Source organism: Cimex lectularius, unplaced genomic scaffold, assembly GCF_000648675.2.
Source record: "Cimex lectularius strain Harlan isolate CLEC.00 unplaced genomic scaffold, Clec_2.1 scaffold302, whole genome shotgun sequence".
Lineage (NCBI taxonomy): Eukaryota > Metazoa > Arthropoda > Insecta > Hemiptera > Cimicidae > Cimex > Cimex lectularius.
The window spans coordinates 419,625-487,718 of NW_019392926.1; the positions used below are offsets into that span (position 1 = coordinate 419,625).

The following is a 68,094-nucleotide window of genomic DNA, read 5'->3' on the forward strand; positions in this document are numbered from 1 at the left end:
TGTCTGTAACTATAGTATTTACTCCAAGTATATTTGTTTTGCATAAGTAGGATTAAGTAAAAAATTATTGATTCCATTGGTTTTATACAGAAACTAATGGATGAAATACGTATTTATTGTTATTAATTAATGTTTCATATTGTTATAGATTTTCTGGTCTAATAGCAACTATTTATCATTTAAAACTGTTTATCGAATATTTATTGTTTGGAATACGCTTTAAAATTTAAATCTTAGATTTTTTAAGCACTCTATTTTTTATACTTTTATTTCCAGAAAATGGTTTTTTTAAACGGCTTAAATTTAAATAAAAGAATTTTCCTTGAAATGGGATTTGTTGTGCCCGTTGATCTAGCAATCAATTATCGATTTTGTTGAAATGTATACTTTTATTGTAAATTTGGTTTTCACATTAAACGAATTGAAACAACCAACATGAACGCGAAATGTCACGTAGGAGTATTGCTGTGTAAAAAACATTTACACACACAAAAAAAGAAGAAAAAAAACATTTTAACAAAAAGTTGAAAAGTTGATATGACAGAATGGACCGAGGCCCGAAAATTTAACTGATGTACACACGAAACACATTCAAAACTCGGCGACTAAATAAACAATCCTCCTACAGACGCTCTTTTCCTCGATTAATCACGTATATTTTTACATTTTTGAGTTTATAAGCCATAGAATGGCAATTGAAAACGATACAATTTTCATTTATACAATATTGATGGAAATCTTAAATTCTTGAATGATTAATTTTGCTCTCTATACATGTCCCGCTTTTATTTAATTTTAGTTTTGGACAAGTACGTTTCTGTTTTCCTCGATTTTTTATAGCTTACTATCCTAAATAATGAATAAATCTATGTACAGTATACTCTATGTTGTTCTTCATCTCCATCTTTCCTTCTTTATTTCTATTTCTTGCTTCCTACAGCTATCATATCGCATCAAATATTAAGCTATAAAAAATTCATTGTTTCTGAAAAAATTGCAATTTTTGGGAGAATGTGCCTATAATTATTTTTGTTAGTGCATTTAAACCTTAAACAAGAAAAATAATTATTAGGCATCATTATTCAATCAGAACAGTTTTAGATTTCAGTTTTTCTGACTGTCAGTTTTTCATAAGAAACAGTTTGCCAAGAATAATATTTAAACGTAAAACAGATTCTAAATATATCATTGACCTGCTACATTGGCAATGAATGCATTTACGCAGAACTGCCACTAAAAAGATTGTTTTTTAAATAACATATAAATATTATTTTGATTTTTCTTGGCTTTATAAAATATTTATTTTTGACTATTACGTTGTACTTTGGTACTATGATTCAAGTTGTTTGCTAATATCAATTAATTTAGATCAACGGCTCGTTTATTTTGAATGGTTAAATTGTACTGTATTTTGTCGTCATTGTATCTTTTTTGTAACAGCTTAATAAAAAGCAAAAAAATCGAGGTACTTTCACTTTGCTTCCTTTGGTTTAACACTTAATTGCCTATATGGAATGCAGGACTGGGAACCAGAACTGCGCTCCGAAAACAATTTTTATTCCGTTTAGATTAAAATAACTTTTTCTCTTGAAGGAAGGCCGTTAAACGTTTTATTATACGGCATTAAATTCCCATTTCAACGATTTTTTTAAACTGAAAACTGTGAAATCCTTGATTTTTTGTGTACACAACCGGAAACTTTTTTTAAAGGACACATTTCCTATCTAAAAATTCCGTTTCTCACTCGCAAAAGCAAATATCTAAATTGTTTATAAGAACCTAATACAACTGTAAGAAGAGGAAAATTTGGAAATTCTTAAAATTTATTTGTCTTATACAATAAATCCTTACATTATGGTTTATAAAATGTTGTATACAATTAGATGTGCGAATAGTAACATAATATATTATTACACACCACCTGCACCACACAACCTCAACCTCATCTGCCTTCCCTTGACACCACCTCTACCACACACAACCTCAACCTCACAAAGCCTCTATCACACAGTTTCCACCATACACAGCCTCCACCACACACCACCTCCGCCTCATTCGCCATTCAGAAAGCACTGGAGTGGCTGCTAAGCAGGTCAATTAAGGCGACAGTAATAACTATCTGGACTGATAGTCAAATCGCACTAAACCGAGTGATGGATCGGCGAAACCATCTGATTACTGTAGAGAACATCAGTCATCTAATTGCAGACTTTGATACGAAAACTGCGTTAACATCTACCTCAAATGGTCCAAGGCTCAATTGGAACTCTGGATAATGAGGTAGACGATAGTCTAGCAAAACAAGCAGCAGGTAACTAAACTGGAACCAAAATTTAATCTTGTACCTTGCTTCTGCGTATGTAACCAAATAGACAAACGTGGACGCCAAAGATGGGAGGAAATATGAAACAATCCGGTGAAAGTGTCGCACACCAAACAGTGTTTCCCAATGTTCAAATCCCTGTTTTCCGGTGGAATTGGCAATAAATTATAAAGTTGCTCAGGCTATACGCGGAGATGTCAAAAATGCTGCGTAATTGGCAGGGTTTCACATCCAAGATAGCGATCGCTGTAAATGGTACGTACACATGATAAACAGGAGACGTTGGTACACATCATCCTGGACTGCACCACTTTCGGTGCATAAAGGAAATATTTGATAAGTGCAGTCGTTCTTCAGGGAGAAGCATGACCAGTATCATTCGTTAGTTAGTAAACATTTGAAGAACGTTTTGTAAGTTAATATGAAACATCACAATTTGTTTTCTTGTTTTGGGTAAGTTTTGTTTCTTGTTGTTTAGTTTAAGTTATTGTGTTTGTGTTTTCATTTCATTGTCTAAAATGATTATAGATTATTAGTTGCATACAATGATAATAATTTTGTTAAGTAATCGGTAATTAGTTGAGGGAATGGATTGAATAAATTCCCGTAGTAGCAGTTACTGTTTTCGAAAAAAACCTTCCCCTCACACAGCCCCCACTATACACTACCTCTACCACATTTGCTTTTCATATCAACCAAGACCAAAATAGTTTTTTTCCTAAATAAAAATGTCAAAATGTCAAAAAAGAAACGCTAAAATAAATCTTGGGTTTAAATTTTTTTAGATTAATTAAAACCGACTTATAAAACATATGGATCCCCTCAGCGACTGATTTTTTTAAACGAATAATCTATAAAACTCTTACTTTCTACTTCTTTCTTCTAAAATATGAGTTAAATGGCCCTCAGATTTCCACTAACTATGGCAAAATACTGCAAAACGTCTGAAGAACTAGAAAAAGTTGATTTCTCATCATAGCAACGCGCTTGAATACATTAAAAACCTCATAGCGTATCTGTTTTGCAGGCTTAGCATTGAAAAGCGCCGTATTGCGATTACTCCAGTTTTATTTTTTTAACATATGAACGAGCGCAGACATCATAAAGACATAATTTAAATTTCCTGGATCAAAATGAGTATTCTAGCGACAACAGGCGAGCCAAAGAACAGCAAAGCCGTCAAAAAGGTTTTTTTTCTAAATAAAAACGTCAAAAACCTCTAAAATAAATTATTGTTTAAATTTTCTTGGATGAATTAAAACCGAAATGTATGGGTAATTACTAGTTACAACTAATTTCAATGTAATTTGTTATTCCAGAAGGTGTTTATAGAAAAAAAATTCAAACTTAATATATGTAAGTATCTAAATACTATATGTAAGTACTTGCTAAATTGAATTTGACGAACAAGTTGAAACCATAAGTTGCTACTAAAATGTTCTGTGTATATGAAACAAACATAATTATGAGCAAACATATAAAACCAACTCGAAAGAATGAAAAATGCCACGATCAAAACAATTCAAAGCCAACGTAAGATTTGGGCAGTAAACAATAAAACTATTTTCGGAAAAAATTGAATTACTGGAAATTAAATTCTGGTTTATGATTATAAAAACTCTTCCCAGAAATATCCTATAAACTAATCTGTAATACCCATCGCCTTTGACCGAAAGAGAAATGAAAATGTATCTCAACATATACAATTTTAACTTTAAGTCCCTGTTTCTCAAAGCTGGCAAATGCAAAAGCATTTCTTGTCATTTTAATAACTAATAGACTATAGTTTGATCTTCTGATATTTTTTAATATATTGAGTCTAACAGAATATAAGGACATACAAGAGAGAGAGAGAGAGAGAGAGAGAGAGAGAGAGAGAGAGAGAGAGAGAGAAATATAAAGCAATGAGGAGATAACGAGAGTAAAAAAAGTCAGAGAGCGAAATTGAGTAAGTGAGAGATAAAGAAATATAGAGAAAGTTATTCATAAACGTTAGTAATTATCATATAACAAATTGCAAATTATGCATTCCATTTTGCGAATATTTAAAGAGCAAAAACGTTTATTTTACTTTTTATTAATTTCTTAGTTATTACTGATTTATTTTTTTAATTAAAAACATAGAATTTTGGTTTAATTATGGTTTGGAGTTGGCGGGCGGAATTGAAAAGAATTCACAGATAACATAAAGCTTGTTCATCTTTCACGGCTGACAAAATCTTCCTAATAGTGTGTATTATGACGGGTTGAAAGTAGATGCGAAAATGGGCAAAACACGCCAAATAAATAGGTGCGAGGGGCCGGCCGCTTCCGGTTTGCTGTGTGGGAATCGGCCCCCGGTACGACGGGGGCTCAAGGGACTCGGCCGGGTCGAGATGAATGGATTCGCCCAGGGGCGTGGGGGCGGTGGAGGCGGAGGCGGTGGCGGTGGCGTTGGCGGAGGCGGGACGGGTCCTCACTTGGCGCGGGGTATCGACCCGTCGGATCTACCGACCTTCCCTCGCTCCGTTGCCAATCCACCTCTTAAACTAGACCTTGGGAAAATTTATTTTACGTTGAAGACGTTTCAACACGCGATTAGGAGAACTGCCCTAGAAAAATGTCAAATTATTTACTTTGCATATACAGTAGAAATAGATTTATATATAAGCAATAGAAACATTTCAAAATCAGAGCATGAATGTTGGGATTTTTTTAAGCGTCTAAGCTTAAAGTAATTTTGAACAGGTAATGCTTTTTTAAATTATGAATATTTACGCATAAACAGACATAGAACTTCATAAACTTTTGAATTCTCCTTTTTATCCACCTTTTTAAGAAATTCGTTTCTTGTATATCTTTTCTGTATAACGAACTCCTCCAGGCGCAATAAAATCCGTGCTGAAAATACTTAGATATTATTGCTCTCTCATGTTTAACTTATTTGAAAAATAAAGTGTATTCTATTCAGCCCCATAAACTGTCATATGCTTATTTTTATATCTTTTGCATCTTTTGTTTTTATTGATGTCACGATATATATATTTTTCAGAATAAAATGAATTAATGTAAAGAAGATTTCTTTTTAAAATAAGCTTAATTTCTTTTTTAACCAGAAATAACGGTTCAATAAAAAGTTATCCAAAATTGCTTAATTTCTTTAAATTAATTAAACCTTTAATCTAAGGTCTTGGTTGAGATGAAAAAGCTAGCGTCACGAGCTGGATTCGAACCCACGACCTTCGGCTCATTACGCCCCTGCTCTAGCCTCACTGTCGCCGCAAGATGGCGGACAGCAGAAACACGTTTGAGTAACATCAAAAACCCGCGAGTGTAGATGGTACCATTAAGTAACCCACTGCAAGTTCTGGCTTGCCTAATTTTTTATGTTTTTATAATCATAGTTTTTGAGGGAAACGTTACTTAAAAGTTGACTGATTTAGCCATTGCAAAATTAATATATTTTATATTTTACGAAATAATAAAAGCAAAGCAATAATTTATTATGAAGTATTTACCTACTTAGTTTGTAATATATTTACATAAAATTATTATATGTGGACATTCATGCTTACATAAAATTATACTTCATTATATCCCAGAAAGCGGTTAAATTATAATTATCTATTGAGAGGCTACTATGGATTATCAACAAAAGGTGTCTTTGCAAAAACCTTTTCAAAATAAAAAATAATGAAGTAAAGTTCAGGAGATATTAAATATCAAAAATTTAATTACTTGGTTCTCCGTAAATGTTCAGCAATATCATGCAATGGTAAGTTTAATTACATTATTTTATATCCAACGAAAGCTATTCCGTATGTATTAGCACAGTATGTATACTTCCAGTTAAATAGTAAACCCCTTAATGACCGCGGTAGCCGAGTGGTTAGCATGAGAGACTCTCACGCCGCGGTCGTGGGTTCGATTTCCACCGTTGCCCCTGGCCCTTTTTTCCCAATAACCCCCCAAATTTGAACACACATATACGAATTTGTCACATGGCTAATATGCATAGTTCATAACGCCAAAAAAAAAAAAAAAAAAAAAAAAAAAAAAAAAAACCCTTAATGTTTTAAACATGTGTAAAAACTAAAATAGTTATTTTGGCAACAGCTTAAGAATAGAGTTACCAAATAACAAATATTATAATAATTTGAGGTCGATAATGTCAACATTCATTGTTAGGTGAATAAATTAGTCGTTTGCAGATTAGTATTCCAATGACGTTTTTGATGGTGAATTTTATAATCAATCATATAAAGGTAATGTTCAATAAATTCGTGCTGAGGAAATTTCCCAAGAGAATAAATCAAGACCATAAAGGTCCTTTCATGTCTTCAATGTGACTGACATATCAATATTCGACCCTTTTATTATTATTACTGTTTTTAATGTGGTAGTGAATAACTTCAATTTAGTTTCTGAAAACAGTCATATTGTTTTCTAAATACCTAATCAATGCAATTTTCTACAATTGAAAAACATTATCATTCAGAATGTTATTATGCACGATCAAACAATGTATACAACTGAAGAAATATAATTATAAAGTCCAATTTTGTAAATATACATTTTAAACAGACGACCTTCAGATTCATTGCAAGCTGACTTTAACAATGCAATTGACCAAATCAATAATGAAATTAAAAATCATGCAGTGTGGCTGATATTATCGATCTTATCCTTAGTCATACGAAAACATAATTTTGGGAAAATAACAAAAATAAATTCAATCACACGTCAGTTAATTCAATTAAAATTTATGGCTAAGTTACTGAACTACAGCTCATAGATTAAAAATTTAGGCGTTTTCCTTAATGATAAATTTGATTGGCCAACCCACGCCATAAAATTCCCAAAGAAATTTAACTCAATTTTCATCCACAAAAAATCTGTAAAAAAATCTCTATTCTATCTACTTCCGTAAAAAACTTGTTTCCTTTTTGGTTTTTCTTTATTTTGAGTGTGTGGTGTTTAGCGACCGTTAGCCATGATAGTAAAGTAAAAGTATTCTTTGACTCAACGTTTCGGACCGTTTTGCTCTTTTTCCCTAATGCCGGGACAAGATTTTGATGAAATATAAATTTTAGAAAAGGGCCAACTTCAGCATGAACAGTCTGAAAGATTATTTGTGCTTATTAATTCTTCATAATCTTTCTTAATGCTTATGCAGCAGGATGCTGGGATTCTGCACCATCGTCAATATTTATAAACACTACCATCTACTAGAGACATAATACATAATAAACCATCTTCTGTTGTTATAAATGGGAGCTTGAACATGAAAAATCATTAATTTCTTACTTAAACATTTTTTTCAATACAGATCAGTGCTTTAGTGTCTTATCGACTGGTCTGTTTTTCAACTGTACCCAAACTTTTTCGTTTTTATACGATAATTGTATTTTTTTCCTGACTAAAGTATTCTCAAGATAAGGGAATTCGTTTACGCCAGTTCGCGAGTTTAACTATGCATTATTAATTACAATTACATAACGATATTAGATTAATATTTATAAATTTAAAGATAATATTTACACCTTTTTTTACATTTGAAAGTTGTTTCATCTCAACTTTTTCAATGAACCTTGTCAATTGAGCCAAATAGGATGGAGTAACACATCCTCCTTTCGGTCCCCTTAAGATTATCCCCAGCTGTTCGAAACAGCTGTTTTTTCTCACCCTCGAACATTGGACAGTTATAGGTGATGTGGTGCCATGTCTCAGATTATAAACCACATGGGCATGTCGAATACCGTGATAAATATTATCTTCTTTGCAACACCGGTGAAAGCCAGGTGGTCTCAAATCTTTGATTCGCTTGTTTTTTTAAATTTCGCCTACCATTTTCCCCGTTTTAGGCTACGGTTACTATGCGTGCGAACTCCGACGAAATTTTGTTCTGACGAGTTCGTCCGAACAAGCAAATACTTGTTTTCCAATGAGAGTGTTTACTTTGGCTGCGAAGTGCATGTCAGAACACGCGCGATGTCGTCAGAACGATTCGAGCGTTCAAACCAGTTTGATTTTTTCATGCGTTCCGGCGTTCCATTTAGACAGTTTTGGTATTTCACCATGAATATAGACAATAATATAAACCAATAATATAAACTGATTAGTCTTGTTTTTGAGGTTTGGTGTTGGTGGGACATGAACGACAAAAATATCACAACGGAGATATTTCTCGGCCAAAGTGGGAGAAAGTTTTTCAAGAAATCAACACTAGCAATAATCCATCTATCTCTACTATATTCTACCACTTGAGCTATCGTGACTTCTATCCCTCGGGCACAAACTTCCCATCTCAACCCCACCTTTTGAATTTGAGAGATGGGAAGTTAGTGCCCGAGGGGATCGAAGTCACGATAGCTCAAGTGGTAGAGTAGCGGCGTATCAAGCCGAAGGTCGTGGGTTCGAATCCCGCTCGAGACATCGATTTTTTTATCTCAACTAAAAACCTTAATTAATTGAATGTTATTAATTAGTCAAGCGGACCACGAAAAATAGTGAATTTAATTGTAATGAATAGTTATTTTTATCTAAAATTTTTGGTTGAGACGAAAAATTAGTATAACGAGCGGGATTCGAACCCACGACGTTCGGCTCAATACGCCGCTGCTCAAGTTAGGAGCGACTCACCTCAGCTCACGGTAGATAGTGTGAATACCGTGAGGTTCGGTGTAGAAGCCACCAAATCCACAGACTAATCAAACAGACATGCTGATGTCTCCCGCTTGCCTCTTCCGAGGAGATGGGTCAATATCGTGCACCTAACCAAGGTATACCCTAGAAGGCTGAAATGCATCAGCCGGTCTCCCAACTCTCCCCCTAGATAGAGACGACAACGCTATCTTCCTGAGTGTGGCGGCTCCGCTAGCGTCGAAACTATCGGATCCGCTCCGGCCGCGGTTACGTTTAACATGGAATTTCTCGCCACCCCCTAGAGGAACCTGCCTTCGGCAAAGGAAGCCCATAAGGGCACCACCGAACAACAGGTTCTTCTCTAAGTACTCGCCAGGAGCCTCACCACTAAGCCACTACGAGTCCATTCTCACACAGTTGGAATGGACTTGGAACGATTTTTCTCTGCCCCGTAGTTCAGATGGTTTGCACCTTCCCCCGTCTATGCAGACAGGATCTGGTACTCTAACCCCCGTGTGCCTCTGATTCAGCACCCGCCGTCCTTTGCCAGCTCACAAGCTAACAACTACCTTTTACGTATTTCGAAAGACTAGGTAAGCGAAGTCTTAGCATCCTCGCATGCTATACGCTTCCTTCGTTCTATCTTTCAAATGCACGCGGAGTTTGCTTAAGGAGATCATGCGCGCCAGGAAACACGAATACAGCTTGTGCTTTAGGGAGTGTGTCAAGTTCTCAAGGCTACATCATTATTTTAAGCATGGAAATTCCCCTTGCAAGCAAGGGTTGGGAAGGGTGTGATGGAATCTCCTTGGAGCACCCACTGCACAGTTACGGGTATTGGATTGAGAGAAAAGGACATGCTGAGGCCCAAGCTTACCTTTGTAGGATACGCCCAAGCGACTAACACGACCTACCTCTCGTTGTTACCGTGGTCCGTAATCATTAAGGTACAACTTTCATGAGAAATACCTTCTTTATGAACGGGCTCACTTTGCTATCCATTTTAATCATAACCGATGGTTTTCAAAGGTTTCTTTTAATCGAATGCCTGTTAGGGTTTTGGCGGTCGCCAATATTTTTGTCTGGTCATTACTGCTTGACAAATCGAGCCTTCCTAGTAGTACAGAAGTGAAGGCGTAATCGACTTCTTTCCGTTTTTCGTTCGTTCTTGTATGTTAATAATTTAGGTTAATGACCTCTTTCATAGAATTTTCCTCAAGATCTGGATATTCCCAGTTTTTATCCATAACGGTTTTCAATATTGTATCGGATCGTATTTCATATTTTGAAATCGATGAATATTTTCCTGCCAATAGTACATCTGCCTAGAAGGAAATTTCATGGAAACATGATAAGATCCGTTGACTTAACAATTTGGTCGGCTTATTAAGGATTTAGTAAGTAAGTATTCCAGCCAAATGTATTTTATTATTTTTTTTTTATGAGGGTTCGCAACAGCAGAGTTCATATAAACCCTCAGGGTGCCGGTGTTTTTGAAAAAAAGCCCATTTGTAAGTATGTCGGCTTCGAATGCAGTGCCGCTGGATTTGAACCCGGGGACCTTACAGTGATGAGCGGTAAACGCCCAAACCGTTGCGTCCGCCGACGCCCTGCCAAATGTATAAAACAGAATATGTTTCGTTGTTAATTAAACAAAACTGGACCATGAATTATTTATACAGGTCATGAGCTGATTATGTGTAGTCGATCAAAAGGCAAAGTTTTTGAAAAAAAAAAAAAGCAATGTCAAAATAGCCTTTTAAGAAATAAAATTAAGAATCGTTAATTATATTTTTTATGTTAATGAAATTAAATTTCCTTCATAATGTGTGGTGATTAGTGACCGTTAATCGATATTTATTTAGAAATCGTGAGATGTGGTCTGGCGTGACGTAGGTTTCAGAAAAACATTTTCTTTATCGTGCCAACGTTTCGATCTTTACTGAGATCATCTTCAGGGCCTGGGATTTACTAACATTGTTTACATATAACAATAACATTTTGGATGTGAAAAAGTGAATTTATACAATGCAAAATATATTTTTTATATATTCAATCAAAGTATTTCTAAATTCTAAAACCGCATCTCACGATTTCTAAATTCCTTCATAATAACGAACTATTGTAAAATAAATATTCATCTAGAATTGTAAACGATTGGTAGTAAATGACTGTGTATTGTCGAAAACTTTTAACCTGCGCTGCAGATATCAATTATGTTTTTCATCCTTAGGTCAATTTAAAAAGACCGGATTGACTCTTTGGATGGTGGAGAAAGGCAATCCTGGACTCCCAGGGGAGACGACTGTCGCGATCTGTTCCCGGACGGAGCCCACCATTCACAGTGCCGACCTGGCCGTAGATATCATCGGAAATAGAATTCGTTCAACCCTCCTAGCCCCAACCCAAGTTTATCAGTTCGGCTCTATTTTCTATCGACATAACTGCACAAGGTTCGACTTTGATTAAGAGACTCCACGTTCTTCAGAGGAAAAAACTTTGCTTTTGACATTTGAAATTGCCCACGGGGGAAATCATATCCATTTTTTAACTGTTTTATATTCAAAGTCATGCGTAAATTCCCAGGAAAATTTAAGCTCTGAGAGATTTCAACTCCGGCCACTTAGCATACGGGGTATTGATTGAAATTGTTACATAACATTACTTTATTTTTAACCCTCTTTACTGTTATTGTTTAACGTAATTTGAATCCAATTATCACACAACAGAATTTAATTTCTGTTAATTTTTTGTCTTGAATGCCCAAATCCCTACGGTGATAAATGATTATTATTTCCATCATTTGATTCCGCTTATATTAACTTAAACGTCAAAAAAATCATTTGATTATGTAAAACTAAACTTTGTTTATTCGAGACTGTGAGCCGGTCAGTGTCTACTTTTTAAAGTAGTGAACAAATTGCAAGAGATTTTACCGTTAAAACTGATATTATTATATCTGGCCAAGAGAAAGTTCAATCTCAAAATAATTAAAATTTTCAGGACAGGTGAGAGACAATGCGTGGGCGGTGGTAAAAAAATACCCTCGGTTTTCTGAAACAAGGACGAGGCGTAAACGTGGTCCAAATATTTCATGTAGCTTAGGGGTGAAGTCGCCCTTCCGATGAGACTCTTTGAAGTTTAACCTTTCTATCTCTTTTACACGTCCATCAGGAAACGACACTCCATTCATAACGACCTTCCCTCGGCCAGTAACCTTAGGCTCTATTCACAAATTTCGACCATGTACTATTACCAAAAATTGCCCCCTTGAATGTCAAATCCAATGTGCGCTATTGAAAGATAAATGTTAAACTCGTTGTTAGCGCTCAGAAGGATTCAGGACTACTAATTACGAACAACTCCATATATTGGTGTAACTAATAAAAATATAAAATTCGCAAGTGTATATTTATTTCGTTAAAACATATATAGTGCAATTAAACTTTCATTCACCTTTCCCATATTAGAAGGTCGACTCTTAGCATGTTCGATATTTGAAAGAAATGATTTGCAAATTTGTATACCGTTTCCAATATCATTTAATTGTTATAAAGTACCTAAGTATTAAAGAAAGTTGCGACACGAACACAAACTTTAAAAAACAGCATTAACTATACATAAAATTATGCTCTAATTATAAAAAGTTTTAAACTTAAACTTTTTTAAAGAATTCTTTCACCCTTTCTTCTTCAAATTCTCTTTTTCTTTCACCCTCATTCGTTTTATTAAACTCTCTCTTTTTTCTCTCTCAAACTCTCTTACTTTCTGTCTCTCGGTCTCTCTCTTTCCCTTACTTTTGCGCTCTCCCCCCTCACTCTCTCGCTCTCTCTCACTCTCTCTCTCTCTCTCTCTCTCTCCTTCTCTCTTTTATAAACTTATGTCCTATAAATTTATACACTTATTTTAAAAATATAAAATAATTATATTTTCAAATTTTTAGTTACAAAAATTATAAATTTTTACTTCTTGATAAAGAATAATTAATTAAATAATAAATTAAATAGATAGAATTAAATAGAATAATATAATATATGAATGAATGATTTAAAATGTATAACTCTTGTTAAGTAGTCAAAGTCTAAAAGACTTTGCGTGAAAATCATAAAACTATCAATCTCCCTCTCCCTCCCTCTCTCTCACTCTCTTATCATTCTTCTTATTTATGGTTTTCATCTGGTGGTCATCATTATTCATGGTCATCATCTTTCAAGCTGGACAATCATCTTTTACCGTTGTTGCAGAGGAACATCTTCTAATAGTGCTGGTAAAACCTCCCTCAAAAAAGTGAAGGATGGAGCACTATTTAAATTAAATTTTTATAGAAATAAGGCCCCATAAATTTATTTTCGAGAAGTCCACACAAAACAAGATTACAAAATTCTCAGATTTTCCTCTGCCCACGTTCAAAAATTCCAACGGTTTAGTATGCTATGAGGTGAACTTGGATTCATCAGTCCGTAAGATGTATGGGAGATCGTTTTCTTCAGCCTCCCAAATCGACATTTATGCAAGAAACGTTAGACGCCTCTCATAATCAGAGACCCGAAGTTCCTGGACAAGATGAGAGGGATACGGCTTAAAATTGTAAGTCCGGTGTACATAACATCGAATCCCACTCGTGACACTGACTTTTTTATCTCAACCAAGACCTTACATAAAAAGTTATTGAATATAAAAAACACACAAAAAATATCGTTTAAAAAAAAACAGTCAAATCTAGTTCTTCTTTCCTCTTGATAGCAAAAATGAGAGGGAGTGTGAATCATTCCCATCCCACTCCCATCGATGATAATTAAATCGGTTCAGTTTCCCAAAATACTCACTGAGCTGTTAATTAAATTAAACACTAATAAATTGGCTGCTGTGGAGTGTGTTAAAGGGTGACCAAGGTGGAAAGTGCGGTAGGTGGAAGTACTCCATATTTATCAAGAGTCGTCCTCTCATTTTCTCCTGAAGGGAGGAAAGCCTTTTCTAGTGAAAAACTACCAGGAGTTAATGGCCGAAAAGGACAATGGCTAGAGCATTGGAATTTTCAAAGAGTTTTTCTCTTCCACACACGTACTTTTCTTTGAAGTTTTTATACTGAATATCCTTAATTCAATTATAATTGGATTCAGCGAATTAAAAGTTGATCTTATTTTTAATTTTTCCTTGATGGTTAATTAAATGATTTATTATTATGGAAAACCAGAACTTGATCGGTTCAACGCTGAAATTGGTTTAAAGTCACGTCGAAAAACCAATTTATTATATATGAAAAATCACTGTAAAGCTTTCTAAAGCGGCCCATAGACGATCAATATTATTGCACAATATTTTGTGTTTTGCAATTTAATTGGTCGTGTGTAGACGATATTGAAAGTTTGTGCAATACATTGCATGATTGACGAAAAGTTGAAAATATATTGTACAACCTGGAAAATACTGCACCGTCTGTTGGCATTATTGCGCAATATCAGTCAGTTTGTGAAGTATCAACAAGTGGAAATATTGCACAAACTTCAATATCGCCTTCAAACTATTCAAGTGCATTGCACAAATAAAATTTTGTGCAATACTATTGAACGTTAAGGGGCAACCGTCAAATTATTGTGCAATCTCTATTGTACAATAATATTGACCGTCTATGGGCCGCTTAAACCAAAACCCAAAAGAGAAAAATACAGAGATTTATTCGTTTGTCACGAAGAATTAAAGAAAACAAGTTTGGTTAAGTAAAGAAATGTAAATCTAAACCTAAAACAAATGTATAATTCATTTACTTACAATCTTGTAGGGCCTTCTTCTTACATCATAAGGCATTTAAGGTCCTTCATGGATTGTTACCAATTTCGTCTTCTTTTTTTTTAACCTAATACTAATTAACTTCGATAAGTCAGTTGCACAAATATACACATTCATACTTATAAATGCTTTCATGCAAAACACTCATTCTGATTAGTGGAGTACTGGATATTCCTCGATTGACCTACACACCGTATTAATAATCTAAACTAAATTAGGGTCAATGGGTATAAATATTCCGCTATCGACACTAAACCCACACTCTGCTTGGGTGAGGGAATGGTGGCGCTATATTTCACCATCATTCCTTACCCCTCACACTAATAAATACATGCACGTTTGGGAAGGGGTTGGTACCCCCTCTTTTGGGGATATGTAGCATCACCACCCTTTGTTTTACCACCGGTGTAAACGGGGTGTTTGGCGACTGCTCCCCATTCTAACCACCACAGTCCTACCCTCTCAAACTCATTTTTTTGAATACCTTTACCTTTTGGATTTCTCGCTTTTTCGAGAGGGCAGGATAGTTAACATATAGATCCGAATGATATCAGTTCATACTAATCGACGAGTACGCGCATCCCGATTCTTTCGGGTGCGCTTCCCTAACCGGCGAATTCCACCGAAGGGATATATGTCCAAATCTTTAACTTCTACAGCATTTCTGGGGACTCCGGATGTAAAGTCGAAGCAAGCTTATGGAAGACTTCTCTTACTTTGTTTGGGCACCTTGGGGTGTCACAGGTCAGGATTAGACTCACAGTAAAGAGAAGTTCTGGCAAATATTCATCCTCCTCACCATAATACACCTTGGCCGCAATGCCTTCTTTGGTATCATTGACCGTACTATTCATGAGGTCACGGCATTTTACTACTGTTTTGGATGTATTCAACCTCTTGTAAGAAATAACTCCGACCACATGTCCAGCAAGCGTCTTTAATGCTAATAACTTTTCTCGTTATCTTCTCCTATTACATCAGTGCATATCTTGCTCTTTAGGCCCTAGGCTTTTTTTAATGCAAGTCTAAAGAAGAAAGGCGAACATAGTTTTAAAAGCTCTCTCTTCCCTGCCAAGTTGAAGTAGCGCGTTCGGAATGTCTCAATGAGAGGAGTAATGCGCATGGTCCCGAAACCAATCAGTAGCTTGTTCTTTCTCTTTTCCTTTCTTTTATTTTTTCTTCGTTCTCTTCTTTTATCTCCTGAGCCGGCGAATCTGTGGACGCTGGTGCACGTTTTCTTCTGTGAATCACAGATACACTTTTCAGTGAGTTAAGCGGCCTTCCTTTTCCCAGGAAAGAGAACGTACCCTTCATCCATAATCCTATAGGAAGTACAGGGTTGTTGGGAGAGGTTTTTGGTGGGTGAAAGGGTGGAGCATTGAGGGCTTCGTGACTGAGGTGTAGTTGGAACTTCCGGATATTCACAATGTAAATCCGTTAAGGGGGATTGTGAATGTTATTAGGATAGGTGGGGTATTGTGACAGGAAGGGGAGTTGTCGGTATGGTCGAGCCGTGGTTAAGTAGGCAATTGTACTCCTTTTTCCTTTTTGTTTCCAATTCATCTTCATTATTTTTGTGTATTGCCTGTAAGTTTTATTTGTACCATGTGAGTAGTTCAATCCAAACATTTGAGGGAGATCGCCCGTCCCATTTGGGTGGTTCTCTGATCTGTCCACAACTTGCTTGGCTTCAGGAAGGCCCGCCACGATGCCCTGCATATTAACAATCCAGTCACCAGCTGGAAGTACTAGGCACCACAACATTATGTACGAAGTGATAGAACGGCCTCTCCGATGGCTACCCAGGGGTTCGGGTCCCGCCCTCGAGGCCCGAAAGCGCCATAACATAGTTTTCCTCTGGTACCCACAGGAGCAGGGTTCCCGGACACCCAAGGAGACAGAGATCTACCGCTATTGATGAAGATTTTATGTTGTATATGTACATCTGCGTATTGGTGGTGGCGTGCCGACGGGAGGCATGCTTAAGGGGGCATAAGGGCATGGACTTCTTCGCCATCTGTGGGGTATACCATGTCCTCCGCCTTACCACATCAGTGTGACGGAGTTGTGTCCTTACTGCGGCTCCATTTCCAGTACGTGAGACACGGATTTCACCTCAAGAACCTTCGTAGATGTGGTAGTATTAGTGAGATTATGTTAGTGTGGGTAGGTCTGTGTTTTGTATGAGAACGCAGTGTACCTTCGTGTCCAGGAGGAAATGCAACAGTAAGCCGCTGTCTTAGAAAGCCTTCAATATCCTGACGAGCTTAGTTTCCCGTATTACTTCCGATACCGAGAAAATATCAAATCAAAATCCAAACTATGGTCAACAAGCGTTTCACGTAAAAAATAAATTACATTTTCAATAACTTATGAAAAACAAACCAGTGGGTCTATCTTGGAGTATTCCAATGACAAGTAGAACCAACTGAGAAGTAGAAATGAACAATTTTTTTAAAGTTTTTGACACTTTCTGAGGCAGTTTTCATTTATGATCGAAGTATTGCATAGATACAAGAGGTTCCAGCTATTCAAAATATTCAAAAAGCAAAGAAATTTCAAACAGCATTTAGCTACTCACTTCTTGTAGGCCTGCTGACATCGTACAACATGTAAATGACTTTTTTTTTTTAAATTTTAGATGTGAAAAACAACAGCTTCTTACTGTTGAACTTAAAACTGAAATGACAAAAATATTCTGTTTTAGTACTACATTATAATGGCTGTTAATATTCAGGTATATAATGAACCTGGCTGTGAAGCGGGCCGGAAACCCGTCCTTATGTAAACCACCTACACTGGGGCTGATCAATCCCTCTCTTGGATCACAGATGGTTTGCATAAGTAGTTAATGGTTTGCCAAGACAATGGAATGCATTTGAAGGCCTTAATTCATGCAAATGCTCCGTTTCCCTTTACTCTTGGGACTGCGACGGCCATTAATCTTGTAATCTTGATGGATCCTTTGATAAATCGGGCAAAGGAATTGTCGGGTGTTATTTAATTAAAACTCAATTTATTGTAAACACGTTAATTATCCGTCTTTGCCTACTGGTGTTAAATTACCCAAACCGTCTTCATGCAACTTATCGTTGCTTGTAATAGTAAATTTGAAAATTTTCAATCTACGACGTAATAATTATGATCATTTTTTAATTATGTTTGGAATAAAACAAAATATACATTTTTAATTATTTTATCAGCTTCTACTTAATTAATTGAGTAAAACAAAATATAGTTAAGTTTATTATATTTGATTGTTTTTTACCAATATTTTTTAAAAATTTCTTTATCCAAGTTGATGATCGATGTTGGTCTGTTAGTCGTTGAATATATGTTGAACTAGGACTGAGTTTGTTTATTCCTCACTGAAGATGGCGCGAGTGAAAATGGACTCAATATTCAGTACCCTATATCGGTTCATCATGAGTTCTTTAGTCAAAATATATATGTTCTGTGGTGACCCAGAGGAACCACCACAGACGGCCCTATCCAGGGCCTCATCACCACCCATCTCTTGCCTATCCCCCCCAGGTCGGTTCTGCCCATGGAGAGCGTCCACATCCACCGGGAGTGGGAGAAAAAGGATATATGCCAAAAGGGAGGAGAGAGGGGGTATTCTGTTCCCTAACCTGAAGGTTGCCGGACGGCGGAAGACAAAAAAGGCTGATTGCGGAAAGGGAGAGAAAGGAAAGAGGAGAGAAAGGAAGAAAGGAGGACGGTTCCCGGACGGGACCAACCCAGGACACCGGACCACCTCAGGAAAGGTAGGCAGGCCTCTTTTTCTTCGCTCGCCCCCCCCCCTACCTACGAAGACATTTATTTGACATCAATAAGCGTGTAAAAATCATTTGTGTAAATAAAGTTCTTGTATTCTAACTGGAGGAAGATTTTGGGATCCCGATCTCAACCTTGCTCCCCAGTTCCTAACCAGTAAAAATCACTACAGTTCTATGTATGTATCCTTATATTTTCTTCGTTAATAATGAAATACAGCAAGTTTAACAACACGATGAAAGCCATAGAAAGATAATTTCTCATACAAAACGAGATTATTTGTTTAATTAGTAGCCTCTCAGAAGTTTTGTGCTTTTGCTAACCCCTTCAAAAATGATCTAGATGAAAAGGCGACCCTATTGTGTAAAATTCAATATTATTATAACTGGCCGAATTAAGTCCTATCGACGGCTCAGGTGGCACAAAAGACCCCGTCTAATTGGCATGCGGCTTTCGTAATTGGCAATGTTGACGTGCCACCGCAAAATCTACGAGCTAAAATCAAATAAGGATTCCTTCCTTCTACGAGCATCATGATTAGAATCGAGATAATATAAAAATTAAGTAGTTAGGAAAGCAGTGTACTATAAGAAATGATCACAAACAATAATTATTTTGCGTAACTTTACAATTATATATTGAGAAATATATCTTAATTCTATATTTCGGTTTTTGCCGTATCTAAATAACTTTATAGAATCTAACGATAATATAAGCTAGTTCTTATGCTGGGGCTAAACCCCAAAATGACCCTATGGCTATAGACCTGTGTCGTAAGACCTATGTTGACATATGGGTCGGTCGTATGGTGGACCAAAACTCTTCAGGCCAAAGAGGTAAGTCTGCTAAGTGGCACCCAAAGAAAAGCGTGTCTCAGTGTCACTGGTGCCATGAGCACAACGCCAACTGCGGCCCTGGAAGTTTTGTTAAACCTTTCACCACTTCACATTTTAATCCAAGGAGAAGCCAGAGCAGCAGCCCACAGATCATAAATGGACAACCTATCTGTTAGGATAGATCATGTGAATAAATAATGGAAACTGAGGGAGTAGATACAGGCAGATGCCATTCTAGGTATGCCAATTGATGCCACTACTCCAAAGTACAACTTCACCAAGAAGTAAGAATGGGCCAAGGGAAACCAACAGGTGAATTTCTACTGGTATACTGACGGCTCCAAAACTGACAAATGTACGGGAGCTGGGGGTCTTTGGGATTAACCCGAAGACCGAACAGGCGGTAAACCTAGGTAAGTATGCTACAGTTTTCCAGTCTGAAATCACAGCGATTGAACAATGTGCCAGAGAACTAAAAAGGCTAGGAATACATTCTCGGAAGTTAGCCATTTTCTCTGACAGTCAGGCAGCTCTCAGGGGCCTTAGTCTCATGGGAGGCAAAGGCAAAAAGAGTTTGGAAACGTATGGAGGCCCTGACGGAAGTCAGCGACACTAATGGCCTGACCTTCGCATGGTCCCTGGTCATTCGGGGCACAAAGGCAACGAAAAGGTTGACATGTCGGCCAAAAGCGAGCCAACATGGACTCTATAGGCCCAGAATCCTACTGCGGCCTAGCAGCCTGCCACAAAAGAGAATACATCTTAAAATGGATCCTTAATGAGTCCGAAACCTGGTGGAACAATACCGCAGGTACGAGGCATGCGAAGAGATTCATAGAAGGACCATTCGCAAATCTTACAAAAGAACTACTGAAAGGCAACCGCAACCGAATCAGGATTCTGGTTGGACTCCTGACTGGGCACTGCCACTTAAGAAAGCACATGCACCGGATAGGAGTACAGACAGAAGAAACATTGTGCAGATACTGCCAGGAAAACGAGGAGACAGTAGACCACATTTTATGTTTCTGTGAATGTCTATGTAGGTGCAGGTTCTTGCATCTAGGACAAGAAAAACCACAAGCAAGATCCTACTCCAAGGAACCGCTGGCAAAGCTGTGAAGGCTGGTTAATAGCCTGAAGCTGGCCAATAATAGAGGAGACAATAGATCGATTCAGGGCGAGGTGCAGTAGGCCTTGTGGCCACATCTCTTATCCCTATCCATATCCCTAGTTCTTATGCTATAAAACATATTCATTTTCATTAGTAATTAATTATTTAAAAAAATAAAATTCATCGTGTCCTTTACCACGTTTTATCCAATTTTCCACTTATGTGTCAATATAATATTTTTGTTTTTAAAAGGAAATTCTGCCGTTTGGCATAGGTAGTTTTAAAACACAGATCCCCCTAAAATGTTTCATTGATTCCATTTTTAAAAACGATAACTTTGAGGATGTCATTGAAATCTTTAAAATAATTTCACCTATCCAAAACTTCTATTATGGATTATATTTATTGAACTTAAGGTGAGCCGAATAATTCTGGTAGCCTATCTAAATTAATACCTTAGTTTTGTCTCCATAGTCTGCTTAACATCGCCTATTGTATGGTCACACTCATCAATAGTTTTATGACAAAGTCGCAATCAGATAAACAAGCTACACCAATGAATTCTTTTTTCCTTTATATAATTTAATATTTCATAGTACAAGGTAATTGCTGTTCGTTTGGTTTCAAAAATGAATAACCGTAAACACTTTAAACATCATTTAGTAAACTAACATATAATTATCAATGATAAGAAATATTTATTGTCCAGAGACAGTGCAGGCACAAAAGTTGTTTCCGGTAAATCTTAATTATTAATTGTTATGTTTTTTTCTGTGTCATTGACCACCATAATTGTATTAAGTAAATATTTTCTAATGATGATGGTTGATACAGTTTGTGTCACTTGCAGAAAACTTTACTCAGTGACAACACTCCTTAATGATTATCCATTTACAATATAAAGAACAAATAAAAAACTATATTGTCTTCTTGCTCTATTTTCTTACTTATTTTCTTGTGTATCTTCTCCGTAAATACAGTCACGCTATGTTACTACCATAAATTTATTTTTAAGTTAAGTGTTTAGCAATATAAATAATTATCTCTAAAATATGTACATAATACTAATACATTATCAATAAATTCACAATTTATTTATTGTTTAAGTAGTCTTCTAGGGGTGGATGACTTGTAGCAAATGATCCTCAAGGGCACCTCCTGAGTCATCACTTCGGGCTTGGATCAGAGGTTCGTCGTGACTTCGTTTCTTTTCAGGCTCTTCCTACGAGTGCTCCTCATCAGATACATCATCTCGGACTCGTTGGACAGGCTGCCCACCCTTTTCGGCGGGTTGACGTACAACGGCGATACAGCCTCTGTTTCCGGCGCCCTGTAAAAACACAAAAAAAATACTTAGCATAATTATGGCCATGAGTCGTACAACTTAGTTATCAAACCTGAAGAACGCAGGGTTAAAGACGGAAGGGTGAGAGTTGCGATTTCGCAGCTGCCGACACGTGCCCATTAAAGTCCCACCCGCCTCCTCATCCTTTTCATCGTTCTGCAGGTTTGAAAGCTCGTTAGTTGACCTGTAAAGAATATCGACATTTTTTCAATTCTCATTTTGAACAACTCGTGAGCATATAAACGTGAAACATCAATTTATTCATTTATTTGTGTCGTTAGTTATCCTATGTTAGTCCTGCCAGTTAGGCGATCGAATCTAAATTATGGGGTTATTGACATCTTGGTCTCGCATGAAGGTTTTAAAACTTCACATACACGCGCACTCCTGACGACGTTCTTTCTTTGATATATTTATTTTGTTTACTCTAGAATGGTGTAGGTATAGTACACTATTTTTCTTCGACCAGCACTGTACTGCTCTTCTTGTTTAATCAATGTTATCTCTGGCAGATTAAATGACGAGCCCACACGAGTAATACGCAGCTGCTTCCGATGGAAATTGAAGATCAACATCCCGAAAATTAGCTGCATTCTTTTCACAAAACGCTGGCCCATTATCTTCCACAAAAAACTATGGAAAGAATTCATTTTGGGTGGTCCAAGAAAAGCACTTTCCTGAGTGTGTAATGGGCTCGAATATAAACTTTAGAGACTATATTAAAAATATCGTGGGCAGAAGCAAATTTGCTGTCAGAATCTTTTTCGCGCAACCTAGGAGAGAATTAGGCATCAGTGTAACGACAAACTCTTCGTTTACAACATACTTGTTACAATATTTTATTGTTCGCATGTCTCTCTTGGAGCCACACTTGTAAGACCAACTTAAACAAACACCAGATTGTTCAAAACGAATTCTTTTGTTTTGCCACTAGCACCAGTAAAAGTTTAAAATTTACCGTGTTGTATGAGATCACGAACGCTACCTGGATTGGTGAAGAGGTGCATGGGACGGCAACTAAATTATTTTGGATGATTAAACAATCCCAACGTCCAATATGTCGTTCTATTGGTGGTTGGTGCGAAACACAAAACATTAATACCAGCAAAAAGGGATTATAGCTAGTTAGTATTTTTAATCGTTTGATGTTTGATTATCTATGTGCTATTTTTTTTAATTTATTTCATTATTGAGATATTTATTTAAGCATATATAGTTATTTATAGATGCACTTATTTATCTATTTATAACTTTGTGTGTATATATATATGTGTGTGTGTGTGTGTGCGTGCGTGTGTGTGAGTGACAGTTACGTAGTTACGTGATGGTAATTTAGAGGTCGAGAGATGCGGTCTGGGTGTGACGTAGGTTTTAGAAAAACATTTTCTTTATCGTGCCACGTTTCGATCTATATTGAGATCATCATCAGATCCTGGGATTTATAAACATTTTTCAAATTTTACAAATACATGTAGGATGTGAAAAAAATGAAATGAATTTATACGATGCTAGAAAATTTTAGATTAAAGAAAATGAATTTATACAATGCTAGAAATTTTAGATTCAATCAAAGTATTTGAACTCACTCAAAGTGTTTGTTTTCCGAGTAGCTGTTTCATCTTGTCTGTCGGGCTGAGACAAAATTTAAACAATGTTTATAAATCCCTAGCCCTGAAGATGATCTCAATAAAGTATAAATTTATTTTTTTTATCTAAAATTTTTTAGCATTGTATAAATTTATTTTTTTCATATCTTACATGTATTTGCAAAATGTAAACAATGTTTATTAATCCCTGGTCCTGAAGTTGATCTCAATAAAGGTCGAAACGTTGGCACGATAAGAAAATGTTTTTCTAACACTTACGTCTCACGACCTCCAAATAATAATTATATATATATATATATATATGTGTGTGTGTGTGTGTGTGTGTGTGTGTGTGTGTGTGTGATGGGTCAATGAAACCATTTTTCAAAATCTAATTTTGTCGCAATTAAATGATCATAAATCAACTACTCTGCCAAAGGATGTTATAGCGATCCGGAGTGCTTTTGCTGTAAAAATGATTTCTGTTTTCAGTTGTCAAATGTAAACTGATTTGCAAAATAAATTTTTCTATCCATGTATCTATTCTACCACCTTATCAGTAAGGTGAAGTAATGAGTGAAATCAGTCTCATGGTTTTTTACTTGTCATCGCATGCATTCAAGCTAATATATGCGATCTTTCAAAGGATTTCAACGATTCGAAAGAGATAAATATATATTATATCATGTACTATACTTGTAATCGTACGTTAATTTTTATTATATATTGGAATTTCTTATATATTTCTGAGTTGATTGCTTTTTTTTTCAACGGCCAATTTTTTCCATGGTTTATATTTTATTACTTTTTATTACTATTTATTATTTTGCTACATTTAGTGATTTTTATTGATTTGAGGTAATGTAAATACGGAATGCATGGTTTATTACCTGTAAATTTGTGTAGGTTTCATGCGAGCCGATATCGTTCTGGCAAGTCGCCTGGGTCGCCTGGCTTCCTTGCTAACTCGCTGGATTTCATCCAATATTTGAGCCCTGTCGCTCTCGGGAAGAATGGCGCAGACTTCTTGTAATATCTGCCGAACGGAAATTAACTTTTAGCCGGTGGCCGGGTTTTTACAGGTTTGTTCCAATTACCGAAAATTTCCGCAATGTAATTAAAGAGTGGACGATGCTCCCTATACCCCTGTGGTTGCCGTATCGATGTATACTTTCTATCGTCTGTGTCATCGGGCTGGAAGATTTCAATATGTTGTGGGATGTCGTGAGAAGATCGTCATCCACTGTTGTTCTCTGTAGCCTCGATTGAAGGCACTCTGTTTTTTCCAAATGGAAACAATTTGTATTAAAATGTTCTTTTTTTATTCTAAAAGTCAAGATTGGCAAGGATTGATTGACTGACCTCTGAATGGCTTAATATGTTTGGGTAAGGTGGCGGAGGAAAATCCCTTCTGTTCACTTACAACTTTTTTTCTACCGAGACTTCTAGAAATAGTGTTCTTTGTGAGGTCCAACTTGCTATCTACGACTTTGTGACGGATGACTTTACCGGGAAAAGGGGTGAATATCAATTCAACCCCGTCTGCCAGTTCAGAAGTTGTTTTTATTATTGATTCAGCCCAGCTCCAGCCTTACAAGACATAAATTAATTTAGTAAAAGACAATGAATCTAATAAAAATATTATTAATAAATCCAAATCTAATAAATATATAATCTAAATAAAATTATAATAAATTACCTTTATGAAAGGCGTCGACGATTCCGTCGTTTGCGTTGATATTACCGTTTACGACTAGTTTGCAGAATTTGGACAGGGACTCGATTTCATCGGTGTCCTGCCTTCTCGACCAGTCAGGAATGTACCAGCAGTTTTCGTGGGAAACGTTAAACAGTTTGGCCAGATATGGTCTCAATACAGGTGCCAAATATTTGCGGTCCTTGTCCAGGCCATAGTAGAGCCATTTGAGGACATCTCTAACAACCACGTTGTCGTCCGTGATGTCAATCTGCTTTTTATCGTTTCTGATATCTTCCAGAAGCTGGTTAGCAGCGCTGTCGTAAGATTCTGAAACGGTCTTGGCCTTTGATTTGTTTTTAATGCCATGGAACTGCTTAGTCATGCCGAAAAACGAATATTTCGCCTGTTCGAGAATCGTGGATATGAGATAGACCAAGTCCTCGCTATTTGCATTATTCTCTGGTGCATGTCCTTGAAACCAGGGAAGGCTGTTCGTCTAAAATTTTGCATTTACGTGAGTTTTTGTTTATTTTAAATATTTGAATGGAGTATACTTTGCTCAGAGTCAACGAACGGACGTTTAACATACATCTTAGGAGATGCCCAATATACGTAAGTTGGCGGTTTGAATACTGTGAGGCCGCGATAGTCGAATAGCCTAGAACAAAAAAAAATTAATGTTTTATAAAAATTTCGGCAATATTGCTAATCACGGGTTCGTTCTCGCTTTTTGTCTCACCACTATCTTTAGCGGATGAAAATTTCAGGCGTTCTGATCCGTCAATCATATCATTCGAACTACTTATCGAGCAGGTGTTGTACAATATTATATAAATTTTAATTACCTTATACTTAAATTTTATATACATTTTATATTTTTGAATGCAATATGGCTTGCATAATGTAAAAGACTTTAACCATAAAGCATCTTTTATTTTTAAAAAATCATTGTAAGTCCAGATTCTAGATTTGTGTTTGTTTTGAAACAGTATCCAGGGTTGATATACAGTTTAAAAAAATTGAGTATGAATGTCTTTCAGAAGCTAGTTAGCAGCACTGTTATAAGATCGGTCAAGGAATTGGCCTGGTATCTTAGTCGTTAAGGTCAAGACGGAAACAAAAAGCGAAAATAAACGACGGACGGGTGATCGGTTTTGAAAAGTACATAGAACGACAACATACCGGAGGATGATAAAGGATAGAAAGACATGCGCGTCCCCCGAGTCGCCTGTGGAGGAGTGAGATCTGTCAAAACCGATATCCATTTGTCTATCATCGCCGTCTCCACCCGACGCCATGGATCCGGGTCACCGCTACACGGGGCGATGTCCGTGAACCGCCGAAGATGGTAAGTTAGCAGGTCTGCGTCGTGGTTGTAATCCTCTTCGGTGTAATGCAGTGTACCGCCTCCGGGGGAATTCAGCATTATCTGTACATATACTGTCTGTCATTTTATTGTGTGGTACAACTTTGAGAACACGGACGGTGTTTACGCCTTACACGTTGAAACGCAATTTGCTTCAACTATGCTTCAACCTTTTATTTAAATAAGAACATGTGTGTGTGTGTGTGTGTGTGTGTGTGTGTGTGTGGGTGTGTGTGTGTGTGTGTGTGTGTGTGTGAGAGAGAGAGAGAGAGAGAGAGAGAGAGAGAGTGTAGATTGCGTAAGTCTATTAACAAAATAGTTAATTTATGGTTTTTCCTTCTCAAAGGTGGGATAATAGGTCATCTCAAAAAAACAACAACCAATTTTTCTTTCAATCCACAACGTTTCGGATTTATTTTAATCCTTCCACAAGTGAGTTAACTCAGTGGTTAAAACAGAGGTCGACTGATAAACTTAAATATGTACCACACTGGCTCTTTTTTTAAATAAACTGTTACAAAATATTAATGACTGACGACCACTGTTTTAACCACTGCGTTAACTCACTGAGGAAGGATTAAAATAAATCCGAACGTTGTGGATTGACAGAAAAACTGGTTGTTGTTTTTTTGAGATAACCTATTATCCCACCTTCGAGAAGGAAAAATTATAAGTTAAACTGTTGAGATCGAAATATAGGAAAATAGTTAATGGTATTGTAGTGCGATGTATCCTCATTTATACCTCAAATACAAAATATGTAGGAAAAAGACATTCGTATTTTCTTCTTTATTTCAAATTATATGTTTTTTATTGTTGTAATAATTACACCATACTTATTTTAATGGGAATCGAGTTAAAATAAATTAGAAATTCATGGGATTTAAAGTAATTTTAATTAATAAACGTTCTTTAATTACGACAGTTTAAAAGAAAATTCACTAAAACAACGGAAAATTATTTACTGATATCTTAAAATTTTACTAACAATTTTGCCACGGGTTTCGTGACGACCAACCCGAGTTTTGGGTGCCGGTAGCTTGGTGAAGTTCGTGGGGCTGTACAAATAAATACATAGATCGGGTGCCACACTATTTTTTCTCTCGGTGAATAGTGATCCTTAGAAATAACAGGTCTTGAAGACAACCTCAAGATAATCAGGCTTGAGTGAAATTTACAAAGACAAAAGAAAAGAAAATAAACAGGAAAAATTCCATTAAATAAATAGAAAATTTAACACTTTGTTCGAAACTTAATACTTTATTTCCCGTTGGCAGACTCACAAGAATTTTAAAAAGAATATATCTCTCACTAACAAAACCAAAAATACCTTATAAAAAAAAATAACAATAATGTGTGGTGATTAGTGACCGTTAATCGATATTTATTTAGAAATCGTGAGATGCGGTCTGGTGTGATTAAACACATTTCTCTTCTCCGATAACTTGAAAATAGCTTTCAAAAGTTATAAAACAATTCAAACACTTTTTTCCAAAATTAAAGATCCCACACCAACAACAAATAAATCTGACAATCTACAAGATAAACTGTTTAAACTGTCCAGCAACTTACATCCTTATACAAAAATGCCTTTTCTATACCGACTTCCTTCCCCACCCCTTCAAAATCCAACGTATATCAACATAAAATAGCAATATCTCACTGGCACTCTCAACACGACACACAAGAATGGCACAATTACACCGAAGTCACAAACACTTTGAGTAAGTAGAAATACTTTGATTGAATAGAAAAAAATATATTTTGCATTGTATAAATTCACTTTTTTCCACATCCTACATGTATTTGTTAAATGTAAACAATGTTTGTGAATCCCAAACCCTGAAGATGATCTCAATAAAGATCGAAACGTTGGCATGATAAAGGAAATATTTTTCTGAAACCTACATCACACCAGACCGCATCTCACGATTTCTAAATAAATAACAATAATAATAATAATAGTTTCCCTGTCGCACTCGATGATCGGGAGTCTGTGGAGCTCCTCGGCGAACAGTTTTAGGACCTTGGCCATCCAGCTTTCTTAAGAGGCCCTCTGCATTGAGCCGGACAGATTATACCACCCCGCGAAAAAGGAATATTTTTTCACTTCTGTGACACATCAGTATGTGTTACAATTTATTACCTAGTTTTGCTCTTAATAATGTGAACTATCTCCTATGGCACAGCGGAAAAGGATTCAGTCTTCTAGGCATTGGGTAAATAAGCGATCGGTTTTTGCCTTGAGAAACAAAATCCCATTCTTCAATAAGAGTGGCTTGAAGTTGTTCAACCGTTGTTGGAGGCGGCGAACGATGTTTAACCAGTCTCTTTATCATGTCGTGGAAGTGTGTGAGACAATGAGATTCATGTCAAGAGAACGTGCTGGCCAATTCATGTTGTTATTCTCTACATCCTCCAAGTGATGGATGACTAGAGCTATATGCGGTCGAACAGTATCATGCACTAAAAGTGAGTTATCTACAAAAAAAGGAGCGAATGCGATTACAGCTTTGAGGAGAACTTCCTCAATGTAGATTAGTGCAGACAAAGATCCATTCTGTATGATAATCAGTTCGGGGTAGGAATTTAACCTATTCTACTTTAAAAGCATCTGGACAAATGCATAATACTGTGGTGACCTAGAGGAACCACCACAGACGGCCCTGTCCAGGGCTTCATCACCACACATCTCTCGCCTACCCCCCCACAGGTCGGTTCTACCCATGGAGAGCGTCCACATCCACCGGGAGTGGGGGAAAAAGGATATATGCCAAAAAGGAGCAGAGAGGGGAGAATTCTGTTCCCTGACCGGAAGGTTGCTGGACGGCGGAAGAAGAACAGGGCTGATTGCGGAAAAGGAGAGAAAGCAAGGAGGAGAGAAAGGAAGAAAGGAGGACGTTTCCCGGAAGGGACCAACCCAGGACACCGGACCACCTCAGGAAAGGTAGGCAGGCCCTTTTTTCTTCGCTTGCCCCCCTATCTCTGAAGACATTCATTTGATATTAATAAACCGATGTAAAAAAGAAACCTTTTATGTAAATAAAATTCTTGTTTTCTAACTGGAGGAAAATTTTGGGATCCCGAACTCTACCTTGCTCCCCAGCTCCTGACAGTAAAAATCACTACAATACATTCACATATTTAAACACAATTCTTACTGAGTGAACGTTTCCACGTCATTAACATATATACCCTCTGTTCAGGCATCTAATAAAATATTTTTATTAAAAATATATGGTGTTTAGTGACCGTATTAATGATTATTTGGAGATCGTGAGATGCGGCTGGTGTGATGTAGGTTTTAGAAAAACATTTTCTTTATCGTGCCACGTTTCAACCTCTCTTGAGATCATCTTCAGGGCTTGTGATGTCTGCATTTCAACAAAAGAAAATAAGAACAATGAGAAGAAACTTGCCCTGAAGATGATCTTAATGAAGATCGAAACTTTGCCACGATAAAGAAAATGTTTTTCTAAAACCAACGTCACACCAGACCGCATCTCACGATCTCCAAATAATAATTTTTATTAGAGTTTTTGTATATTGACCACAGGGTGAACTAAGCATTTAGTTGAAAATCTAATTGGCATATAGTCTAAATTTTATTGTTATTAGCTAGGACGTAAAGTTCAACTGATTATATAATTTATTTGAAAAAGTCCTGAAAATTTGAATTTTGAAAAAGTACTTCGATTAAGTAATCAACTATGACTGTATTTTGTCGAGGAAACAAGTTTTGTTAAACCGAATGTTGAACAATTGTGATTTGGCGTATGTACATTGTTAATATGTAAATTGAACTGTTAACTATGTCTCTTTGTCAATCTAGATATGTTAATATTAACGAGAAGGGTTTCATAATTGGCAATGCTACCTACTGCACCGTCTTCCCACTGCAAATCATGACTCGTATACCGCATGTTGATGAAATCCGAGAATAATGTTTATAATATAGTTTAATGAGAGAAAATTGTTTTTCGAAAATTAATTTTCGTTAGTCGTTTAGTAAACATTTAAATATTAGGGTTTAGATTAGAATTGGAAATGGTTTCAGCTCAATGAAAAGGGTTACAATTAATTTGTAAATCGTTGTATTGGAAAAAGTTCAAATAGAATTGGAAATGCTATACAATAAATTTATTTAAGTTAATCACTAGTTCCATTGATCCTGGTCTATTCATTATTGCTAAATTTTTTGTAATTGAACTTTATTCGTTTGCAGAGAAACAATAAAGTATGAAAACCCAACGTTAGTTTTTCTTAAAAAAAAGAACTGCAGTTAAACGTTTTTTAATAAAAAATATAAAACCTATCTTTATATAATATTTTAATCGAAATGAAAATACAGAGAGGACGTTTCTTTGAGACACACCTTAATTCATTTTTTATAATTCATCCTTGTATGTATTAAGAAGGAAATTCGCGACATGCACTGAAGATTGACTGATATGACTAACTAATCGAATTAGCGAGAACATGCGGACCAGGACGATTTGTGACAAATAAACTAATAGAAGTATTGAATAAATTATGACCTTTTATCTGTCTTATCATTAAATGTAAGTATAGATGTAACGTATGTTTGACGAAAACATACTGCAAGAAACTGCAAAAAAGATAACCTAAGGCGGTCACCATGTTGACAAATAACAAACATATTACAACAGGCAGCATATCACAAACTTAACGTTAGTAAAACAAATATTTTTTTATTATAAATTTTTGTTTTCAGAAAGTTATAATACAGTTCATCAAACAATAGAAATATCCTGAACAGGCTAAATAATTTTTAATTTCTGATGTCATATAGTAGTCTAAGATCGAAATTTATCAAATAGCTGCGTAAAGAAAATTTATTATAGCAAAAATTGGTAATACAGCGCTACGTAATAAATAAATAAAACTGTCCAATAATTTAACCAGGTCTCATATTGATGTAAAAAGTTCACGGATAACGATGAAATTCTACGTAAAAATGAGACACCTCGGATTCCTTTAATAATAGGGAAATAGCCATTTTAAATTGCCTTATTCAAGTACATCTATAATATACAATAGACAATGTAAGTGGATAGAATATGGGACATTTACTTGAGAAAAAGATGGGGGTTTAGATCAGAGAGTGGGTGCAGAACTTTTCCTTTTTCGATAGCGATTTCTTCCTCTTGCACTTATAATTTTTTCTATTCTGCCGAAAATTGAGGCTTTCTTAGTGAAAGGTTTGATCGGTTTTTATAGTTCTCAAACAAGGGTTTGAGAATGTTCTTCATAAAAAAAAATATATATTGATATATAACCAATTAAAAAAAAAAAATTATATCACTATTCATATCTAAGAAAAAGCTCCAGATGCTTTTTCATACATTTTACCTAAAATGCAAAAGCAGACCCGAACGTGGAAAAATGTGATTTCATCGTTGAAAGAATTCTACGTGGGATGTGCATTACGAGAGAAGTGATTTTGATGTCGGCTGCAGGTTAAGGTAGGCTAAAGGGGAAAATGCAGAATTCTTCGAAAGCACAAAGGCTGATCCGATAATAATAGAATTTTATGAAATATTCATGTTTCGTTCAGTAAACTAAATACCGAAAATTGTAGAACAACAATCCTCAGTGATCGTTAAACACTTAAGTGCCGCGCAAAATACTGATAAAGCACTTTGTAATTATGAACTTTACGCATGTTTACCCACTTAAAACTTCTTAACATAAATTTACTTATTGAGTGGTTATACTTTGATCAAAATTAACAACTTTATACAATAAAATTAAATCAGTAGAATACTAAACCTTAAACTGCAGTTATAATTTCGTTTCATTGATTTGAAACTATATTTTTCATGCATTTGCTATCACTAACTAACATATTTGTTGGTGTTACATAATAAAACAACTTCTTATCTGTTCTTCTAGTTTTATAAGTGATTCTGTCAAAGTATAGTTAAAAGTGCAACTTGGTGATTATGAGATAATAAAAATTTTTATTACGTTAAACCATGGGAAAAAGTAGGAGCTGTGCCTTTGTGTTCGTAAAGCGGAAACAAGCCTGTCGGCGATAACGAGGACGTGTATAGCCAACTTGTCGTGGGTCCAGTCTTTCAGGCCGACCACTTCTTCCAACCGAAACCACAGCAAAGTTTTCAGCATGTAGTCACTGATGACCTGTCCTCCTGAAACATAGAGCGTCGCACACTTTCCATTTTTAAGTCGGAATTGTTTTTACCATTGTTGGTGCAGCGGATTTCGTGCAGGAGAGCACGAAGCACGGCGAGAACCCGAGAAGGAAGACTGTTGGCAGAGTAGTGCTTCAGAAGAGATTGTTCTGCAGCGGGAAACCTGATCTGCCACGTCGACGGCCTGTCGTCGCACCTCAGAGTCGGATGCGGTGGAGCCGGTACCACGTAAAAACCCTTTTAAATCCTGTTCGATTATCGATACAAACTTTTATAAATAGAATAGATCAGAATCGTCACTTACCGTACAGGAGACCTGGTGATAAAGGAGGAAGTCGGGATGGGTTAAATATATTCTCGTCGGGAAATGAGCTGTGCTTGGCCACGACGTAAATCCAATTCCGAGTACTAATGTTACCTGAAAGGCCGTGAGAATTGTATAAACAGTTGGTAATTAGGGAAGGAAGCTGTTTCTGCTGGTAAATATAATTAATTCAAACCGTATCCGATAAGGTACGAAGGTTACAGATACAGCAAATCTTAGTGCAAACATTATACATGGGAGCATAAATTAATTGGTAAATTGTGTATTAAAAATAGGACATTGTTTTTAGGGTTTACAACCTCGACATCAGTTTCAACGCCGACCTCTGTTGTGTAGATCATACCGACTCGCAGTCTCACGCACGAACAACCCTCGACAATGGCTATTCTGAAATCTCTGGGATCCGGAAATTTCTTGACGCTCCCTTCTCCTGAAAGAGAACAATTCATTGACGCGGTCAAATGTTTTAAATTATTAAATTAAAACACACATCGAACCGAACAAGATTTTTTCAACGGAACATACCAATTAACATAAAAAATATTTTTTAAAAAATGGTAAAACAGAAATTTGCTAGGTGTTGATTAAACCGATAACAACACCTTCATTTTACAAACTATAGAAATCTGTGATTAATTTGTCATTTCTTACTTCAAAATTGAGCATACATTAATTTTTCAAAATTACTAAAAATTAATTAATTTAAGGTATTGGTTGAGATAAAAAAGTCAGTGTCACAAGCGGGATTCGAACCCACGACCTTCGGCTAAATACGCCGCTGCTCTACCACTTGAGCTATCCTGACTTCGATCCGCCCGGACACTAACTTCCCATCTCAACCTCACCTTTTGAATTTTCCCTCCTATTTGCCATTATTCAGTTTTTTTTATCAACCGATACCTTAAATACAGATTAATTAATTGAAAGATATTATTTGGTCAATCGGACCGCGAAAACTAGTGAATTAGTAAAAATTTGAGATGGAGCCCTGTTCTACTTGAAGGTTTATTATTTGGTATATAGGACAAGACTACGCATAGGATATATAAGCATAATGCATGAGCCATTCTTAGAAAAACGACCGCGTAGAAACCGCGGTTTATTTATGCAAGGGTAAAATAAAGGTGCTTTCAACTGAAGAAGGTTTGAGAACATAGAAATTTTTTGCATAATTATCATATTCTTGGGGCAGCGGGCACAGTTTTCTGTTCCGGTACCTCATGGATGTAGGGATTTTTAAAGGTACATAGTGTTTGTATTGTGTTTTTGTTAATTTATTAGAATGAACGTAATTTAAATAATTTCTTAATGTGAAAGGATAGAGTTGTTTCATCCCTCCTCGAGGAACAACGAGTACTCTGGGGTGAGTGTAACGTCTGGAGAGTTAGTAAATAAGTTGTTAGCGAGAATAGCGAGGGTTCAACCCCCCCCCCCCACGAGGAATAGCGAGTGCTCTGGGGAAGTGAACGTGACCGGATCTCTATGTTTGTAGTGATGTATATATTTGTGTGGTGTTTAGTGACTGTTAACCAATGATTATTCGGAGATTGTGACATGCGGTCTGGTGTTACGTAGGTTTTAGAAAAACATTTTCTTTATCGTGCCAACATTTCGATCTTTATTGAGATCATCTTCAGGGCCTTCAATCTCAATCAAGATCGAAACGTTGGCACCACAAAGAAAATGTTTTACTAAAACCTACGTCACACCATACTAAATCTCACCATCTCCAAAAAATGTATATATTTGTATTGTATGTAGTTGACAACCTGAGTTAAAACTGAGAGTCTAGCATTAGTTTTCACATAAAATCAGTGAGTCAGTAATAGGTCGAGATGCTCAAATGGCTGCAGAATTAAAAATACGCGCGGAAGACCAGAAAGAGAACTAAAAACACGCATGGCGATGACCTTAGCTGTTTGTCGGCCCCCTAAACTTCCCATATTATTATTATTGGTTTTTTTCTACGTAAAATTCATTCACAACCCTCTGTTCTTTCATCTAAACATAAATTTAAATTTCCGATTTCGTCTTTTTTTTAAACAAATCGTTGTATCTGAGTATTCCTTTTTCCTTTTCCCAAGTGTCTATATTTCTTCCTTTAAGATAGCTTCAACCTTTTCCATTGTTTCCACGATCATATTTTAATTTTTTGTAAAGTGCCAGATGCTATAGTCAATTCGCCACTTTTCCATGTGGCTTGAGGTCTTGTTTTGCATTATTCTGTATCTATTGCGGCCAACTGGTCTGCCGAAGATTTATTCTATCCCTCGTTGTATAATTTATGCAAAGAGCAAACACAATTGTTGACGATTTAGTTTTATCACAATTGATTTATTAGCTAACATTTTTTCCTTCATCTTGTAGGTATTTCAGAATTCACTTGATCAATAGAAAAGTAATGTAATTTTTGGTAAGCTAGTAACAAAATTACATTCATATGTTGCGTATTGACGATTTTATTTGACTATTTCTTTATGTTGTCGTACTTTCTAAGAGTCAAAAAGATACAAAAAAAATGAACGATGAAACGATGAAAAATACTTTCACGACCACTGGCCTTAATGAAAACAGTCTTTTTTCATCGTATTAAGTTAATTTTTATTTTACATTAAAAAAAACAAGAAGTTTAAACGAGAAAATAGACTATGCTCCTGACAAAAACAAGACTTGGACTTGAGACTGTGGTACAAGTTTTAACAAATTACATCATGCTTCACTTAATAATGCTTATAATAAATACATCGCGCTTGGCGTGATTTGAGACGATGGTGGCTCTGCCTACCTAGGCTGCACCGACTCCCTCAGCACATTCCTGGTGTCCGTAACAAGTTCTCTATCGACCCTCTCTGTGTGCTCTTTTTGGAAAAATACCATGAATAGGGCGTCTCAACGAAAGGGAGGTTGTTGTCTGGGTACCAGGACACATAGGTCTCGAGGGGAACGAAAAAGCGGACGAGGCGGCTAAGGCCGGGACAGCCCAATCTCCGGATTATAACCACCGCGATCCGGCCCTCTGAGGTAAAAATGCAAGAAAAAAAATATTTAAAAAAGTTGGTAGTGTCGGTGGGCTGGTCGACAGAGAAGCTCTCACAGACCAAGAGTACTGTCAATAGGCGGAAGATGTAAATCGAAGAAGAATCGTCACTCGATTAACGATAGGCCTGCGAAGTTGACGCACGAAAACTTACTTTTGGGCCAAAGCCCACGTTGGGTTCATCATGTAGAGAAAGGTTGCTCAATGTGCTGTACTGCTCTAGTTGTTGACAACAACCGAAACCCGACCGTGGTGGCGGAAGGATAAGACCGAGATCTGACCACCGACTGCCAACAGTAGGGAGAATGATTCTCGAGGCTTGATTATTTTAGTTGCATAACATCCACCGTTGGTACATTGCTTTCCCGTATACTTGGTCGTCCTTAAAAGAACAATGAGGATCTTTAATATCCGCACTTAGCCTTCCGGCCTTATCGGACGTTTTGATTCTCAAGATGAGAGCTGACGCAACTCCGCATACGACAAAAGTGTGTTACTGCCGCTGCATTGGTATAGAGGCAACTCAGCCCCGAGAGGCCAAGACAACCGCGCTCCCCGCTTGACAATTCCGAGTGGTCGGATCCGCATTAAGCATCGAACCGTATGCCGCACGCAAATGGCTACCTAAGCCAAAATACATCAGCCTGGTCTCCCGCGCACTCCTTAAATAGAGAAGGCCCTCTATCTCCCAGAGTATTGGGGCTTCCCCACCGTAGAAACTACCGGATCCGCTCCGGCCGCGGGTTTGTTTAAAGTGGAATTTCTAACCACCACCTAGAGGAGACTGCCTACGATAAAAGCCGCCAATCGAGCTCAGCCTACACCTGCGTGCAAAGAATACTAGAATAGGAGCAACCGATTCACTACCCATTCCCATCTGTCACTACTCACGCATTCGAAGGACTCTGTCAGCGTAATCATAGCGTCCTCAAAGCTTATATGCTTCGGTCCGATCCGCCGCATCCCGTGAGGCCGGGTGTATAACGATGGTCATACGCAAGGTTGTGCGAAGGTCACAGAAGAAGACAGCCTCTTCTTTAAGTTCCCGCCAGGGGCGTCACCACGAACCACTACGACTCCATTCCCAATGTAACACGGGCTGAACCTTGGAACATTTCTGTTACCCCTTAGTACAGATGGTACAGATGGTCTATGCAGACTGGATCTGGTACCTTAACCCTCGTGTGCTTCTGATAAGGCACCCGCCGCCCCATGCTGACCCAAAGCCGACACTAATACAGCTTGTGCTTTAGAGAGGTTGCCATGCCCTCAGGGCTACACCATTATTTTGCGCCCGGACATCCCTCATGAAACCAAGAGTTGGGAGGGGTCATAGGGAAGAAGGAAGGAACCTAGATTGAGAAAGGGACGTCGATGAGGACACGAGGTACACCTTTCTTGGGCCCCGTGCCTTAACCACCCACCATTGGTACAGGTGGAGTGGTACTTTCTTGAAGCAAAATGTCCCGCTCTATCTTCATCTTTACGCCAATGGAAAATGTGCATTCGTACGTAGATGCCTCCAGTCAGAAGGATAGACCACAACAAGAAGACCTGTTTTTGCCATCCCGCTTAATGCCTGTGTCAACTGTGCAGTTATTTCAAAATCGGAGCGGAAGCTTGATTGTATAGTAGGGAAAAACATTTTCGTGTGTTAAACATTTTAGATGTTATTCCATCTGTCTTCCCACGCCTGTATCATTTTTTCTTTACAATTCCTGTATTCGGAAGTTATTGGAACCCTTGTAAAACTTATGTCACTAGAGTCGTTTTTTGCAGCCGCTTTTGCTTGCCGATCTGCTTCTTCGTTTCCTGGGCACCCATTGTGTGCTTTGACAATAAATAAGATTTTGTATCCTACACTCGAGATGTCTTACCTCTTCCTTGTTGTTATGTGCCATTTGGGTGGCATTGTTGTTATTCTTAATTGCTAGTAGTACCTGTCGGTGTTAATTGAGAATGTTCTGCTGTCTACCTGCAGTATTGGAATCTGTAGTCGTATCCATTGTAGTTTGACCAAAATTTCTGTCTGGTTGTTGGAACACCTGTGTATCCTCGTCTTGTTTATAGATCACGATATAAAATCCCATTTGGCCGTCAATTGTCCTGACGTCAGTGAAAATGTTGAACCAAACCCGTAAGACGGGGGATATGGCTCCTTCGTATATAATGCATAAAGCCTGTGGTCCAATTCCCCGATATATAGCTGCAAAACGAGATAAGGCATGGACCAGCCGTGATGCCCGAATGCATACGTAGTCGAGGTGACTTTTCCAAGTCATGTTGTTGTCCAATACCACCCTTAGTACTTGATTTTTTGAACTGGCTTCAATGGTTTGCCTTTAAGGTATTCTTTAATTTCTTTGCTTTGGTCCGTTAAGAAATATGCATTGTTTTTGGTTTTCTACTACTGAATGTAATACCATTTTCTTCGGATCACTTTTCCATTAAGAGAGAATCTTAATTCCCAGATTCTCCAACATGACCTTTGAGGTCGTTGGCGAATGCAATTCATCAATCAATATATATATATATATGAGAGGTAACCAATTCTCCTATGTAAAGATTGCCCCTTGGTTTACTATGGTCCGACCAAACAATACCTGGATACCAGGTTGACACAGCACGGTTATGATTGTTCTGACAACAGTAGGCCAAGAAAGCTTTGTCAAGGCATCATCATAAAACCAATCATGGAATAAACTTTGATGATGTGGATGTGGTTGACAAGAAAAAATTTTGGTATGAAGATTACTAAATGAAATGTTACATATTAAATCTCATGTCAATTCACTAAACTTGAGAAGTGATATCAATATTCTTAGCGCTCTCTACAGTTGCCTAATTCAGTCCTTTTGGTCTGTGTTGTGTCATTCTGTGTTTATAAACACAATTGGTGGTTACAAATATATGCATTGTTGTTTTTACTATTATCATTATAATATTTTACTTTTAATATTTTAACGAGTAAGTATCCAATGTTTTCTGGTAATTATTGTGTTACCTGTATTTAATTATAAACGTTGTAATTACTTGTAAAGCACCGATGAAGACCGCAATAAAGGCTGAAAGCTTGGCTTAAGTTACAAAACACTTGATTTGATGACCCATCCTGATTTCTAACTTATTGACCAGGTGGTACCATTAGAACGTGTTTTTTGGTCTCTACCTTGTGGTCGATATGCTGTTGAACAACTACAAGTGCCTCAGTAGTTACTTTCTGAGGTACAAATGCAAACTGTCTATCTGATAGGCAGCCGTCAGATAGTCCTAAGAAAGAATTATATTCTAGATTCTACTCATCATAATTTTTTCTAGCACTTTTCCCAAGATAGGGAGTAATCATGCCAGTGATTGGTAAATCTATTTCTGCCTGGAGCATTTTCCATTTTTGCATAGTTTATGGCCGCCTGTATTTCGGTTGAATTAAAGGAGAAATCATTTTTTGTTTCTTAATCTTTTAAATTCTCTAGAAAGAGCTTATGTCTAAGCTTATAATTATATTTGAGCTAATTAAACGTGAAAGAGTTTTATCAATCTCATTCTTTTCTGTATCCGGCGGCAGTCCTGTCTGTCCAGCCGCCTCAGTCAATAGACTGACTTGTGAATAATGGGAAGGCGTCAAGGTTATGAATGCCCTGCTGGCCACCCAAATGTAGTTTTTATATAACCCCATTGTATTTCGTGGTCCGATTGACCAAATAACTTCTTCCAATTAATTAATCATTTTGTAAGGTATTGGTTGAAAAAGTCAGTGTCACGAGGGGGATTCGACCCACGACCTTCGGCTAAATACACCGCTGCTCTACCACTTGAGCTATCGTGTCTTTGATCCAGTTAAAAACAACTTTCCAATTCAACCTACCTTTCGAATTTTCCCACCTTTTTGCTATTTTTCAAATGTCGTTAAATGAAAATTCTAAGGGTAGATTGAGATGGGAAATTGGTGTCCTACTTTTTCACTTCAACCAATACCTTACATAAAGATTAATTAATTGAAAGTTTTTATATAACGTTTATGCTAGTATTACTGGTAGTTCCTCAGGATATTTCGCGAACTACGGCATAAACATCAATTTTATGAATATATTTTTATGTTGTGTTATTTCATAATGAGTTGATGTAAAAAACGTAAGTCTAACACATTGTTATAAATATGCAATATATTATATATAATATTTGTTTTAATTTGAATGTGTAGGAAATCAATTATATGTTATTTATAACGGTAACAATATGTTATTAGAAGTGTTAAATTCCATTTAGCAAGATCTGTAGCCAGATTGAATTCGTGCTACAGTCCACACACTTTACACTGAGTATCGAGTTTCAGTCACTATAATTCGAATAAAGTTAATGCAACAAAACCGATTTCGAAGCGATTTGCTTTGCAAAATATCACTCGAACGTGCGGTAAATTCAATTAACGGAAAATGTCCGGTACGATACTAGGGGAAGTGCCCCAATCGAGTTTTCTCCCAGCCAGATGGTGGGTGAGTCCTTTATGTACTTAAAATTCCGGTTTGACAATTTGTTTTGCACTTTTTTTCAGCGGAAAGTGCGGGGATTTCAACGGCAAACTAACTTTCCAACCGAGTTGAAACTTTTTAAATCTGACAGGCAACGGCCGTACCAAATTAAAAATGTTAAATGGTGCGAGTTTTTGATTAGTTAGCTAAGTACTTTTCATAAACCCGAAAAATTTCTTTATAATTCAATTTAAGTAATGTTCATTCCCAAAACTGTTTCGAAAAAGATTTTTTTATAAAAGTGATATAGTTTAGTCTAGTAGTTTAGAACAGTATAGATAAATGTGGGGTGTTTAGTGACGGTTACTTGATGATTATTTGGAGGTCGTGAGATGCGGTCTGGTGTAACGTACGTTTTAGAAAAACAGTGTGTGTGTGTGTGTGTGTGTGTGTGTGTGTGTGTGTGTGTGTGTGTGTGTGTGTGTGTGTGTGTGTGTGTGTGTGTGTGTGTGTGTGTGTGTGAAAACGACAGACAGGAATGGCACATCTACACGGAAAACAAACATTTTGAGCCCTGAAGATGATCTCAATATAGATCGAAACGTTGGCACAATAATGCAAATGTTTTTCTACAACTTACGTCACACCAGACCGCATCTCATGAACTCCAAATAATCAGTATGGATAAAGGTGTTAAATCTGCATATATAAGTCCTTAAAAAAAGATCGATAAGCAAACAATTTCATTTAAAATCAGCATCAATCTTTAGGATTCGCAAAGTGTACTTAAAAAACCATAAATTGCATTTATTAAATGGTCGCTACAAAACATTAATCAATAAAACATCAAATCTTCAGTTAATTATTAACCCTCCAGACGTTTGTTTGTACCATTTTTGATTCAACAATGCTATCTACTACATACTATGAGATTGTTTTGTATTTTATAGTACAAAATCGACCAAGAATCACAATCAAAATACACTGAGAGGCAAAAAAATTCCACCCTTAATATTACACAAATTTTTTGTTTAAATTTTACCTGAACCGTAGAATACTTGTCTTGGCGAAGCCTGAAGTAGCCTCTGTACGTGAGTCGCGTCGATGACTTTGCCCGGGCTTCCGCAGAGCGCGCTTTCGTCGACTTCTGCAGGTCTTCCGACGAGGGTGCTGCGGCCGGCAGAACCGGCCAGAAGTTCCACGAACCGTTCCTGCATCTTGTCCCTGGATAAAGAAAAATTTCAGTTAAGACCTAATCGAACTTTGGGAAAGCCGCTGCTTTCCAAAAAAAATTAACCTGCGAAGGAAACCTTGATTGCCGATAAACTCGGCCCACTGCTCCGAACCCGGTCCAGAAATCCGAACCTTAGCAAATCCCTGCGGGCCGCCTTCTGGTTCGATCAGTTGACAAGATGGGCCTCCGTTTTCCGGATACAGATGGGGGGTTGATAATTCGTCCAGTCTCACCAGATAACTCAAACTGTTTCCAGGCTTAAAAAAATATAATTAAATAATGTGTCTTGCACTTAGAAAACCAACGGGACCCTGTATAGTAATCTAGTGTAATTTAGGAGTTCAAATGTTAAATTGTATATATGTTCAACTATCAAGAAATTAATTTTAGAAAGTTCCCGGTTGTAATATTGGCAGATCAGGTTGATTGTTGTAAGCTAAATTAAATGATCATGACAGTTCTTAACAACTGTAGTACAATATTAGACAAATGAAGTAATGTTGTAAACTCTTCATTTTAAACATTTCAGTTTCAAAAATCGAATAAAAATACGATTAGGTAAGTATTACCTTATTCGTCAATTTATGTGGCTCTAAACAAATTAGGTGCTTAGAAGAAAACCGGCTGTCCAACGTCCCAACGCCACAAATCAGTCTTTGGATTAATCTTTCGATCAGGACAAGGCTCTTTTCCTGTGCTGGATCTCTTGTAAAATCTAGAATGGAAGAACATTTAAGAAAATATCTTTACTAGTGTAAACAAATAATACTGTAAAAATCTCAAACTTTTATGCGAAAGACATGAAAAATATTTAAGCCTTACAGTCTGAATAATCGATGATTTCTGAAAAATAATTGTTCAGAGCTTGCAGTTGTCCGTGGTTGAAGATGAGGTTGGCTCCGGGCAACTTGAGCTCCTTGCTGTTCTGCCTGGAACTAGGCCCACAGCCCATCTTTCCACTTAACTGAAACTGTTTAATCAAAAGTAATGTATTACAGGATAACTACGGGGCACTTTCAACACGACAGACAAGAATGACACTTCTACACGAAAAACAAACACTTTGAGCCCTGAAGTTGATCTCAGTAAAAATCGAAACGTTGGCACGATAAAGAAAATGTTTTTCTAAAACCTACGTCACACCAGACCGCATCTCATGACCTCCAAATAATAATTTAAAAATACTCTTTGTAAGGGCTGTCACTGGTTTGATACCTTACGGGATATCATCATAACAAAAAATTGTTTGAAGCAAAATTTCAATGAAATGTATTATTTGAAATAACGCTGACTATTCTAATAAAAATAATTGAAACTTGAAATTTGCCTTCTAACTGTACTAAAATTCCATAGCTGCATTTAGTAGTCATAAGTGAACTGATTAAAGGCACTTGCAGCATATTGTACATTACATTCGACGACTTCGGACCTCCTGGTCATAAGTGACCCATTAATTATTTAAATTAATTATACTTTTTATCTAAGGTCTTGGATCAGATGAAAAAGGTAGTGCCACGATCGGGTTTCGAGCCCACGACGTTCGGCTCAATACGCCGCTGGTGTATCTACTTGAATTGAGGATATGGTGTCCGAAAGGATCGAAGTCAAGATAGCTCAAGTGGTTAGAGCAGCGGCGAATTGAGCGGAAGTTCGTGGGTTCGAATCCAACCCGTAGCTTTTACATCTCATCCAAGACCTTAGAAAAAATTATAGTTCATTTCAATGTACTTAAAATATTAAGTTCTTCGACTTAATAAAATGTCTACTATTTTTTCATTAGTATTCGACCTGATTGCTGGCGCATTTTGGCTGCCCCTATTTTTACATCTTGTTATTATTTGTTATTAAAAACGTCTTACAAACTCATAAATATCATTTAATTTAATGTGAAAAATAGTTCATTCATCTTTCTGACAACATTTAATTTTTATACGGTATCATTTTTTCAGGACAAAGCAAATATGTATATAAATAACCCTTCCGCCTTTTTGATAAAACGATGTAAGGGTTAAAAACTGAGGGAGGCAATAAACTAAGAATCTATTTCTGTGAACATTTTATGCTTTAAACGAGGCCGATTTGGAGCAGTTTACTTTTCTAGTAATGCTTTATTTTATTAGCAACCGAGATTAGAGACCGTTAATCGATAGTTATTCAGATATCGTGAGATGCGGTCGGGTGTGATGTAGGTTTCAGAAAAACATTTTCTTTATCGTGCCAACGTTTCGATCTTTTATTGAGATCATCTTCAGGGCCTGGGATTTACAAACAATGTTTACATTTAACAAATACATTTAGGATGTGAATAAGTGAATTTATACAATGCAAAATATAATATACGTTGGCACGATAAAGAAAATGTTTTTCTGAAACCTACATCACTCCCGACCGCATCTCACGATATCTGAATAACTTTATTAGCAACGGTATTTTACTTTGTAAAATTTATCAAGCAATTGGAATTGCGTACGGTTTTTTTGGTTCCGAAGAAGAAAATTGTACTATCATTTTCTGTTTAGATAACGCGATGTTATGGTTATGACTCCCTGAAATAGATTATTTTTATTTTTACAATTCAACATACTTTATCAAGTATCTTATTTAATCTGATACGCGTTTGATTAAAAAAAATTGGATAACTTTATATTTAAATAGCTCTATGTTAGGGTTATAAGCAGGAAAAACCTGACTGGCTGAAGTTTATAACTGTTTCTTTCAAAATTGCATGCAATTCATCAATGCTTTAAATGTAATTCTATATATGTAGTGTTAGAGTTAAAAACAGGCAAAAATCTGGCTGGCTGGAGAACTACCAATGGGTTTTTTTAAAACGCCATATACCTCATCAAACATTTTGATTTGAATCCAATACTTTATTTTGGGTTTTGAATGAAAAACTCTATAATCCTATTATATTTAGAAAACGCGATGTGGGGATTATAAGTAGGAAAAAATCTGGCTGGGTTAAGAAGATTAATGCGGTTTGTAAAACTCGTCGAATTAATTTATTTTCGATTGGGTACTTCCTTTTAGATTCAATTAAAAAAAAAACACTCAGTCACCTGTTTGTATTTAAATACCGTTATGTGAGGGTAATAAGCCCGGTGAGGCAAACATTTGACTGAATCAAGTATATTATTTTGGTTTACACAACTGCACATACTTCAGCAAGCATTTACATTTGTGAAAAATAACTCTAACATGTACATAGATAACACGATATTAGGATTATAAGCAGGGCGATACAATCGTTTGACTGGTAGTGACGTGCGATACCCGAAAATATTCGATACCAGTACCCGATACTGGTATCGAATGAAATATTCGATACTACTCAAGAATCGACAGAAATTATTCGATACTAACGAGTACTTACTCATATGAGTACTTTTTCGTTTATTCATAAATGATCGACTTACTATTGTGGACTTCGATTAAAATACGCTAATGCGTTAAAATAATCAAGAAATTGCAGTTTTTTAAAAGTATTTTTTCATACAGTGGGTACGTAGGTAAGAACAAGGAAAAGCTGCCAACACATTTCAACATAATTGATATTTCAATTTTATCGTTATCGAGTTTTGAGAAAATTGGCCAACGGGTTTTGGTTTTCAAATGTTTGAAAAGATAAAACGTATTGCCACTATACTACCCGAAAATATATCGACTACTGGTATCAAAAGAAATATTCCATACTACTCATGTGGCGACAAAAATTATTCGATACTAACGAGTACTTACTTATATGAGTACTTTTTCGTTGATTCATAAATGATCGACTTACTATTGTGGACTTTGGTTAAAATACACTCATGCGTTAAAATAATCAAGTAATAGCATTTTTTTTTTCATTTTAAAGTATTTTTTCATACAGTGGGTACGTAGGTAAGAACAAGGAAAAGCTGCCAACACATTTCAACATTTATATATTTATTCAGATATCGTGAGATGCGGTCGGGTGTGATGTAGGTTTCACAAAAACATTTTCTTTATCGTGCCAACGTTTCGATCTTTTATTGGGATCATCAAAGTGAGAAAAATTGGAAAATAAATAATGTTAGTGTAACATACAAATTGAACCACCAAAACCGAAACAAGTATGATTACTTATTTTAAATGTGTGGTGATTAGTGACCGTTAATCGATAATTATTCAGAATTCTGAGATGCGGTCTGGTGTGATGTAGGTTTCAGAAAAACATTTTCTTTACCGTGCCAACGTTTCGGTCTTTATTGAGATCATCTTCAGGGCCTGGGATATACAAANTCAATAAAGACCGAAACGTTGGCACGATAAAGAAAATGTTTTTCTGAAACCTACATCACACCCGACCGCATCTCACGATATCTGAATAACTATCGATTAACGGTCACTAATCTCTACACATAATTGATATTTCAATTTTATCGTTATCGAGTTTTGAGAAAATTGACCAACGGGTTTTGGTTTTCAAATGTTTGAAAAGATAAGACGTATTGCCACTGTTATCCCCAGAGTTTACAAAATGCCAACGATTCAGTTTTCTTAGTAAATTAACCTCATGTCTTACTTTTGGGAGGAGACATGATTACGTATCTACCTACGAGAAGGAAGGCGAACACATTTTAGGGACGAAGACAAAAACATTTGATAAGAAATTGAAAGTGCGAGGAGCGACGCGGGAAAGAATTATGAGTTACCAGAATAATCAGCAGAGTTACCAACCACCAATTAAAAATCTAGATTAACTTTGTTGACATATGCGGCCAGTAAGCGCTCTTACAGTAACTAGTCAATTCCCTGTTTGATGAGAGGTAAGTGTCGAACGAAACATAACAATTCAATATTACTTAAACACTCGACGAAAAATCTATTTGAGTATATTTTCCGATACTACAAAAAGTATTTGTACCGAATTACAATATTCGACACCAAAATTACTCGGTATCGAAAGAAAATATTCGATACTTTACTCATATCGATTGATATCGCACGTCACTATTGACTGGCTGCCGTACAATATTTTGACTTTTACAACTTTATATTCTTCATCAACATTTTTATTAGAATCATACATCACACATTTTCCCGGTTGAAGTAGAGAAATGTGTGTTTTGTGACTCCATATACTTCATCAAAGCAATTTGGTTGGTATCTGATACATTCTTAAGGCGGCAAAACGTAAAAACATCACTAATACTTTACTAAAGTCGATCTTATTATTATTTTAAGCCTATTTGTGAGGAATTGTGATTGCCTTGGTGCTCTATCAAAACACATGGTTTTACTCTTCATCAATTTTTCCAATATAGAAAATTATTGAAGGATTTTTCAACTGACCGTAATTTTAGCTTAAAGCTTTGAATAATTCAGCATTATCGACTTATTATTATTACCAGCTTCATATTCAATTTTTATGTTTCAAGTTCTGAAATGATTGAACTAAAAGTAATCTTAATCTTTTATGTCCACGAATTTTTTCAGCAGTCGTACTTGCACTTTGTTTTATGAGTATCAAACGCAATATAAAAACAGTACAAAAGGATTAGTCGATAGTAAACGTAATATATATTTATATGTGATTTATATAAGCATATAAGATATAAAAATTGGACGTGAAACTTAAGGACTTTTTTGTACAAGTAATGTTGTATTTATTTTATAACCCTAACATTTATAACAAAAACATCATTCCAATATGTACATCAAATTAAATGTTAGATCAGCATGTATTGTGATTTATATTATAAAAGGCGGTGGTAGGAAATAACGACGAGGTGTGTCACAATTCAATACGGAAATATGAAGCCTTCAACCGCGTTGACGGCAGCCAACAACCGGATTGCGGTAACGGAACCACCCACATAATCATCATCAACGTGTGCAGAGGGATTAAGTGGATCCCTCTTCACTCATATGAACGACGAACAAAGTTAGTCTCGGATTGCTTTCCCACAACTATGATGTATTTCATTTTCAGTGGTCAGTCTCACCGACTTAATTTCTTTAAAAAAATCGCTAATTAATTTAAATAATTTTTTACTATTGACACATTTGTAAATTTTAGGTAAAAAAATAAAACCTTCTGCCTGCAAAGTGAAATATTATTGACGAGTGACGGTGGCGCAATAGTTTTTAGTTTTGAATGCAGCACTGCTGGATTCAAACCCGACTTAGACTTGACTTGGAGTTTTAACAAACCTCCAACATTTTTCCAATAAGGTACATAATAATACACATATTAAATATATTGATCTTATAAAACAAGAAAATAAATAATGGAGCTAAGTCACTATAGCTCAAGTGGTAGAGCAGAGGCGTATTTAGCCGAAGTTCGTGGGTTCGAATCCCGCTCGTGACAATGACTTTTTTATCTCAACTAAAAACCTTAATTAATTGGAAGTTACAAATTAATGTATATTTGTATGTAAAATGTGTTATTATATAATTCCCTGCTCTCAACTATCTTTTTCATTTTGACCAAAACCTTACATAAAAAGATTAATTAATTGAAAGAAATAATAAATAGACCACTAAATATATAGGATTTAATAATTAAAACGAAGTATATCTTTACTAACAGCTCCCCGTGACCACTTCATATGTCGCCGAGAATCAAATATATTACACGACATTTGAAAAATGGCAAAAAGGAGGGAAAACTCGAAAGGTTTTAGGTTGAGATGGGGGTTGGTGTCCAAGTGGATCGACGTCATGATAGTTCAAATGGTAGAGCAGCGGCGTATCTAACCGAAGGTCGTGGGTTCGAATCCCTCTCGTGACACTAGCTTTTTTATCTCAACCAAGACCTTACATACAAAGATTAATTAATTAATTGAAAAAAGTAATTTGGTCAATAGACTACTAAATATAATGAAAATAAATAATATTCATGTTAATTCTTTAATGTGATTATACAAAATTTTTTAAATAGATCGACAGTTCACATGTTTAATTAATGCATAGCACAGAAAACAAAATTAGTAATCAATAAAAAAACATCAAAATCTCCCCAGGGAAAAATCAAGAATCAAATTGGTTGGTTTAACCTAGTTACCGATTTACCGTTAACCCAGTCAGAGAATGAAATATTCAGGTCCTTTCAGTATTTCCTTATAAATATAAGCCATCCCCTTCACATATTAAAAATCTACAGTAAATATTTTATGTTAAATATACTGTAAAGGTAAGGTTTCCAAAAAGTACGGGTAAAAATAATGACTTCTTATGCGTATAATTACGTTACGTATGTAAATTGAAACACGCCTAATCACGAAACAGGGACATGCAGATAAATTAAACCCCGGAAAATATGTCAAAATGAAAGGGGATGGGTCAGCAGCTTCGTTCTCTTTTAACAGGATATATCCCTGTTAAAGTATTCTTATTCAGGATATTTTTCAATATTGCACTAGAAAGTTAAAAAGTTATCCGATTAAACTAATCTTGTTCTTACCGTGATAATTACAACGCAAAGCCTGTCAGCAGAGTTATTGCCGATCTGTCATGAATTAAATAAACTAAAAAATTAGTAAACAGAAAATATAAAACAGTATTAGGGTTACAACAAATTTAAAAAAAGTTGTAATGGTGGTTTAACCTCTTCTCGTATTCACCAGATTTAATCTCGCCGGTACATTATTCAGAGGTTTTTTTTGGCAATATTTCATTACAGATTATAAAATTACCCTTCTAAAACAATTAAAATAAATTACTGTTGATTTGAATATTCAACAACTAAAGTAAATTAAATTACAGCAAATAAAAAACGTTGTAAATCAACACAAAGAAATTAAGTTTTAAGGGATGGTTTAGCCCCTACTCGTTTTTTTTCATGACTTACCCCTGTACAACTATATCCCAGTTTGATATTTCATTTCGTCATAAATTAATTAACTGGCTACCACAATGGAAATAATTATTGATTACTAATAATGAATATATTAAGTGACAGTGGTGAATTGTGGCGAAATTGTCCACTTCTCCTATGATTATGTTCATACGTTTAGTTCAAAATTCCGTATAATTCATAAAGATTCAGTTATCAGTTATTAAGTAAGTTTATTGCAGTTAAGTGAATTAATTTAGTATGGTGCTATAATAAGTAAGCTTGTGTAAAAGTGAGTAAAATACTGTGATTGAATCTAAAATTTCTAGCATTGTATTCATTTTTTTCACATCCTAAATGTATTTGTAAAATTTAAACAATGTTTATAAATCCCAGGTCCTGAAGATGATGTCAATAAAGATCGAAACGTTGCCATAATAAAGAAAAATTTTTCTAAAACCTACGTCACACCAGACAGCATCTCACGAACTCCAAATAATAAATTTGACAATGTTATTATAATGGTTAAAATAAAATTTAAAAAAAATAGTGCAAAAGGGTTATGTTTCATTTCGTCAGTTCTATTTTTATCCTTCATTTATGTTCCTATAAATTTTTCTTGTTAAGCAATATAAATTGGACTTTTTACAAAATTATCAAGTGTCTCTTATTCATTGATTATTAGTTTCATATTTATTCATAGAATTGTTTGAACCCGGGGCAAGGACTCGGACTTGAACTTGGCTTAAATTATACATATTTTATTGATTTTTTCTTTTCGTCTCGGGACAGGGAGAAAATTATTTTAGTCCTCTTCAAAGTTTCACACCAGCATCCGATCAATGGGAATTTTTTTCCTTGGACCAACAAAAGCCTTTCGAGAGCCCTTATTAACTCCTGACCTGATCCAAATAAAACCCACGGTGAGATTTTATATTTTTATCTTCGGTTTCCTCGGTTCTAATGCATTATGCCGATTTTTTTATATATCACCCGCAATTAACTTTCGCTTTCTGTTTATGTCAAAACAATTCAACAGATGATGAAGATGAAACTTTACTTTTGTTTGAGACGATATAACTTTACAATATTTACGAGGGGCGTCGGTGGCCGCAACGGTTTAGGTTAACACGGCGCTCATCACCGCCAGGTCCCGGGTTCGAATCCAGCGGCCCTGCATTCTAACCCGACATAATTACAAATGGGCTTTTTTTTCAAAAACACCAGCACCCTGAGGGATTATATAACCTCTGCTGTTGCGAACCTAGTAAAAAAAATTACGGTTATCTCCTATAATTTATTTTTAATTTTAATGGAAAAAGGAATATATGATAGCGAAAATGCATTGGACCTTTATCTCGTATTTATAATTTTAATTTTCATGGGCAGTTTGAAGGATGTCTATGTTGTCTCCTAACTCTTGACTATTTAAAATATGTCGTAAACAAATATTTAATACATTAATATATTTACAAAACTAATGTATTATTATAGTTTTTCGAAGAGTCAAAGTTGTTTGAGAGGTTCATCGTAGTTAACATACCAGTTGCATAGATGGATATAAACTGTTGTTTCAAAAGAAGTTAGCTTAAAATATATTAATTTCAAAACAACTGGGTCACGGGGAGTTAGCAATTTCCAAATCGCCAACTTAGGAGTGGTAATCATCACAAGTTAAACCACAAACCCATCCGTGAAATGGTTCCTTTTTAAATATTTAAATTTCATGTAATGCTACAAAGCATATCGTTGTCAGAAATTTAAGATATAATGAGCGCGGCAGATATAAATGAAATTGCATTGTGAAATAATTGGTTTTAAAATAAATGGTCAATTATTTAGACAACGTTATCATAATTTTTCTTTGAAAACTTAATTTACTCATTTTACTATTATATGTGATTATTTTCAATGCTCAATATACATTATAAATTTTGAAAACATCAAATAAATTTGAAGGAGTACGATTGAACAGGTAATCTTTGTTGAAAGAATTTTTTACGATCAAACATAATTTGATACCGTAAATATTTATTTGTTACCAACACAATAAAAAAAAATTATTGTTCGGCAATTTAATAAGAATTTTGCACATGGAAATGGTCTTTAATGTTATGTATAAAAGACATTATAACCTTACAAAATAATACGATACAATATTCAAGCTCAAACTCCTCCCGCGAATGCCCTACCCATCCGTGTCATTCTCATTGATCAGTTATTAACTCCAATATGGATCGGTGGCTTCAGTAAGGATCTGGAGGAAGCATGCAGTTTCTCCCTGACCTTTACAGCCAGGTAGGAGCCGAATTGGAGGATTGGATGAAACGTGAGGACAGCCTTCTGATGAGGACATCACTGACGACAAGCCAAGTAAAGTCCAGTTCATCTCAGCTAAAAACCTTAATTAATTGTCATGTATTAAATGGTCAAGCGGACTACGAAAGTAGTGAAGTAAAGTACAGCGTTCAGATGAAGCACCTCAGCAGAATCCAGCAAGCTCAAATTCTGCAAGTCTCCGAATAGGTACAGGTCAAATAGTGGAATATCTAAAAAACGTAAGTAACACGACAGTTTCTTAGATTTGGGATTTATAAAGGCTGGCGAGGGAAAATCTCAGTGTGTCATTTTCGCGAAAGTCCTTCTAAACAATTCTGTGGTTCTAGTTAAATTGCTTCAACATTTTGTGGTACATACGCAAAACAGAGAGAAATAGACATAGAACTTGATAAGTTATCGAGTGTTATCGAGTGGCACGAGCAGGTAAAACTCACATCATCAAAAAACCCTCATAAACCCGTGTGTTAGCTATATTGTATCTTGCATTCTTGTCGAAAAAACCAGTAAGTGATAATGACCGGTGCTATGAAACAAATTCCAGCGTCGTTGAAGAAAGTTTTAGAAGAGTCTGTTCAAATTATTAAATATATCAAGTCGCAGCCATTGAAATAAAGTCTTTTCACAATACTATGTGACAATCACCTGCTTCTGAAGTGGGAATGCACTTTCACGGTCGAAGGAATTATATTCTGAAGTCTTATTTCTGTTGATGGACCACAATATCAAATTGGCCAACGTTGTCAATGGTGAGATATAGCAATGTATACTGTCGTATTTATCAGATATTTTCATGAAAATGAATGAAATGTGTCTTTCTTTGCAAGGAGAGTACATAATTTTCGATGCTAATGAAGAAGTTCGCGCCTTCAAAAGGAATATGCGGTTAGGGTTGAGAAGGAAGAGGTGGTGGGTTTGCCTGTGTCAAATGATTTTTTAAAAGAAAACAAACTGCAGCTCTAGAACGACACACATTGATTAAGGAAATATTTTTTAGAGGTGTCCTTTAGCACTTTTTCTAACGGCTCGAAATATAATGCTGCAAGACGCAGCATCAACAGGTCAAACCGTTTTCAGTTTCGACAAAGCCGACCTTTCTTATCTTCAAGTGAATAAAAATGTTTAATAGACTTTGCTTCAGACTCCACCTTGAAATTTACGAGTATTTGGAGATGTGAGATGCTGTCTGGTGTGACGTAGGTTTTAGAAAAGCATTTTCTTTATCGTGCCAACGTTTCGTTAAAGTTCCCAGAAAACAAACACTTTGAGTCCTGAAGATGATCTCAATAAAGATCGAAACCTTGGCATGATAAAGAAAATGTTTTTCTAAAACCTACGTCACACCAGACCGCACCTCACGATCTCCACATAATCATTAGGTAATGGTTACTGAATTCCACACATTTCTACGCGAGAAGAACGAAGAACAAGGGTTTCTATGAATAGATTTCAAGTACATATGGTCACCAAGCAAAGAGTATTCCGAAGGACATCGCCAACAAAGAGAAGAAACTTGTATCGTCTATCAATCAGAAACTTTTTTGTTGAAGCGCAGACAACACAAGGCATTTCCTACTCACATCGAAAACAACTTTAATTTCACAAAAGCTACACTAACACAACTAAACACCAGATTTAACGACATGTATAAGGCTGCAAAAGAAACATTTTAAACATAGAAAAGGGCACTCTCAACACGACACACAAGAATGACACATCTATAAGGAAAACAAACACTGCGCCCTGAAGATGATGTCAATAAAGATCGAAACGTTCGCACGATAAAGAAAATGTTTTTCTAAAACCTAAGTCACACCAGACTGCATCTCAGGATCACCGAATAGTAATGTTTAGTGCACTTTACTTCAGACTCCACCTTGAAGTCTACGTTCAATTCTGATACTTACCCCATTTTTGGCCCGTTAATGTTCGAATTATTACTTTTAGAATTTGGCTCAAATGTTACCTTCCTATTAATTCCATTCTGTCCATTTAATTTTTGTGTTTCTGATTTTGTAAAATAATGTTAAATATGTCCATTTCATGTTTGTTTTCGTACTGATATCTCACTCCACCTCCTAATTAGGAATGGACTACTATAAGTATCTTATTTTAAATACTAGAATGAAAAGGGTCCGTCCTAGATTATGTGCGGTGAAAGGGGTCTGTTGGCTTAAAAGTTTGCGAAGCCTGGTATATATAATATAAAGTATGTTTTATAGTTAAAAAATTTGGAATGTATCTGTTTGTAAATATTTTTTAACAAATTTTTGGTAATTTAGTTAAAATTAAGCATAACGTTAATGTTAATAGTGAGAGTAGTAAAAACTGATTATCCTCTGTTGAACATGAACCCGGACACGGTTGATTTAAGGATCCTATTATAAAGGAAAAGCAACTGTTCTTTGCTATAATTCATTGTAAACAATAGTTTTTTAAAGGTGAATGGTAGTGTAAACAAAATAATATTGACGTTTTAACTTACGATCCATTAGCAATTGGAGGAAAACGAAGTTGATCAAATAGGAGATTAAAGGCAACATGAGGTCTCCCCGTGGGGCTTCTTCCAAATTATTTTAAGCGGTTAAGTTGAGAGAGGGTCAATAATTGCTGATTTTAAAAACGACGGCATTTTCCTGTGCCCAGGAATTGAAAACCTCGGCGGAAAGTCGGAATCGGAAAAAAATACCTTCCATTTTATCCTTTTTATCTGGAAATTTTCCTTCGGTGTCCAGTGAAAATTAAATAGTGATGATAAACGGGACTTAACAGCGCTGCTGAATACTCACACAATCCGCCTACCTGTTGGTCATCTGCTCACGTATGCGACAGCTGACTGGATATTGTGATTCATTCCACTTCCGGCATACGGTCCCTGGAATCACAATGGACAGGTAGGGGCAGCCGACTTCCGATACCAACAATGACCCACGCTACTTCCTACTCATTAAAAACCAAACAAAACACATCCGAAAAAACGAGGCTTTCCGACAAAAACTTCAGTCACGCTTGTGTAAAAGTATCTACACAAGTATCTACACCTGCAAACGGGCTTACCTCGCTCTTCCTACACGGATTCTATAAACACCCGAGGATAACATAATTATGATTTTATGTCATCATATGAGAAAGAGTGCACCCGATCCGCCAAACAAAGCCTATTATGCCAATAATCAAAATCAAAATTTCTTTCCTTACTGAACTTGATAGGAAAACTTCAATTTCAATTGAGCAAGTTTTTGCTATTTATACTTTAGACGTTGGCTTTCATTTTATTTGTGTAAGATTTAACGCAGTAGTAAATTAAAAAACAACGAGAAAAGTTGTTATTAACAATTAAACTATGCATAAAATATAATTATTTTCATATCGTGAGATGCGGTATGGTGTGACGTAGGTTTTAGAAAAACATTTTCTTTGTCGTGCCAACGTTTCTATCTTTATTGAGATCATCTTCAGGGCTCAAAGTGTTTGTTTTCTGCGTAATTGTGCCATTCTTGAGTGTCGTGTAGAGAGTGCCACTTGAGAGATGATCTCAATAAAGATCGAAAAGTTGGCACGATAAAAAAAAAATGTTTTTCTAAAATCTACGTCACACCAGACCGCATCTCACGATCTCCGAATAATCCTTGACTAACGGTCACTAATCACCACACATAAAATACAATATGCAAATTATAATCATCATATTATATAATATAATTATAATGTTATAAACTTTAAAGATCAATCGATCATGACGTCTACAATCAATCTGAATCAATAATCATAATCGCAATTATTGCTAAATATTTCTCCTCCTATTCTATGTGTTTCTGGACATATTGAATTGCTTCAACTCTTATTTGCTTTTTGTGATCAGAAGCATTCTGTTGACTGTCGTTTAAAAAATCTTTTCTTGTCATATTGGGAAAATTTCGCATAAGACAAAAGTATTTATATGTTAATTATTGAACAAAATCCATATGTTTTTAGTTGGTACTATTTAGCCAAAGTAATGATTAAATTGATTTATAATTTTTATGTAAAGTGTGGTTAAAAAGAAAAATTAGCGTCACGAGCAGGGCTCGAACCCAAGACCTTTGGCGAACTCGAACCCAAGCTACCTTCCCACTCATGACCCTAGTTATTCATCTCAACCCCATTTTACATAAAATTATAAATCAATTTAAATTTAATACAACTGAACTGGCTTTCTTCATTTGACTTAGAGCTAACAAAAAGCTTGGCGTTGAAGAAACATGCAGATAACAGATAAACCCATTGATAACGAGACATGTTGGACCGGATCATACGACGTGACTACGAAGACCAGGATGATCAGAAACGACCCACGTGTGCGTGAACTTGCACAAACTTCCCGACATAATTGCTTGTGCACTTACTTATAGTCTAAGTTGGAAGCTGGTTACTTTATATTTTTCATATTTTCGAACATCGATCTGGCATGTATAAATTGAAACAATCTCAATAATTTAAATAATATCGTGAATATATTTCCTCCATAAAAAACTTATATGTTTCTTTATGGCTACTTATAACACTTAAACGTTGAATCTGGTCCGCCCATTTTTGCTGTATATTTCGGTCATCAAACTGCAGAAAATTTAGACAGATATAGAATTGCATTAGAAAAAGCTTTAAAATTATATATTAAGGTTCAGTCGCTGCGAACCGAAAAGACCACCTTGGTAAAGAGTTTCCTAATAAAGTTGGATATTTTGTATAAATCTAAAATATCAGAAGATGCACATACGCGCTCATGTTTGAAGGGAAAGCTTTTCCCCTGTATTCCAGTCGTTTATAGTCTAAGGGCTCACGTGATGTGCTCAGCCGCTTCTTTTCCCTCGTTTTAGAACCAAGATCATTCTGACTCATCTTTGCTAATATTTTTCAATAGTTTAACGCCCAGAGAGAAATCCTGAACGGGTTTTAAATGAAAAAAATTATAGATCGGTTTCACTTTTCCTTCGACTATGAATTTAAAAACTAACAATTGCTTTAATTTAATAAAAACGATTTAAACAAACAAAGGTGGTGCTAAACGTATAAAACATTACCAAACTGTTTTAGTTCAAATATTATAGTTTTTTATTATTAATTTTAAAACATTGAGATTTTTAATGACAATCGAAGTTGGTCACCATGAAATTTTAATTTCGTCACGTTCAATACCCAATACAGTGCTTTTTTATGCAGCAATCAATGAATTTATTGATTTTGGTCAATTCTATTTTAAATAGTTTTCATTTTACTATTGATGCTATGAAGAAAAAATTAATACTAGTTTTCCTTCATCAAACAAAGATGAATTCATGTAATAACCTATGATTATTTGGAGATCGTGAGATGCGGTCTGGTGTGACGTAGGTTTAAAAAAATATTTTCTTTATCGTGTCAACGTTTCGATCTTTATTGAGATCATCTTCTGGGCCCAAAGTGTTTGTTTTCTGTCTAAATGTGTCAAAAACAAACACACCATAAAACTGCTCAACAAACACCACACAGGTAATAATCTACTATTCCTATATTAAGGTATTCAACTGTTTTAGCTGGATTTTGAAGATGATGATGACTACAGAAATGATTCTGATGATGATGAACACAATTTATTAAATAAGCTCAATAAAATCATGATAACAGAACGAATCTCTACACCGCAAAACCGCATGATGTGGTTTTGACATTGTTACATAAGGTAACTCTTTACCCTCTGTAGCAAGCTTTTCACCTCAATATCTAAATCAGGACTAATTACATTCTGCAACATGCGTAATGTTATTCCCGAGGAGCAAGCGGGGTTCTATATGGGATAATCGTACTTGGATATCTCGCTTATATTTACAAATTTGTGGACTCAGTACATTCAGCAAAAAAAATGTTGTTTGCTATATTCGACGATTTCCAAAAGGCATTCGATAGTGTTCGATATGGGTTGCTTTAGGAAAAAACCAAGCATGGTAGTAGTAGATGATAGATATATTAGTCGGTGTGTATACTGCACCCTTTAAAAGCTATTTTATCCCCCGTTCTTTTCTTAAAGCACACTGGTAAGTTAGGAGTAACCAGTAGACCAATAAGAATAATAAGAAACTTATATGAAATGTTACGTTAAAACTAAATCAAATTTATGTCCAAGAACGTACCAATGATGAATGGGTTTTACAAGGTGAATCGTTGTCTTCATTGTTGTTTTCAGTGTTTCTATCCGATTTCGTTGAATCGTTTCAAAATCGTGACAGTAATTTGGTAAGACTAGATAATATAATATTATCTCTACCCTATGTATTCTTGCTGAATAATGCACCCTTAACGGTTTTGGTGTAAATCTATCGAAAACTATAGTTAAAGAACTTGAGTGCATTACCGTACAATGGAGCTATCGTTACTTCGATCCACTCGGACACTAACTTCCCATCTCAACCCCACACTTTTTTGTCATTTTTTTAGTGGAATGAACTCATGAATGATAGCTCAAGTGATAGAACAGCTGCGCATTTAGCCGAAGGTTCGAATGCCGCTTGTGACACTGACTTTTTTATCATAACCAAAACCTTCATTAATTGAAAAGAATTTATTTGGTCAAGCGTAACAAGAAACCTAACAAAATGTTAAAAATAATGTTAAATTTGTGGATAAAAGTATTGAGCACGGATAATGGTTCGCCTCGCTACAGAAGATCCTTTCGTGATGTCTTACGTAAGGCCAATTCATCAGCACATAATTATGAAGTAAATCATAGGGACGTGTTCTGTCAATTGCAAAAATCTGTACAAAATGTGCCTTTGCGACCCTGAATGTCGTAAACGTGGTAAACAAAATATTTCGTTGAAGTGGAAAAATAATCTGTATTACAAGGTGTGAAACTTAAAATTTAACCACTTTTGTTGAAAAAGTAGATCCTTGTATAAATGCAAAACTTATTTGGAGTTGAATTTGTCTATAAATAAGCAAAGACTACTTATACAACTAAGGCTGTCAAATAGTAAAGAAATAAAATAGTTTTTAAATGGGGTCAAATGTGTAATTGACACACAATCAATATGCTCTATGTGTAATCTGTTTGAAAAGAACTTGGAACATTTTTTTTCTAATTGTGCAAGCTACAAAGATAAAGAAATTCATTCAAATTCTAACTAGTAAAATAAACTTGAGTTTTTGTTAAAATTTGTAAAAAGTAGAAACAAGGCAATTGATGTGTTTTATTTTAGTTATGAAGCATAGAAATTGAGGGCTTTCATTATCAATGAATAGTATTTTTATATGAATAAATGTATTTTTGCCTCATGTAATTATTTGTTTTGAGTTCAGCACCATGCATAAAGGTTTTTTGTTTTAGTTGGCACGTCTTCTACTCTTCATATCATGTGTTATATATGTTAATCTTTATTATTTAAAAATAAATCAATATTTATTTTTAATTAGTTGGTTCACCTACCATTATTTGTATTAATTACTTTTGTAAATATAGTGTCATGTTAAATGTAAGTTGGAAGATATCTTTAAGTACGAATATATATTTTGACTGTAATACAGTATGATTCTTATTCATATATTAATCAAATCATTGTATAATTGTAAAATTTCTAATTTTAACGCAAATTATGAGTTTAGTTGGTAATTAAGTGCTTAGTCTACTTGCAAGTTTGTTTTGTTTTCAGCTTGAGAAAATGAAATTGATTTCAAGGGCTTAATCAAATCATTGTATAATTGTAAAATTTCTAATTTAGCCTTTTGGTAAATATGAATATTATTCTGTTGATAATGATTGGTTAGGACTTTTCCGTGTAAAATGTGACAGATTAGTTTGGTGCATATCTTTTTTTTTACGCAAATTATGAGTTTAGTTGGTAATTAAGTGCTTAGTCTACTTGCAAGTTTGTTTTGTTTTCAGCTTGGGAAAATGAAATTGATTTCAAGGGCTTACCTTCAGAAGACCCATTCTCCGCGGGTTCGGTTTGATGAATGTAGTGGAAATGATTATGCGTGATCAACAGCTATCCGCCGCTCCCCTCCATTTTCCACTACAACTGATTAAAAACAAACTCATTTACGGGCCCGAAGCGATCATGAATCTAATGATTATCTCATGCCGATTGAGCACCGCGAAGGGTCCCCGACGGAACGAAAATGAGAGACGGAGCGAGAGGGCCGAGGAGGGAGACTTAAAATCGGGCTTGATCTCGCCCAACGCACGCAATGCGTCCTCATTCGCTGAGGGCGACTTAATAAATCAAAAGTTTTTCCTTTACCGACCCCTTCCCAACTGGATGGAATAATCGCCTACCTTGCGGGCTTGATGGTACGTCTTACTTTAGACTCTGATAAAACAATCTGGAACGACAATAATCTATACGAAAACAAAGACAACCATTGAAAAAAGTTTCTATAGTACCTCTCCCACGAGTACAAATTTATATAAAAGAAAAAACAACGACAGTACAATAGTGTTGTTGTCACATGACAAGCCGTGAGAATCCACCTTGGTTTTGCTCGGGGTCAAATCTCAGTTTCATCCTTTCTTCTCACTGAGGTTTGATTCCGGTGCCATCGATATCCCAAGACGAGATCAGTTTTAAACGTAAACATGTCTCTCAGAAGTTCCACTCTGATGTAAGTTTAGGCTCGCTATCACTTAAGATATGATCACGGAACAACTGGCAGTTAAGTCGGCGTTTAGGACTACTAGTAAGTGATGATAAAGAAAACTGAGTTATCACGGGAATGGGATGAGCAGTTAGCGAGAGGTGGAATTTGTTATATAGATTTTATAAAGTGGAAATTGTAATGGATGCTGAGGACATGTTGCAGGTAAGATTGGACATATAGAAAGGATGGATGTAGAAGGGAAGGGTTGGAATGTATAGGAGTTGGATGTTTACCTAAGCCTCATATTTTCATACAGAAAAATCCATATCGGTTTAAGTATTTGGTAGCAAGATTAGTTTTTTGTTATTCGGGCATAGGTTTGATAGTATGTCTAAGAATGAAGAAAGTATTAATAAATGCCTTATTTCTTGCACATATACCGTTCAATCAAATAATGTGATGGAGAACTCCACATCTTATCAATTTTACAAATTGAACTCCCTTACGCGATCGAACATTACGCGAAATGACACCATTCGTACGTTGAGTAAGCTTTAAAGCACACATGACGAAAGTTATTTTTAACTAATTAATCTTTATGAAAGGTACATCTTTCAATTAATTATTCTTTTTATGTAAGGTTTTGATTGAGATTAAAAAAACGGCAAAAAGAGGGAAAATTCGAAAGGTTGGATTGAGATGGGAAGTTAGTGTCGAGACCCGAGTGGAACAAGTTAGGATAGCTCACGTGGCTCTCAATTGTGCAGCGGCAACCGAAGGTCGTGGGTTCGAATCCCGCTCGTGACGTTGACTTTTTTATCTCAATACCTTGCATAAAAATTAATTAATTGAAAGATGTTATTTAGTCAATCGGACCACGAAATCTAATGAATTTATTTTTAACGTTCTCGGGCTTTTGACCACAACACTCAATTGTGCAGCAAACAAACTCATGCACCCCGCCTCTATCGGCACTATAAGGATCCATATAAGGAACGTACGGACAACAAGACAAAGTGACACACTGAAGATGGCGGAAAGCCGACACGGGTTTGAGTAGCATCAAAACCTGTTATTGAAACAAGACGTAGAAAATGAATCAGTGCCAGTTCAACAGACCTTTATGTGTTTGATTTCTGACATTTTTTACAACTAATGTATTTACTAGCAAGAATGGAGGATTTATTGACTTGAATTGAAAAGGGTGACTGAAAAACAGTTTTTAGATGTACTAAGTGAATGTAAATAATTAGTGTAGAATGAAAGACTCAGAGGATTAGTGTTAATACAGTTTTGTGTGTGAATGTAATTTATTAGCGTGAATAGAGGGACTTCCTCCACAATTACACAGAGAATTAGTGTGATTGTAAGTATTGATTAGCGAAAATGGAGCGAACAGACATCTCGATCCCTGTGGAATATCGAGCACTCAGGCACACATGTATAAGCTATAAATAATACGACAGTATTTATTGGATTGGATAAATAGTGTCAATGATAAACAGTCCTTATTTCTACTAAGTGAATGTAATTTATTAGTCTTTATGTAAGGTATTGGTTAAAATGAAAAAAAAGTTAGTGTCACGAGCTCCCTCGTTCACGTGCGGGATTCGAACCCACGACCTTCGGCTCAATACCCCACTGCTCTACCACTTGAGCTATCGTGACTTCGATCAATCGGACACCAACTCTCATCTCAACCTACTTTTGGAATTTTCCCTCCTTTTTGCCATTTTTTGGTGGTTAGAGCAGAGGCGTATTGGGCCGAAGGACGTGGGTTCGAATCCCGCTCGTGACACAAACCTTTTCATTGCGACCAATACCTTACACAAAGAGTAATCAATTGAAAGAAGTTATTTGGTCAATCGGACCACGAAATATAATGGATGTAATTTATTTGTGTGGAAGGAGGAACCAGAGGTATATTGAGTACTGTACAGCAGTGTTATTGTTATTGGATGTAACGGAAGTGCGTCTTCTCCAATTACACCTAGGAATATAGAGTATTCTAGGAAGGATGAATGCTAACCAGTCTATTTTTTAAGTGTATATTTTTATTGTACAATTAAAGCCTGTGTTTATAAGATGTATATTTTTTCCTTGACCGACGATGCTCCGTAAAGAGAGGTTGGCAATAGGATGGTATGGTGAAAAGGGATACTAGGAAGCGGGGTTTGTGCTCCCCAGGCACTGCAGCCTTTTGGATTATTGTACCTTCCTAGTTCATTAGTTCAATGTAATAGATTCAATCCTTCTTCTTAGAAGTATGAGGTCATTGACTGTCGCGGCTGCAATTTGATTCCCTAAGTTTTTTCCGTAAGTTAAGTCAAATCTCCATTGAGCTATTGCTTCGCATTCGCAGATGATATGGGTGGCTGTTTCCTCCTCCTCATTACACAATCTGCAAATAGAATCATCTTTGTATATACCCATGTGCGTAGAGGTTTTCTCAGATGCCAGTGGCCGGTTAGTAGACCCATCCTGGGAGCCGTAGCCCATTATGTGTGGAACTACGGCGACGACGGGTGGTATAGTGTGGTTTGAGGCTCGAGACCCCGAAACGGCTCACCTGGAGTTCTCATCCACTGCCCTTATCTCAATCCGGGTTCCTTCATTCTATCCTGTCACCCCTCCCAACCCTTGGTTGCAAGGGGGGTATCCGGGCACAAAATAAAGGTATAGCCCAGAGGGCGTGGCAACCTCTCTAAAGCACCAGTTGCACTCGTGTCGGCTTAGGGTCGGCATGGGCGGCGGGTGCCTTAGTAGAGTCACACGAGGGCCAGTGCACCAGATCCTGTCTTCATAGACGGGGGAGGGTGTATGGTTAGTTCCAAAATCGGCCCTAGTTACACTGGGAATGGTTTCGTGGTGGTACGTGGTGACGCCCCTGGTGGGAACTTAGACAGAGGTCTTCTATTTGTGACCTTCGTGAAGCTTGCGTATGGCCAGCGTTATTACACCCGGCCTCACGGGATACGGTGGACAAGACGACAGCGTATACGCGTTGAGGACGCGATGATTATGCTGAATAGTCCCTCGAATACGTGAGTAAGCGGATGGAAACGGGTAGTGAATCGTTTTCTCTGACTCGAGTATGCTTTGCATTGTTATGGGTATGACCGGCGTGGTACCCTTGGGGAAGCGAAGGATCGGACCACCTAGGCTGAGCCTATGGCATCCCTCGAATGCGCGGGCAGGTGTAGGCTGAGCTCGACAGGAGGTTTTACCGTAGGCGGTGCTCATCTAGGGTGTGGTTAGCAATTCCACTTTAAACAAAACCGCGGCCGGGCGGATCCGGTAGTTTCTACGCAATGGGAAGCCCCAATACTCTGGAAATAGAGTCGCTTTCTCTATATAGGGAGTGCGCTGGAGAACAGGCTGATGTATTTCGGCCCCTTTGCCGATGCACAATGCGGGCCCGACCATTCGGAGTGGACACGCGGAGAGCGAGGTTGTTTTGGCCCTTAGGGGCTGGGACGCCTCTACACCAATGTTGCGGCGGTATCACTCTTCTGTCGTATGCGGAGTGCGTCAGCTCTCATCTTGAGAATCAAAACGTCCGACAAGCCCGAATAGGCCAGGTGCGGACGCTAAAGATCCTCTAGTCTTGTGACGACGAGTACTCGGGAACCTCATGATTAGTAGTCCTACCACTCCTCTGAGTTTGGCCCTCTCCAATTGCAGCAACAATTTCTGGCAGTAGGATAGGGAAACGATTCACTCGGTTACATTATTTAATTTATTATTTATTCAATACTGTAATTGACGTATATAATTTGACTGAAGTATCAGAAAACTGAATTAGTAGAAATAGACCCGTTTATACCGATTCCTTCATTTTATATTTATGTGAAATTAATTTTTAATTCGTATTACTCTTAATGTTTGATAATAATTTTTTCCACTAAATCCTATATGTTTTTGAACAAGCGAGCAATAACACGTTCTCTAAAATGGTTTCTTTCGAGAATATAAATCCACTAATATCAAAATGTGTCAATACCCAAGGTTAAACTTAGGATACAATAATTTATACATTTTCTACGAATCGCGATGTGCAGAATTGGTAATACGGCAGTAATCCTGCAAGGAGGTTTTTGATCGAAAGCAAATTCTATGAAATTTCCCGAGTCTCAATCAAAACGGAAAGGAAGCAATGAGGCTCAGCCGAGGAGACGACTAATTGCAGACATAGTCTCACATCCGTTCGACTTTTTTCAGAGACCTTCCCTTACAAGGAAGACAATGGGTCAAGGATTTCATTGTCGAAAAAGACGACTCCGTAAGTGCAAAGTAATGGGTTTTCTTTTCTTCATTTTTTTTTTTACTGTTTTGACTGATCAATGTGGTAATGAGACGTAAAGTCGAATGCGGAAACAAGTCAATGGTGTAATTTTATATTTATTTGAAGCATCTTCGTTCCTGTTCAAGCATCTCGATGCCTTAACAACCCGTCCTTGGAACCTGGATTAACAGAATAATGAATGATGGAAGAGATATCAGCAGGACAGTACATCCGACCCATACTCCAAAATACCTGTCGGCCAGATAAGATTTAAGGATGAGATAGTATGTAGTAGGTAAGAAGCCCTTGAGTTTCCAGAGTGCCCGACTCAATCGAAAGCCTGTTCGACAAGTCTCACGAGCACCATTCTTCTTATTGCAATAATAAAATAAATACACGTAAAAACTTTTTTAAAAATACTCTTGGGGGCGTCGGTGGCCACAGCGGTTTAGGCATTGGCCCGGCGCTCAGGTCACGTAAGGTAAAAGTTCTTAGTTAAATTACCTTCGCAAAAAAGCACTGCAAAATTAGTATTCATATCTTTTTGGAGTTCAAACCTTACTGAAAGAAAAGTTAGAATAACTTCAGAACGGTTCCTCCAAAATAAAAAACGTTTGCAGCGTTGCGTTCAGCGTCAAAAAATCTTTTAAAGAATGTACTGTGATGAGTATGTTGCCATTTGAAATGGTTAAGTCTTATTCGTATCTCACAATCCTGGAGAGTTGGATCAAAATATTGTGCCTCTTGAGAAACTAGACAAAAAATACAAGTTTATGCGTGTATTAGTTTTTCCGCAAAACGTCACCAATTAAAAAAATATATAGGGGTAAAATTGTCCCTTTTAAGTTGTCCCAAAGAACACGTAATAATAATCTTGGTTATTATATTTCAATTAGAGTATTGCTAAAAATTCAATTAATGTCTCTATTAATAATTAACAAAAATAAAAAGCGAACTGATAATATGTGTATTTTTTATTTATTTAGCAATAGAGGTAAGATGGTTTATTTACTATTAGTATAGTTCAGAATATGAGTATAATAATAGTACTAGATTATAGTTAAATACAATTACAGATTAGGTTTAGAACTAATGATTATTCAGAAATCGTGAGATGCGGTCTGGTTTGATGTACGTTTCAGAAAAACATTTTCTTTATCGTGCCTACGTTTCGATCTTTATTGAGATCATCTTCAGAGCCTGGGATTTACAAACGTTGTTTAAATTTAATAAATACATCAAGGATGTGGAAAAAAGTGAATTGATACAATGCAAAATTTATTTTTTATATTCAATCAAAGTATTTTTACTCACTCAAAGTGTTTGTCTTCTGTGTAATTATGCCATTCTTGCGTGTCGTGTTGAGAGTGCCAGTGAGATATTGCTGTTTTATGTTTATATACATTGGATTTTGAAGTCGGTATAGAAAAGATATTTTTGTTCTGAAAGGATAATCTGGCCGAACCATTACCAACGTTTTTTCCCTTCGTCGGCTCTTTTCACCTCAAAAAAGCCGACGCCTTATACAAAAATGTCTTTTCTATATCGACTTCCTTCCCCACCCCTTCAAAATCCAGCATATGTAAACATAAAACAGCAATGTCTTACTGGCACTCTCAACACAATCACGCAAGTATGGCACAATTACACAGAAAACAAACCCTTTGCGTGAGTACAAATACTTTGATTCTCTAAAATTTCTAGCATTGTATAAATTCATGTTTTTCACATCTTGCATAATATGCACTCCCAAGCGCTGATGATGATCTCAATAAAGATCGAAACGTAACACGATAAAGAAAATATTTTTCTGAAACCTGCATCACACCAGACCGCATCTCACGATTTCTGAATAATCATCGGTTAACGGTCACTAATCACCACACATTTATAACTAACAATTTTACCAGTAATAGTTAGTTATAAATGTGTGGTGATTAGTGACCGTCCAGCTACCGAGGAAGGCTACAGGTAGTACGTGAGATCCCAATTGATATGAGTAAAGTATCGAGTATTTTCTTTCGATACAAATACTGTATCGAATGCTTTTTTAGTATCAGAAAATATACTCAAAATAGATGTTTCATCGAGTGTTCAAATAACATTGAATTGTTATTTATCGTGTCAACATTGTTAATCTAGATTTTTAATTGGCAACTCTGCTGATAATTCTGGTAACTCATAATTCTTTCCCGCGTCGCACCTCGCACTTTCAATTTCAGTAATTTCTCATAAAATGTTTTTGTCTTCGTCCCTAAAATGTGTTCGCCTTCCTTCTCGTAGGTACATACCTAATCATGCCTCCTCCCAAAAATAAAGCGTGAGGTTACTTTACTAAGAAAACTCAATCGTTGGCATTTTGTAAACTGTAACATTAAAAAAATACGTCTTACCTTTTCAAACATTTGACAACCAAAATTTTCTCAAAACTCAATAACGATAAAATTGAAATATCAATTATGTTGAAATGTGTTGGCAGCTTTTCCTTGTGCCTACCTACGTACCCACTGTATGAAAACATACTTTAAAATGAAAAAAAAATGCAATTACTTTATTATTTTAACGCATGAGTGTATTTTAACCAAAGTCCACAATAATAAGTCGATCATTTGTGAATAATCGAAAAAGTACTCATATGAGTAAGTACTCGTTAGTATCGCATAATTTTTGTCGATACATGAGTAGTACGGAATATTTCTTTCGATACCAGTATCGGGTACTGGTATCGAATATTTTCGGGTATGGCACGTCACTAGCTACAAGGGCTACAAACAGCTAGGCCATTTCAGCTCCCAACGTTATCAGTTTCCCATTCACACTTTCACTCACTCTTAAATACATTATTTCTTATTTACATACCATTCACTCAGTTAGGGTGTTGGAGTAATTGATTTTCCTCCATTACCTTTTACACCTAAAATATAACTAACCCAATTTAGGGTCAATGGAGTATTCAATTCACCCTCTCACACTAAAAACACTTACGGGACCTGGTAAAGAGGCCGGTTAAACGAAATCCAATCGTTTATGTACTCGATTGCTAGGAGAACTAAGTCCCTCCGCGAGACCATAGGAGATAATAATCTGTATTAAGAACAAAACTAGGTAAAAAATTGTTAGTTAAATTTTAATCTATCACTAAACGATTTTCCGGTGTTTTAGTGAATTTTCGGCCAAACCATCACAATTAAATAATTTTTAGTTTACTTCGGTTTACGTTAAAATAAGTTTGTTGTAATTATTTAACAATAAAAATATATATAGTTTGAAATAAACAACAAAACTCGAGTCCCCGGTTTTTTGTCCCTAAGTGTGTATAAAAATTAGGGAAGATTTAATTTTAAACAAACTTTAATAACATGATAAAATTATATATAT

The 68,094-nt window shown here is 36.2% G+C and overlaps 2 protein-coding genes across 3 annotated transcripts; one reads left to right on the plus strand and one right to left on the minus strand.

Annotated features, from left to right (window-relative positions):
- Window positions 1–21,037: 21,037 nt before the first annotated feature.
- LOC106670582 lies at window positions 21,038–59,929 on the minus strand. 2 transcript variants are annotated; one of them, XM_014401067.2, is made up of 17 exons: window positions 59,770–59,929; window positions 42,521–42,668; window positions 42,268–42,413; window positions 41,762–41,955; window positions 41,507–41,688; window positions 33,258–33,388; window positions 32,938–33,051; window positions 32,684–32,870; window positions 32,449–32,630; window positions 26,274–26,520; window positions 25,646–25,749; window positions 25,092–25,587; window positions 24,755–24,982; window positions 24,490–24,668; window positions 24,283–24,428; window positions 21,859–21,990; window positions 21,038–21,791 (listed from the first exon to the last, which is right to left on the minus strand). In XM_014401067.2, exons 1-17 carry the CDS (start codon window positions 59,782–59,784, stop codon window positions 21,644–21,646), a joined length of 2,979 nt encoding a protein of 992 aa, XP_014256553.1. In that variant the 5' UTR covers window positions 59,785–59,929; the 3' UTR covers window positions 21,038–21,643. The 2 variants fall into 2 exon arrangements, with proteins under 2 accessions (XP_014256553.1, XP_014256560.1); XM_014401074.2 differs by lacking the exon at window positions 59,770–59,929 and adding an exon at window positions 54,632–54,661.
- On the plus strand, window positions 28,402–30,666 carry LOC106670595. The gene is made up of 2 exons (XM_014401086.2): window positions 28,402–29,404; window positions 30,290–30,666. The coding sequence occupies exons 1-2, from the start codon at window positions 29,184–29,186 to the stop codon at window positions 30,399–30,401; spliced, it is 333 nt and encodes a 110-aa protein (XP_014256572.1). The 5' UTR covers window positions 28,402–29,183; the 3' UTR covers window positions 30,402–30,666.
- Window positions 59,930–68,094: the final 8,165 nt, after the last annotated feature.

Coding starts and splice junctions, on each gene's coding strand:
- LOC106670595 (XM_014401086.2), top strand. CDS start 29,184: ATGGAGAGCGTCCACATCCACCGGGAGTGGGGGAAAAAGGATATATGC. Junction 29,405..30,289: donor ACCGGACCACCTCAGGAAAG/GTAGGCAGGCCC, acceptor TTGTCAATCTAG/ATATGTTAATATTAACGAGA.
- LOC106670582 (XM_014401067.2), bottom strand. Junction 25,588..25,645: donor GTTCGTTGACTCTGAGCAAA/GTATACTCCATT, acceptor GCAAAATTTTAG/ACGAACAGCCTTCCCTGGTT. Junction 21,991..24,282: donor AAACCTACACAAATTTACAG/GTAATAAACCAT, acceptor TATTCTTTACAG/GTCAACTAACGAGCTTTCAA.